Source organism: Pantherophis guttatus, chromosome 1, assembly GCF_059756535.1.
Source record: "Pantherophis guttatus breed Tessera chromosome 1, ASM5975653v1, whole genome shotgun sequence".
Lineage (NCBI taxonomy): Eukaryota > Metazoa > Chordata > Lepidosauria > Squamata > Colubridae > Pantherophis > Pantherophis guttatus.
The window spans coordinates 322,360,873-322,416,714 of NC_142063.1; the positions used below are offsets into that span (position 1 = coordinate 322,360,873).

A 55,842-nucleotide genomic window follows, 5' to 3' on the forward strand; every position below is an offset into this window, starting at 1 on the left:
ACATCCCCTGCTTCAGCATATCCCCTGCTTGGGGATAAAAAACAGCTTCTAAAGCACGACTGATCTTTGGAGAGAGAAGCAATGAGAAAAGCAGGCAAACCACGGAGATCGCTTCACTCGCTAGCACCTCCTTAGGTGCTAGCTGAAAAAAACCTTCACAGCTGAGATTTGAAGGGAGCAGGCAAAGCACGAGCACTTCACTTGCTGGCGCCTCCTTAGGGCTGAAAAAAAGCTTTGAAAAAGCTACATTCAGAGTATAAGATGCACCCAAATTTTCAGCCTCTTTTAGGAGGGAAAAAAGTGTGTCTTATACTCCGAAAAATACGGTAATCAAGGCTTTGAATGTTTGAGGAAACAACTCATACTGGATGTAGCTCTCTTTCTTTCCCCATTCTGCCCCTCCTCCAGCCTGGGATACCAGGACAAATTCATCTTTCTGCATTAAGTCTGATCAACACATGTCCACACCCTGAAATGTTGAGCCTGTTACACAGACTGTGGTTGACTATTGTTTTACGTAAATAGTAGCTCTGGGGATTTCCTTCTCCTTTCTACATTGCCTCCCACAGAAGCACAATATAATGAAACTCAACAACTGTTGTTTGCAAAGAAAAGTGGCAAAGACACTCTGAATACAACACTGCCTGGAGAACTCAAAAAAAAAAATAACAACAATCCAACTGCTGACTGTTGTGTCCATTAAAAAGTGATTCTCAGTGACCGTATATTCACTTTGTTGAATGGAAGTCATCCCCCTTAACACCACAGCCTGGTTCAGATTATTAAATAATTTGGCATACGGCGCCTTGAGCAATGGTGTACATGAAGCAATTACTGTGATAGATAGAAATCAGTCAGAACAGCCCATTCAATGTTGTGACTGAGTTGGCCTGCATGATGAGGAATTAAGAGAGCATCACATCATCCCCCAACATGGAGAGAATCACAGTTGCCACAGCTACATTGTGGTGAGCAGGTAATGGGATTGCCATTTGTTGTGAATATGGAAAACCATATTTTAAATCAGGGATGTCCAGCACTGGCAACTTTAAGACTTGTGGACTTCAACTCACAGAATTCCCCAGTCCACATGGCTGGCTGAGGAATTCTAGAATTGAAGTCCACAAGTCAAAGTTGCCAAGACTGAACACCCCTGCTTTAAAACAAAGACTATTCTACCTATTCATGGTCTATTCAAAGGGCTAGAGTAAATGGAAACTTAAAATTATGGGGAAATACTATAAGAGCTCTCATTTGCTTTTTAAAAGTCTGGACTGCAACTTTTAACATTTTCACCTGCTAGGACTAATTACGCTGTTTGCCAAGAGCACCGGTGTCAAATATCGAGGCACGCAAGGATTCCATGACAGTTTGAAAGCGATTTTGCACTTTTCAATCCTTTCAACCCAGGTGCACCCGACATGACTGTGGTAGTAGCAATGCTTCATTTCTCTAATCCTATAACATCAAATGGCGGGAAGACAGTTGAGCTGCTTTATTTCTAACTCAATTGTAGTTCATTTGGAACTGTGGCGGAATTAGTATTTTCTTTTGCGATGTTTTGAAACGCAGCAACTCTAAAAGTCTAGCTCATGGTATGTGGCTCTATTGGAGACAACTGGTGGATCCCATCGAGTTTTTCTCCCCTTCATCTAACAAAAATATAAATGTACCCTGCCTGAGAACATTGTTTCCCTCCATAACCTAGCCTTCATCTAACCTCCAACCCATGACTGAAATCCTTCACTGTACCGGTATTAAAGGAATATAGGTAGTCCTCACTTACAACCACAATTGAGCCCAAAATTTCTGATGTTAAGTGAGACATTTGTTAAGTGAGTTTTGCCCCATTTTATGATGTCTTGCCACAGTTGTTAAGCGAATAACAGCAGTTGTTAAGTTGGTAACCCAATTGTTAAGTGAATCTGGTTTCCCCATTGATTTTGCTTGTCAGAAGGTCACAAAAGATGATCACATGACCCCGGGACACTGCAACCGTCATAAACATGAACAAGTTGCCATCATTCATCATTGGCATCCTTCAGTCTCAAAAGACTATGGTATCGTGCTCTGGAAAGAGGTCCTAAAACAGCATCTAGTGTGACTAAAAAGGCCAATTCGAGAGTGGCAATCCCTTCCACACTGAGGGCAGAGTTCCACAAGTTGCCAAGCATCTGAATTTTGATCATGTGACTATGGGGATGCTGCAAAAGTTGTTAACTGTGAAAAATGGTCATAAGCCACTTTTTTCAGTGCCGTTTTAACTTTGAATGGTGACTAAATGAACTGTTGTAAATCGAGGACGACCTGTACTTTGTCCCTTATTCTGACACTGTCTAATTTGGCATGTCAAATTTGTTAGGCTTTGACATCCGTTGCCTTGGAGGATAGTCGGAGGGTTTGGAAGAGGGAGAATTAGCAATTGGACCATCAAATTGTGCCAATGTACTTCTCGGTTGACTCAGAAATCATTAGAGAGCACTTCAGCTCAACAATGGAAAAAGCCTCCCTTGGGCCAACTGTTGGCTTTGGCAGCCCTAGTAGATCCTTCGTAGGGGAAGATAGCTTGAAAGCTCTCCAGATTTTTCTACATATAATCTGGAGTACGAGCAGGGGAGAGCATGTCATCCACAGCAATGTCAGTGAAAAAATGATGGAAATTGCATCATTTTAATTTCTTTACATAATTCGTACAATAATGTCATTATGTAAATGAGAGAAATATTTCCTCTGCCTTATCTTATAAACTTGAGTGATGACTTTATTATGCAATCGACAGTCTATGGAGATTCTCAGTCATCCAGGTCATGGTTGTCCCAAGCATGCTTTTTTTCAGGAGGCAACTGGACTTTCTTGTTTTTTCTTTGAAGACGTTTCGCTTCTCATCCAAGAAGCTTCTTCAGCTCTGACTGGATGGTGAGGAATGGAAGGATTTATATTTTTTGGAAACACAAATGACCAGCTATCTGCACAGAATATAAATCTTTCCATTTCCTACCATTCAGTCAGAGCTGAAGAAGCTTCTTGGATGAGAAGCAAAATGTCTTCAAAGAAAAAAACAAGAAAGTCCAATTGCTTCCTGAAAAAGCACCTTTGGGACAATTATGCAACTGTTGTTAAATTGACACAACCATGATTTAAAAAAAAAAAAAATCTGCAGCAGCTGAATGTAGGGTGGCAATTGTTTATCCACCTTTGTTTCTTGTTTTGCATTTTGGGTCCATGGTATTGAGGAAAACTGTGGTTTATTTTGAAACTGGTTCTGAAGTTTGGAGGTCTGAAGAGTGGAAAATGCATGAAGTGTCATGAATAGCTCCGAAAAACTCAAGAACTTTTGTTATTTTTAGCATTTGTGTTATCTTAATGAAAACATTGTCCTTGTATTTTTTATTTTCTTCTTATAGATTATTATACTAAACCAGCATTGGCTGCCTTTTTTATTTTTTTTATATGTGGGACAGTGGTGGGTTCCTCCTGATTCGGCCTGGTTCGGCCGAGACGGTAGCGGTGACGATATGATGTCACCAAATTGGTTCTCTTTGTTCGGGAGCTGGGTCCTCCCGCCCGCCCCCGTGTTATTCTTACCTTTTATTTGGCCCCGCCCCCAATCTATTTGCTGCCTCCCAAGTCCCAGCTGATCAGCTAGAAGGAAAAAAACTTTTTAAACTCTTGCCGCGGGGCTTCAAAGGGCCGCCCTACAGCTGATCAGTGTTAAAAGGCAGTGTGGTGGTAGACCAGTGCACTTGGAAAACAAATGGGTAGACTGGTGCCTCCAAAAACAAATGAGTAGACCGGTGTCTCCAAAAACAAATGGGTAGACGAGAACGCTCCAAGAACAAATGGTAGGCCGGTACAGCTCTGCAAGCAGTTAAAAGCCTGGTAGACCAGTACCTCTGCTAAATCCTAAAGAATTGTCACATGACCATCAAACCACACCCACAAAATAAGCCACGCCCACAGAACCAGTAGTAAAAAAAATTAGAACCCAGCCCTGATGTTTGTGTGTGAATATCTTCTACAACTCTGCACTTTTCCCTATTGGCAATTCCAACATTATATTGCTAATCCAGCCTAGTAAATTAGAACAGATGTATGAAAGATCTTTCCATACATGATTCATGATTTAATAACGGTTAGGTTTACACAGTTTGCTGGGCAAGGACTGTTACAGACCCAATGGTTGCATTTTGCACAATGTAAAAATATTGGATTATTCATTCATTTCTTTCTTTAATTTATACAGCTGTCCATCTCATATACATGTCTCTGGGTGGCTGACAATTAAAATACAATATAAACCAATATTAAAAAACATAACGAACATAAGACAAGAACACTAACCATACCCCAAGAAATGAGTTCATTCACATTATCAGGACCCCAAGGCATGATGGCCAAAGCACAATTTTAATGCTTTACAAAAGGTCAACAAGGGTTGGACAAGTTTGACCTCAAGAGGTGAATAATGCTCCAAAGTGCGGTCACTATGTCAGAAAAGGCCTGCTTCCTGGGCCCTTCCAGATGGCATGTTCTCATGAATGAACCTTATCCCTCTACTGCTAGACCTACCAGGACAGGTAGACATCATCTTCATTTAACGACCCAAAATGCCTTGCAGGGTGGAGTCTGGCCAACTGAATGGAGCTAGCAGAGTGTTGTAATGGCCGGATACCCTTCCTGTTGCCAATATGGAGTTTTGTTCAGCAGATATATTCTCAGTGTGCCCAGAGAAATATCTTCCTCTACCTAGGATCTAACTCACAGCCTCCTGATTGTGAGACAAGAGCTCCACCTCTAGGCCACCGCACCACTCCAGGTAGACATTACTAGGTCTAATCTTGTTTTTTTAGTTTGTTTCCAAGTGTGTTTATGTGTGTGTGTCTGTGTGTGCGTGGCTCAGTATGCTGTGTGTACCCAGTCCCGTAGATTAATTTTATGTTTGTCATGCAAACCCTGAAAATGGATTTATCCAGAGTAATTATGATGATTGCAAAATGCATCCGAAAACTAATTAAAGGAAACTATTCTAAAAGTTCTCAGATCATGTTTTTTGCTGGATGTTCATTATCCAATCCAAGTTTACATTCTGAAAAAGCCAATTCTGCTAGTTTACAGCAGACATTGGCAGATGTGGCTGATGTCATAAATTCTTGTTTTTTCTTTTTCCTTTTCCAGCCCTTTTAAATGCATTGCCTAACCACAGGAACACTCTGTTTTTATTGATCAGTCAGTCACTCTGGGTGCCTCTCCAGCTGAAGAGCAAGATATAAACATATTAAATAAAATAACTGTTTGAAGATGTTGGGCTAATCAATTTCCAGGAAAACATGTCCTTCTTTTGTCTGCTGCCAGATTTTTCTGACTCATATCTAATTATATATTCACCATAACCCACCATAACCCTCTCAGCCAGTTGCTTATCTGACCTTACATTCTAGACCTTATTAACAAATTGAAAGCAAACAAATCTTTGGCTGCAGAGAAAGCCAGTCCAAGATTACTGAAAGAACTCATACGAAATAGCAGATCTTTTAAAAAAAATACAAAAAAGACCAGCTCTGCAAAATAAACTTCTGTGTCAGAAGACGGATAAGTATAATGAAATATAATGTCAACTTTAAAAAAAAAAAAAAGAAAGAAAGAAACTAGGAGAGATTCTTGAAATTGCAATAGGGTTATGAAAGCAGTGAAAGATAAAAGCGACAAGGGTTGTGTACAACAGAAACAGTTCATAACTTTTCATGGGTTAAATGGATGGTATATTTTAAAAGGACAATCTTGGCTGAAGATGCACCATAGCTTCTGCAAGTGCTTCTTTAGATGTCTATGGAGATTCTCAGTTATCATGGTTGTCCCAAAGGTGCTTTTTTCAGGTGACCCTGAGGGAACAGATAAACCTCCAAGTGACCTCAATGACTCTCAGAAAGAGTGCGAATGACCAGATAACTGCAAGGCATATACCGTACTTTTCAGAGTATAAGACACACTTTTTCCCCCTCTGAAAGAGGGTGGAAATGTTGGTGCCTCTTATACTCTGAATACAGCCATTTTTGGCCTCCCGAAACCCCGCCCCGTGCGTCCTGTTTTCACCAAAAACAGGCCCATTTTTTGCACAAACCGGATGCGCAGAGGGTTTGGGAGGCCTGCAGAGTGCTCCTGGGGGCTGGGGAGGGCAAAAACGCGATGCGTGGGGGGTTTGGGAGGCCAAAAACAGGGCAGACAGAAGGTTTGGGAGGCCTGCAGACTGCTCCTGGGGGCTGGGAAGGGCAAAAACACAACGTGTGGGGGGTTTTGGAGGCCAAAAACGGGCCTGTTTTTCACGAAAATGGGCCTGTTTTTTGCAAAAAAATGGGCATTTTTGCCCTCCCCAGCCCCCAGGAGCACTCTGCAGGCCTCCCAAACCCACTACACACCCCGTTTTTGCAAAAAACAGGCCCATTTTTCGCAAAAATGGGACGCACAGAAGGTTTGGGAGACCTGCAGAGTGCTCCTGGGGGCCAGGGAGAGCAAAAACTTTTTTTCTTGTTTACCTCTTCGAAATCTTGGTGCATCTTATACTCCGGTGCATCTTATAGCCCGAAAAATATGGTAAATCCTTCCCTCCTCCACCATTCAGTCAGAACTGAAGAAGCTTCTTGGATGGGAAACAAAATGTCTTCAAGAAAAAACAAAATCCAGTTGCCTTTTGAAAAAAAGCACTTTTGCTTTTTTAGATATATTTATGTGAATTTATATAAGCTTTTTGCCTTTTCCCATCCCCGTGCCTTTTATTATTTCTTTTTCTACACTACTTTCTTCCTGCCCTGGAACAATTATGATAACAAAAAAATATCAGAAGAATGAGAAAAACAGAAAAAGGTGGGGAAACGATAGACTTTTTCTGCTAACAGAACTAATGAAAAGACAGAATAAATCTTCAGCAACGCATAAGGCGTGTCCCATCACTCTGGACTGACCAGAAGAAGAAATCAATGGATGAGTGAAGCTTGCCAAGGGATGGCACGAGGCTTCCTCAATGATCAATCGTGTAACACTGAACAATTCACAGGGTGGATTATGCTGATCTTTTTTTCCATTCTCATCCTGCTGTTAAGTCTCTTGCCTTCTTAAAGAGGCCCCAAGGTATGTATGCCAATAATCCAGGCTTTGGCTGGTGCTCCAGTTGTAGGAATATTTTGTTCTCTTGTTGCTTCTTGGCCCCAGGGGAGAGGCTATGTGCCAGAATGGGCATTCGACCAGCTTCCCAAATACCAGCTACACCTGAACATTTAACAAACCTCAAAATCTTTTATGGAAAGGCTTCAAGCAACTACATGGTTCCTTTTTGGCTCTCAGTGAATCAATTTAATTTTAATGTAATTAGTGCTCTGTGGATCTTGTGATTCAGTAAACAGATTATAGAAGAGGAGAACAGCATTTGGTGTCTAATCCCAAGATTTAGAAGTCTGAAAATTGGAGGGTGGATTTAGGAAGAGTATTATTCTTGTAGTATAGTTACTTTACTCATGGAATACGTACATAGCACATAACACAAGCAATCCTCCTGATACTATTTTCAATCCAAACCCCATTTTTCTTTTCACTGAGCCATGGCAGTGCAGTAGTTAGAATGCAATATTGCAGGCTAATTCTGCTGACTGCCAGTAGTTCGATTCTAAATAGCTCAAGGTTGACTCAGCGTTCCATCCTTCCAAGGTCAGTAAAATGAGGACTCAGATTGTAAACTGTTTAGAGAGGGCTGTAAAGCACCATGAAGCTGTATATAAGTGCTATTGCTATTGCTATACTTCTAACAGCTGTGATGACAGGTTTCTTGTCCTAACCTGGTTTACTAAGCTGCTGGATACAATTTGCTTCAAATCTATATCTTCATTTGTGAAAGGCTATGCTGGAGAGAAATGTAACTTGGGACCTTTTGTTGTTGTTGTTTTTAAATTTGTATACCGCCCTACTCCCGAAGGACTCAGGGCGGTGAACAGCCATAAAATAAAACATACAGATACAAAATTTAAAATAGAGATAAAACAAATTAAATAAATTTGGCTGAACCATTTTAAAACCCCAATAATTTAAAACCAAATTTAAAATTCCCATTTAAAAAGAGGAAAAGTTTAGGTCAAGCCAGCTTGATGAAATAGGAACGTCTTAAGCGCGCAACGGAAGGTACGCAGATACGGAATCCTCTGTATCTCCAGGGGGAGCTCGTTCCAGATAGTAGGTGCCCCCACAGAGAAGGCTCTCCCCCTGGGGGCCGCCAGTCGACGTTGTTTGGCCGACGGCACCCGGAGGAGCCCCTCTCTATGGGAGCGTACTGGTCGGTGGGAGGCTATTGGTGGTAGCAGGCGGTCCCGCAAATAGCCAGGTCCTAAGCCATGGAGCGCTTTGAAGGTGATAACCAAAACCTTGAAGCGCACTCAGAAGACCACCGGGAGCCAGTGCAGCTCACGCAGGAGAGGCATTACATGGGAGCGCCATGTCACTCCCATCACCACCCACGCGGCTGCACTCTGTGACCTAAAGTTATATGTGACTTCTGAGCCTTTTTAAGGCCAGGCATTCTCTATGCTTGCTGAAAACTGACAGCACAATTTCCCTCCCTTTGATGTAGAAACAGTTGGGAACTGTCCCTTAAGAGCAGGGGTCTCCAAACTTGGCAACTTTATGACTTGTGGAATTCAACTCCCAGAATTACTCTGCCAGCATGGTTGGCTGGGGAATTCTGAAAGTTGAAGTCTACAAGTCTTAAAGTTGTCAAGTTTGGAGACCCTCTGCCTTGGAGCTTAAAATAGGCCAAAAGTAAATACAATAACCAAACTATCCCAAAATCCAGGCCAAGAAAACAATCATCCACTACCACTTGAAGCAACTGCCTCATTGTGTGGATTGCGGACAAGGCTCCATGCTTCACTGATTACTGTACATAGTGGTGTCATTCTAGGGACCATCCGAAAGAACTGATTCAGCAGGAGGGCGAGTGTGGCAGTGCTACTGCTGGGGGAAGAGATATACAAGGGAGTAATACAGGTGGAGCGCACTGCTACCTCATTACAGTAGGGGGAATGGTGTATTTCCTCTCTACTAATTGGGGCTTCATTCTCCAGTCTCAGATCATCTGGGGTCATTACTCTCATGGTAGGGAGCTGTTTGTTTGTTTATATCCCACCTCATTTTTATAAGTAATTCAGGATGGGAAACACCACAAATATTCCTCCTTCCTCTTCATTTTCCTCACAGCAACAACCCTGTGAGGTGAGACAATGACTGGCCCAAGACTACCCAGCTGGCTTTCATGCCTAAAGCAGGACTAGAACTTGCAGTCTCCTGGTTTTTAGGCCAGCACCTTAACCACTACACCAGACTGGCACTCTATAAAATCAGTGTCATTAAGATCTGCTCCAGATGTTTTTTCCTCTGTGAGGCACCACTGTATTTATTTCATTTCTAACTGCTGCTCCACATGCACTTGATAATCCATATAGGAGAGTAGTTGCTCGATTCACAATCGAAAAGAATTCACAATGGAATATCGAAAGAAATAGTGCTGGGAAGAAGACTCTTGTGTTTCAAGGGTGAGCCAGATGTCACAATGACATGGCAGGAGTTCAAGCCTTCTGTGATAAGAGGGAAAAGGTGAGAGAAACCAAGGAATGGCACCATTTTGCTGCCTGTCTCCGAGATCTAATGGACCCCCGATTCTAACTAGCACCAAGCTCCTCCAGGGCTGGAACAGGAAAGGGAGAGGTTTCAGTGATTATTTTGGTTGGGTTTTGTGAGTTTTCCATTAAGTGGGGCTCTGGCATGAAAAAGAGCTATCCAGTGACTAGGAATGAAGCCCAATCCCTTAGAGCACACAAATGACTCACTAGCATCAGGGGTCATGTTGCAAAATGGATGGGTGGGGATAAATAAATAAATAAATATTGATTTTCTTAAAGAGAACAGATAGAAATAGAAGACACACACAAAAGCAAAAGTTCTAAGTATTATTCAAACATTTCAACCCAAACTACATTAAATAGCAATAGCACTTAGACTTATATACCACTTCACAGTGCTTTGTAGCCCTCTCTAAGCACTTTACAGAGTCAGCATATTGTCCCTTAACAAAAGGCCTCCCATCTGAGGCTCAATGATATGGAACTTCATTTGTGTAAAACAGCAGGTGGGAAGGAGGCTCCCTCATTATAAATTGGAAGTGTTCTACTTCAGACGCTAAATGATCATAGGCTGAGCTTGCCAGACTACTTCCCTTGCCTTTATACTAGACTTAGCCTGAGCCAAGTCTAGTGACCTGGGGCTAATCCAGTTGTCCTCTACATAAAAAGACAAGACAAATGAATTTTTCAGGTGTAACTACCAGAATTATTGATAACACTTTTACACCATGTCATTGACAGATGCTAAGTATTTGATAAAACAAGATGACAGAAGGAAGAAATACTTTCCCTACATATAAGTTTTTATGGTGAGTATATTCATATACATCTGCACAGTAGAATTTAAGCAGAAGGAGTGGGCTTAAAAGTTAAACCTCAGACATCTTCACTTAAGGTAAGTTTGCAATTCTGGAGAGCTGCTGTCAAAGTAGAACAGAGGTGGCAGTGAATGTAATTACTTTTCTAGTCCCCTTTGATCAATGACATTATTTATTCTAATTTTTTATGGGAAACACACAAAACCTGTACCAACCTTTCTAATAGCCTTAGTAAGCAAATAAAATTCCACCCAGCCCTCATATGTTGGGATGATTCCTAACTATCAAAAGGTTGTCCACTGGCTGTAAAGAGACATCAGCTAATTTTGTGATTTGCAGTAGTGTAGAGTGCCTCCAGACCCTGTTGTATGTATGCAGCCCATTGAATTCTTAAAAGTTCTTCCAAACATGCCAAGGTATTCCTAAAATAAATCAAAACATTAACAGAACCTGTACCCACTCTCTCCAAACTTTGCCCATGGTTAGATCCATATTGGCATTACTGCACAAGATCCATAAGATCAAAAACAACTAGGTTGTCCACTCCTTGACTCTTAAATAAAGAAATCAACTTTGAACTTCACCAAGTTCTGAATAAAAGCCATTTGCTCACTTCTGATTTACAGAATCTTCCAGTATTACCCAACCATTGTTATTCTGATATACAGATATTAAGGACATGATTTATGTCAGTGGCTCAGTGGCTAAGACACTGAGCTTGTTGATTGGAAAGTCAGCAGTTCGAATCCCTAGTGCCGCGAAACAGAGTGAGCTCCCGTTACTTGTCCCAGCTTCTGCCAACCTAGCAGTTTGAAAGCACGTAAAAAATGCAAGTAGAAAAATAGGGACCACCTTTGGTGGGAAGGTAACAGCATTCTGTGCGCCTTTGGTCTTTAGTCATGCCGGCCACATGACCATGGAGACGTCTTCAGACAGCGCTGCCTCTTCGGCTTTGAAACAGAGATGAGCACTGCCCCCTAGAGTCGGGAGTGAGTAGCACATATGTGCGAGGGGAACCTTTACCTTTTCACATATGAGGAAATGGATTGTACGATCCATCAGCCTTGCGTTACCTCACAGTCAGCCAAGGATTCCCTGGCTGCTGCTGACTCAGTAGGAAGAGAAGCCATTGCATAAAAGGAGAGGCCGGGGCCCAGTCCAAGACTTTGGGGGTTTTCATTTAATCCGTTATCCCTAGCCAAGGTCAACAGTTCTGCAGCTGTTGGGGCTGCTGACAGGCCTGATTCTGACATCTAAGTAATGTTCTAAAAATTCACTTCCGCTACACTCCCAGACCACAAGGAGCCATTCAGTGTAAATACTAATTGAAGCAAGAGGATACGGCTGTAGCAGGTGAAATGCAAGTCTGTGCAACTAAGATACCTGCACAGGTTCATTGCAAAGGTTGGAGCTGTGTGATACAATATTGAATAAAGATGTTAGAGTGAACTTACTTTGTGACTGGGAAGCCACCACAGGGATGGTAGCAACTGAAACAGTGAGCTCTTGCAGTCAGAAATCAAGGATGAAGGGAAGAGCGGGTTGAACAAACAAAGTATTTTTCCCTCTTTCTCATATATATATATCCACTGGGTTCATCACAGCAAGCAAAATACTATAGAAAAGCTATTTAAGTCTGCAATATGCTAACTTGGATTGCTGCTCTCTTAGTTCCTCTGGACCTCATCTCCCAGGTCTGTTTCCATTCAGTTCTTTCCTACACCTATAGACCAACTGTATCACTAGGCAATACAAATGTACCCATGGTTGAGTCATCATGTTGCTTTCACTCATCCAAATGCAAAGGGCAGGGCTTTGCATTTGAAGATTATAGCTTAAAGTTGACATGTCCACACACTGACTCAGCCACTGTAGGAGACAAGGAAGGAACGAAGACATTTAGTTAATTCATTAGGATCCAGAGGAGACATGAGTAAATAGACTTAAAGTTATTTGCTGCAAGACAGCCAATATAGTTTCATGATACTAGAATCTCTTGGATACATGCTGAACCAATTTGTTTGTGCTTGGCCTTCAAGGACAGCCCTGCATAGAGCAAATTGTAATATCCCAATTATAAGGACAAAGTTCTAAGTGAACGTACATAGTGCTTCCTGTTCCAGGAAGAGTCACAATTGGTGCACCGGATGTAATTATGTGAAAGCTTCTCTAGTCACAGCCTCTACATAGTGCTTGAGCAGGAACCATGAATCTAGAAAAAACCCTCAAATTGTGAGGCAGCTCTGCATGGGGGAACACAACTTCATCCAGAACCAAATATGTTATATCACGATAATCGGAGGGCTTTGGTACCTACTATTCAGTTTTAGTCTGCTCCTCCCCATCCTGACTTTGATATAATATGGTGGAGATAGAGGTCAGCAACTTTATCTCACCTATTAAGCCAGAGGCAATTGATATATGTCATCTACATACTGATGATAACTCATCCCATGCTGAGCAACATTAAGTCAAACATGGAAGCTCGTGTAACAGAGGAGGATCCAAGCTCCACAGCACCCCATAAGTGAATAACCACCATTTGCCCTTTTCCCACCCATCACCATTTGAAACAACACAATACCCACACACTCCCAACACTTGCAACTGGTCCAACAGGATACCAAGACCAATAAAAACAACTGCTACCAACCTGCCTTCCATTGAGGACCTGTATACTGCATGAGTCAAAAAGAGGGCTGTGAAAATATTTACAGACCCCTCGCATCCTGCACATAAACTGTTTCAACTCCTACCCTCAAAACGACACTATAGAGCACTGCACACCAGAACTAGACACAAGAACAGTTTTTTCCCAAATGCCATCACTCTGCTAAACAAATAATTCCCTCCACACTGTCAAACTATTTACTAAGTCTGCACTACTATTAATCTTCTCATCGTTCCCACCACCCATCTCCTCCCACTTAGGACTGTATGACTGTAACTTTGTTGCTTGTATCCTTACAATTTATATTGATATTGTTTCCTGATTGCTTATTTGTACTCTGTGACTATCATTAAGTGTTGTACCTTATGATTCTTGATGAACGTATCTTTTCTTTTACGTACACTGAGAGCGTATGCACCAAGACAAATTCCTTGTGTGTCCAATCACACTTGGCCAATAAAGAATTCAATTCTATTCTATAAGATCAAATGCCAATGATAAAGCAAGCAAGACCAGAAAGGTCACATTCCCCCTATTCCAGAGCTGTCAAACTCACAGCTCACGAACCAGATGCCTCACATGCTGGCCATGCCCACACCCGGTTTAAAGAAGGGTGGGAGTCATGATACGTCACATGACGATGCCGTGACAATGCGAGTTTGACACCCCTGGCCTATCCTAATCTCACCAGAAGTTCTCAAACAGCAACCAATACAGTTTCAATTGGATAATAAAGCCTGAATCCAAACTCAGATAAGGCTCCAGATAATCTGGATCCTCCAAAAGTCTACATACATGGAATAGCTCTGTTATCTTTTTCTAATTTCTTTGCCTGAGTAATTGTTTGTGGTTAGCTTGTGTCAACTTTTAATTAGTTACTGGCAGTTTTCTTCAGCATCTTGTATCAATCTGAAAGGCTATGAAAGGAAAAAGGAAAGAAAATAGGTCAAAGGGAGGGGGATCTTTATGCTCTTTAAAAATTGTACCAAAGCAAAACAAAGGTTCATATTTAACATGGCTGTTCTGGCAAAGCAAGGTTTCTTGGCATAAATCTGGTTGGGTGGTTGGTTGGATTGACTGTTCTGCAGATTGTTGTAACTGAAGTGCTCCAACTGCAGGGTGTCCTAGATCAGAATTTCTCAACCTCAGCTACTTTAAGTTGTGTGGCCTTCACCTCCCACAATTCCCCAGATGCCATGGAGGAAGGGGCTAAAATCTGAGGGCCAGTTTCATTTCTAGCTGATTTATGCATGCGAGTCAAGAGGTGTGGAAAAGTCTCTAGTTGTCCCGATTTCCTTCGGAATAAGCCAGTTTGAAACTGCATTAGATAACACCAAGTTGGGACGGTAGACAAACCTGCATTTTTTTTCTCTTGAATTTTCTTGAAAGAAAGCTGAAGAAGTCAGTTTCCATATAAACTGTCATCCTTTGACCAGGTCTTGACATTTTGTGTTTTAGACAGCTCTTTTTTTATTTGCCAGAAACACAATAATAACAGTATTCCAAAACTGATCTCTCTAAAAGTATTCCTTCCCTCAGGACTTAATGCTGTTTATCAGCAGTATATTTCATTTTCATACAGAGACTTGCAAAACGATACTACAGATGTCCAATTTTCCACTGAGACGTTGCCAATCCCACTGAACTGAGTTTGATGTCCAGGTCAAGACAAATCTTGGTCTCGTGCCAAGGGTTCAGGAAGCCCATTGGCCAGCATTCTGCTAGATTTTCATGAAGAGGCCCAACCTGACAGATCCTAGCAGACTTCCAGTAAAAAGATAGACAGTCACTGACCAGGGGAGCAAAGAAGCACCAGCCCAACCGCAAAGTCTCATCATGTTCTGGAAAGGCCTCCAGAACAAGCAAGAGAGAGGAGAGGCCTCCACCCAAAAGCCTCATTTGTATGCAGCTGCTGATGGTAACCAACAAACACCAACCAGCCTGGAAAACAAAAATTGTTCCAGACTGTTGAGCTCAAGCTTAAAATGTTCCAAAAACAGATCCCCAAATCTCCTTCTGGCCAGTGCTGATTATTCTCTCCAGAGCTTTAGGTGCCACCTTCCCCAACATGATAGTATGTTAGCATTGTGATCAGTGGTGGGTTTCAAAATTTTTTACTACCGGTTCTGTGGGCATGGCTTGGTGGGCGTGGCAGGGGAAGGATACTGTAAAATCTCCATTCCCTCCCTACTCCAGGGGAAGGTTACTGCAAAATCCCCATTTCCTCCCAATCAGCTGGAACTTGGGAGGCAGAAAATAGATGGAGATAGGGCCAGTCAGAATTTTTATTACTGGTTCTCCCAACTACTCAAAATTTCCACTACCGGTTCTCCAGAACTGGTCAGAACCTGCTGAAACCCACCTCTGGCTGTGATACACAAAATTCCCATGGGGGACATATTAAATGTTCAAGGTTGACTCAGCCTTCCATCCTTTCTAAGGTAGGTAAATTGAGGACCCAGTTGTGGGGGCAATAAGCTGACTTTGTATAAATATACAAAAGGATGAAGGCTATTGCTGAGCACATTGTAAGCCGCCCTGAGTCTCCGGAGAAGGGCGGCATATAAATCAAATTAAAAAATAAAATAAAAATAAATGGAGTTTCTGAGAACTGGAAAGCAGAAGGTTGAGTATATGAGAGAATCTGTTCTGAATGAGATGCATTAATGGAACCAATAAATTGTTTTAATATGTTCCAATTTGGAAGTTTAGTGACGAAGCAGAAAAATGTATTGCACTAAATACCTTGTAAAAATATATACTTGTGTTCCAAATTAAATAAAAAAGCAAAGATAGAAAAGATATTAGGAATGAATTCAGCCATTAGGCAAGTCTGAGGCACAGCAGCAGAATGAAAAGGCATTCAGGATGTTTTAAATCTTTATAGATTATTATAATGAGTTCTTGATTGGTTGGCCACATTCGTGTAATTTTTTAGCTATGCAAATGTTTTGCTATTGCTATCTTCTGGGGTGTTTTGGATGGTCCTCCGTTCAAGTATTAGCCAAGTTTGACACTGCAGAGCTTCCAAGCTTAAAGTGGGCCAGGAGCTGCTATCATTCATTTCTCTCATTTATGTGAGATACTGAAATGTTTCTCAGCATTACAGCTCCCTCTGCCGATAAAAGCAAAACACTACAACTTTCAAAAAAATGTAGTAGTGGAAAGTGGAATTTTGTTAGCTTTGGGGATGGGAGGTTTTAAGAGGCAAAGTTTTTATCTATAAACAATACAAAAAGATAACAAAAAACCAATCTAGTTTATGAGACTTGGTATTCAAATATGTGGGGTGCCACAAGGGTCGGTCCTCTCGCCCCTTCTGTTCAACATTTATGTAAAGCCGCTGGGCGAGATCATCGGTGGTTTCGGGGTGAAGTACCATCAGTACGCTGATGATACTCAGCTGTACATCTTCATCCCGGACCACCCCAACGATGCCCTTGAAGTGATGTCCCGGTGCCTGGAGGCCGTGCGGATCTGGATGGGGAGAAACAGGCTCAGGCTCAACCCATCCAAGACCGAGTGGCTGTGGTTTCTGATGTCCCAATATAGTCAGTTGGTGCCATCACTGACAATTGGGGGCGAATCGCTGGCCCCCACGGAGAGGGCTTGCAACTTGGGCGTCCTCCTGGATTCACGGCTGTCCTTAGAAGAGCACTTGACGGCCGTGACCAGGAGGATTTTTCATCAGGTTCGCCTGATTCGCCAGTTGCGTCCCTTTCTGGATCAGGACTCCTTACACACGATCACTCATGCCCTCGTCACTTCCCGCCTGGACTACTGCAATGCTCTCTACATGGGGCTCCCCTTGAGGAGCACCCAGAGGCTCCAACGAGCGCAGAGTGCGGCCGTGCAGGTGGTTATGGGAGTGACATGGCGTTCACATGTAGCGCTTCCTGCGCGAGCTGCACTGGCTCCCGGTGGTCTTCCATGTGCGCTTCAAGGTCTTGGTTACCACCTTTAGAGCGCTCCATGGCTTAGGACTTGGTTACCTACGGGACCGCCTGCTGCCACCAGTAGCCTCCCACCGGCCGATACGCGCTCATAGAGAGGGGCTCCTCCAGGTGCTGTCGGCCAAACAATGTCGACTGGCGGCCCCCAGGGGGAGAGCCTTCTCTGTGGGGGCACCTACCATCTGGAATGAGCTCCCCCCGGAGATACGGAGGATCCCGGATCTACGCACCTTCCGCTGCGCTCTCAAGACCTTTTTATTCCATCAGGCTGGCCTGGCCTAATTTTTTTCCCTTTTTAAAATGCAAATTTTAATTCATTCTTAATTTATTGGGGCGTTTTAAATCTGTCTTTGGCCAAATTGTTTAATTCCATTTTATTGAGTTTTAAATTTTGTATTTATGTTTTTTATCTTGTGGCTGTTCACCGCCCTGAGTCCTTCGGGAGTAGGGCGGTATACAAATCAAATAAACTATAACTATAAATGAGTAATCAGATTCAAATCTCTATAAGGATTAAGGTATCTAATTCATCCCTTACATTCCTCACCTTGAAAAATGGGCCCAAATGTTTCAGCCTCATGTATTTTGGGACAGTGTGGGTTGCATCGCAACTGGGTCACTCTTAAAAGTTCAGATGGAATCTATTTTTGTGCAGGTTTGTGACTTTCAAGATGCAATCCCAGCAGAGAATTTTTCTTTTCTTTCTTCTGTGAGACAATCTTTGGAAGACCTGAGCAGCTACAGCTACATTAAATAAGTTTTCACTCTCACGTTGCAACGTTTCTGATCCGACAAAAGACCAAACTCCACCTCACCCAAGCCACCCAAGTGTCCAAGTCTTTAAACAGGTTATGGAGATCTCAGCTATTGATTCAGACTGAAATTTATTTCTTTAAACGTTTCCCGTCCAGTCGTGTCCAACTCTAGGGAGCAGTGCTCATCTCTGTTTCTTAGCCAAGGGAGCTAGTGTTGTCCGAAGACATTTCTGTAGTCATATGGCCACCATGACTATGCACCGAGGTGCATGGAACACTGTTATCTTCCCACTATTATCTACTTGCATTTGCATGCTTTCATGGGGCAAGTAACTGGAGCTCATCCCATTGCGTGGCACACAGGGTGTTAAACCCAGGGTGCCAGCTTTCCAGCTGACAAGCTCAGTGTCTTTAATGCTGAGCCATCGCACCCTCTTTTATTTCTTTAGCTCCAGCCAAATATAAATACAAATAAATCAAAATCAATCATTCACAATCTAATATATACAAACTTACCATCACTTTACATACAAATTATTTCACAAAACAAGTAGAAAATGTTTAGTTATCAATTAAAATAATCAGAATAAGATTCTCTAGAGACAAATCTATGCTTAATCTAAATCTAAATACATATTTAACTGTTGTTGTCTATTGATAGCTACTTTTCTGAGAATAGTTATGTGGGACTATTGCAGGAAGCAAAACAAATGTGATTTGTAGGCATGAGATTGTTAGCTGGATGGATGCAACAGAAAGCTATCCAAAACTTCCTTTGATCCAAATGAATTCATTAAAATTAATCCAATTGCAAAAATTCAAAACTTTAATCTAAAATCTAAAATGTTTCACTGTATTCCTGGAGAGTACTAATTTTCCTAACTTCACTGATGCCAAGGGAAAAAAATAGAGTTGAGATCAGGGGCAGAGTGATTGTCTCAAGTCCAATTACTATTACTATAATTTTTGGTTTAGTCTATTTTTTCATAATTGTTATTCTATGCATCAAAGCCACCAAGCAACGAGATTGCAACTGAATAAAATTAGAAGCCTAATAGAGTATTAATTCCTACTGTGTGTCAAAGTAGATGACTAGAATTGAGTCAGCTATAGTATTAATGCTGGTTTTTGCTTTTGGCTATCACCAGCATACTTTCATATTCATATGTAATGAAAAGATATCTAAAAGTAGTCCCATTTATCCCAATTCAATAACTTGAAATTACCTCCTTCAACACCTCTGAGAAAGGTTGGTACTGTTCAGAGAAGGCAAGAAAGTTATGCAACTGAACAGATGGTCGCTTGAAATTTGCCAGGTAAGCAATCAATCTCTCATCTCCCCTATCTCTCTGCAGGCTTACATGCGTGGTTGCTTAAACAGATTTTAAAACGTTCAAGCCCATGTCTTATGATTTAAAAGATAGGAAAACAGGAAAACAGGGAATGCATTATTTAAGGGGAATAATACGAATATCATAATAGCACAATTCTGCCAATACATGCAGAGAAACATTGCAGATCATAATTTGTCTATGTGCCTCAGAAATGTAAGAAATGTAAAATTTTATCTAATTTTTTTTAAAAACCGTAGACAGTCATAGGTTTAAATAATTTATGTCAGTTAGAACAAGATTCAGGTGAAGACAGGTATATACAGATGGTTGAATCCTTCAGAACAAAATCACTGAACTTGGGAAACTGTCTGGATGACTTAGTGAGAAAATAATAGCAATCTCAGCAATGAACATTTATGTAAGCGTAGCAACAGCTCAACAATTTAGTTGCAGGATATAACCCAAAACCAACAACATAGTACATTAAAAACAAAAAAAAATACACATCCTCTAATTGGTTAAACGTGTCATATTATTCAGAAGAATGCTTTGAGTCACCTCTTTAAAATTATTTGTTGCAGAAAAGTTGATATTTCCTGAAGTTTAAAGTATTAATTTCTCCCACTTTGTTGATGCTCTCACTTTCCCAAAGTCAATGAGAACAAGGAAGGAAACCCTTGTTTCAAAGCAAAAAGAAAGGAAAAGGTCCCAGATTGCATTGAAATCCTGATCATATTAGTCTCCAGAATCAAAGTAGTCATTTTACAAGCATGTCACAGTGTACAATGAACACAGTAAAAGATTATCACTCTTATAAAGCCCAAATGGTTAGAAGCCTAAAGAAACCACCTTTTAAAAATACTGAACTTCCTGGACTCTTTACCCTAGGTCTTACCTTCCAAAAATAGTATTAAACAGCCAGACCACCTGAGACAATACAACAAACTGGGTATGATGCTGTGTTAGGAACTATAGCCAACTATTTAGCTTGCTTTTTTATATATAAACATTTGTCAACTATCTAGGCTAATATTAATCAACGAGATTATGCTATTTGCAACTCTTTAAAAATGAATGATTTTATAAGAGAAGGAGAACAGCAATGTTGAGCCAAATTTTGTGTAAAGTCTCAGAAGGAAACAAACTATATTTGCAATGGAAGTCTGCCAAGTTATTACTGAAAATGTAATATTCAGCAATTTCAAACTGCTGAAGATCAGTTACATTCTGTGAAATCAATGATTAAATACATGTTTTTGTTTCTTTGTGGAAAAAAATACTCTTTGTTCTGAGTAATTTGTAGTAAGACAAAGTTGCCAATAAAAGTATTATGTTTAGTGTATGCCATATTACCCTTCTCATAAATTAATTTATCTTCTGGGGATTTTTTTTTAGTGTAAACACATAGTGCGTATCTTTTTTTAACGAGATGCTGAAACCTCATCTGCAGACCCAATACATCTTGGAAGTAAGTTTCAAGATCCAATGATGCATTACTAGATTTCTCTTCCTGCATGATAAAAAATTCTGCTTCAAAGTGTGTTGGAAAAACTATTGTAGCAGATTTCAGGAAGGCATGGTATCCTACGCAAGCATGCAGATCCAAATTTCAGTGTAGTTTTTTTTTAAATTATTATTTTTGGAGGTTCCTAGTGAGCATCTGTAACTATTAAAGTGACAGAATTTTAATGCTGAACCTTGAACTACTTTGAAGGCATTTTCTAGGATTATTTAAGAGCTTTTAAAAAATTGCATCAGGGACGGCAGCGGGAATTTGAGCCTTTGAGAAGTCAAGGCCAGCCTTTAACTTTTTCTGCATGTTCAGTGATAACACTGCAGAAAACAAGCAAATACAGTAAAAGATGGTAACTCAACAAACCTAATTGTTTTTTTCTCCAACATCCTGTCAGAAGCTCTCTAGTTTAGAGATTGTGGATTCTATAGAGATTGTAGCCATTTTCCCTCATAATTTTTTTTTATACTGAGGCACTTGTTCAGATAAAGAAGTTCACCTTATATTTTCCCCTATTGAGACTAAGCAAACGGTTTGCATATCTAGGGATCCTGACTTCATATGCAATAGCTATACATCTCAGAAGATGCCCCGGTGACAACAGACAAAATCCACAAGCAAGAAAAATGTGGGTAATGCCAAACTAAGATGCTACATTGGGAAAGCAGTTTACCACCTTTTGTTGTTTTTTTAGTTTTCGCTTTTTATGGGGGGAAAAGGTTGACGTTCACTGCAAAGAAATATTATATGCTGCTGGTCAGAAGAGAACCTAAGAAGTAGACCTTCTGAATGCCCTCTTGAATGGAGAATCAACAGTGGCAGCTTTCCTGGCTCCTCTACTATTCCAATGCAAACTCTGGGCGGACAAAAAAAAAAACAACCACATAAAGTTCTGCATCAGGATCACAAGGAGCCCAAACATAACAAAAATAGCCCAACAGTGCATACTTCTTTCCTTGAAAGACGGCACCGGGTTTTGCAGCGTGCTACAAATGCAAAGCAATGCTGATTGTTGGGTGAAAGATGTTTTGGATTCTAGCCAAGTATAATAAGCATAGAAAGACAGCTGTTCTGGATTCAGATTTCTAAGGGATGAGAGGTATCAAATTGTAATTGGTGCAACCAGGTACCCAAGCAACCAAGGAAACTAAAAATTAAAAAAAAAAAAATCAAACTCTAATACTGTGAGATAAAAATATTTCTGAGCTCAATGACGCATATTCAAAAGATAATGGCAAAACATTCCAGATCTGCTCCCCAGGAAAATTTAAGGCAGAAACTGATTTTCTGGCTCAAAGCCTCTTGAATGTAGCCTTCTCCTCAACCTATCCTGGAAATATAGACACCCCAAAATCCAGCCTCTCCAGGAAGTAAGACATCCTAATAGCTCTGGAGTCACAACTGATGATTTCAGAACTTTAACTGGAATGATCTGCCCAGGAAAACGAACAGATACTCGCTGCTCACAATAAAACAAGTAAAGAGGCTCCCAATTTCATTTGCTTATTTTTGGCATCCAGAGCAAAAGGCTAAGATGTCAAAATTCATCTTCATCTTCCACAAGGAGGGTGCCTAGATTTACATGAAGTCATCAGAGTCATTGCCATCCTGTGAAAGGAAAGACAAAAGAATGTGTCAGAAGGGATATTTTATGACACTAATATTTTAGGCCGCTCAGCACCACAGATTTCATACCAGAACACTTTTCTCTCTTTTTCTTCCAGTTAACTGTTGTAACTTCCTCAGAAAAAAAATATTGAAATCACATTCTTCCATTCCTATGATCCCAAAGCAGAGGTTTGCAAACATGCTCATCTCACAGCACAAATCACATGCAGAAATGGCCTCCCAAATATCAATTTATGGGAGGCATTCTTTGAATGGAAATCTGAAACGTTTTAGTGCAGACAAGACGACACCTAACATGACAAAGCTGCATAAAATCATAAATGATGTGGAAAAGTGGATAGAAAAAAGTTTCTCTCCTTCACTTATAATAAGGAAATTTGGGAATTGTCCAAGGAAGCTAGTCAAGACTTAGCTATAGGAAGAGAATGATGGGCTGCATTTACCAAGATAGAAAGTGAAGATCTCAAGACTACAGATTTTTCTACTAAAATAGCCTAGTATCAGGGGAAATTGGGACTCAATTAGGTAAGCAAAAAGCATTTCATTGTCTGTCATTCTACTGTACATGTTACTTGCTAAGTCCTAACATGAAAGGTGGACTCAAAGAGGACTATCATAATATCTATAGCAGAGGTCTTCAAACTTGGCATCTTTAAGACTTGTGGACTTCAACTCCCAGAATTCTCCAGCCAACATAACATAGCTGGCTGGAGAATTCTGGGAGTTGAAGTCCACAAGTCTTAAAGATGCCAAGTTTGAAGACCTCTGATCTATAATCTCATCACAAAAGTATCAAAAAACACACCTGGTTAGAAGTCATATTCTCTGCTTTCATTAAGGAAGAGTAACTCCTGTAAAAAGAAAACAAATATGTTTTAATTTTTTAAGGTTAAATAATTAATATAAATGGGAATTTTGCCAGTGAGGCAAGACTCAGCATGAGTGACAATAACCGAAAAAAAAATAAGATTATAAATTATAAGATAAAAATCTAAGTAGAATAAAATTGTGACAATTAGAATTCATGACTAGAATTCAAATTTCAGTTTCCACAAATCCAAAAGTGGTTTGGTTTGAATGATAAATGTAAGACTTGTACAATGGGAAGTAAGATGCTGGCATGCTTATTTACTGAATTTTAAAATTTTACTTGTAATATGACCAATTATTTATTTATTATTTATTTTATTTTATTAAATTTGTATACCGCTCTTCTCCTGCTGGACTCAGGGCGGTGCACAGCCAAAATAAAAAAACATCCCAATACAAAATTTAAAATTTGTCAAAAGAATTACACAACTTTGGCCCAAAATTTAAAACATCCCAAAATCTAACATCTCAAAGGCAGGTGGGGGTGGGGGTGGGGGGAGTTTACGCCAGCCCTGCTTGGTGGAAAAGAAAAGTTTTTAGGGCACGGCGAAAAGCCCGGAGATCTGGTATCATGTGTATCTCCGGGGGCAAATCGTTCCAGAGGGCAGGTGCTGCCACAGAGAAGGCCCTCCCCCTGGGGGTCGCCAGCCGACACTGCCTGGCTGACGGCACCCTGAGCAGTCCCTCCCACTGGCCAGTGGGAGGCTATCTGCGGCAGAAGGCGGTCCCGCAAATACCCAGGCCCAGTTAGAAACTGACTGGCAGTGTCTTTTGATTGAACCACACACAAATATCAGCTCTTGTTGAATTTACCTTCAAAATCTCTCAAACAACCTAAAAAGGTTCCTGTAAAGTAAATTCTAAAGGGACAAAGCTGTAATACAGAAAAACAAACTACAGATAGTCCTTGCTTGATGACCATAATTGGCACCAGAATCTGTTGAGCAAAGAAGTCGTTAAGTGAAACCCTCACATAACTGCTTTGCTCAACAACCACAATCCCAGCACTTCCGGTTACTCTTGTTAAGTGATCTCCTGGATCATTAAGCAGACAGAATGAAAGAGCTGCCTGCCAAAGGATTTCAGCTCCCCTCTGGCATGGAAGGGAAGGGAAGGGAAGTCCTTTGTTGGGCTGCAGGAATGGAGCTGAAATTTTCAGGATTTCTCTCTTGGGCATAAAAGAGGGAAAGAGAAACTCTGTTAGGCTTCCAAGATGCTGTTATATGATATAAAAATAAATAAGAGTTAGAATTATTTGTATGATGTATGACCAGTCCTGGCCTTTCTTGAAGACTGACAATTTCTCAGATAGGATACATTTTGAGACAACTATTCTGAAATAGCAGAATGTAGTTGATCAGCAAGAAAATATCAAATTGGACCAGTACCATTCTACATACTATATAGTTACAAAAACTGGCCACCCTGGTTGCCTGCAAGGAGCACCAAGAAGAGAAAGGGAGGAAGGAACAAAGAAGAATATTTTGATTAGTGGACTATATGGCTAGAACAGGCTGCAATCCATTCCACCCTAGGAAATTAATTACTTCATTTCTTACATTAAAATTTACATTTGTAACAGGATTGCGTGTAAGCATACTGTTGATTGTACAGCACAAACTGTTAACTTGCAACATCATTAGGATGAAGCTGAAATCTTGGCATTACACTACCATTATTTTAAAGTTTTATTTAAAGTTATTTGGAACGTTAGGGGCACAGGAGAGAAATCAAGTAAGAGTTGGGCTGGGATCCAAGCAAGATGTTGAAGAAGCGAAATCACCTCCCTTCAGAATTTAAAGCAAAACTTTTCCATGACCTGCTGAACATCCAAACTTATGGATACTTGTCTGTGCTTATCAGTTCAATCAGACCTTCCGTAGCTGTCCATTCTAGGGATAGCAAGAAAGGAACCCATTTCCTCACTCACCTAAGATCTTCCAGTTCCTTTTTCTTTTTCATTTCTTCCTTTTCCTTCCGTTTTATCTCTTGGATCTGGGCCTTCTTCTCATTCCTCTCCTCCCTATCACGGGCTTCTTTCTCTGCAGCCAGGTCTGGGAATCGTTCCACTTTGGTCTTTTCCAATCGGTTCAAAATCTCGTTTATCTTCTTCTCCACTGTCACTATCTTCACCTTGGAACAGGAAAGAACTGTAATGCTTATAAAAAGTGTAGTTGAATTAACTTTGAATAACACTCAGATTTTTATTCCCTGAGACAACACTGATGTAGAAGCCCCTCAAATGGTCATGTACTTGGACAGCCAATACTTTTACAGGTTCTAAGAAAGTGGACATTTAAGAGATACAATTTTGATCTGAGCCTTGTGTAAACAGGATTACTACACAAATTACTACATAAAGGCTACACCTGTCATCATGTTTGTTTTTACTATATCAAAGTAAAGCAATCATTCAGAGAACTTTTGATTTGATGATTTAAATAGTTACTTCCAACTGTGCAATTTTGTGATTCTCAGACTATGGATTAAAATTGTATTTGGCATCATAGATATAGGATTGATATCAACGTCACTGAAATGTTTTCTATCCATACTGCAAAATAAAGGAAAAGAAAAAAAATCAAGATAATTTGAGATTGGCATGAGGAAACTTGGATCGGGTTTTTAACGCTTCCAGAAGCCATTGTCAGAAACCCTCTGAAAACAGCATCCATAAGATTTGTTTCTGCCTTTCAAAGTAGAGCTTTGGAACATTGGAGAGCAATCGCTAATTTAAGAAATGCAATTAAAGAAGAGAAAATTCTGAAATTTATGAGCTCCCTTGACTGCACTATTAGTTATTGAAGTACAGGCAGGCAGGAAACCACCATTCCTTCCAAATACTGCTTACATACTCAAACCCCATAAAGTCAACGCACAAAGAAAATTTCTGAAGGCTGTTCTACTGTGAGGCCTTAATAAAGGGAGAGAATCCATGCTCGTATTAACCAGAATATTCTGATTGTCCTGGATTCACTTCTAAATGTTAGTGACAGATGTTCTTTTAAAACAGCGGGACACTATCCTGAGGTTCACCTAGTTCACCAAATGAAAACATCAAGGAAGTAGCTTTCTGCTTTCATTTGGTTAAAAATACATTTTGAAAAATGCAGGGGCCTCCCATCTTTCATTCACAGCCCTCTGATGTCAACTAGAAAGGGCTGATTTTTCCAGCCCCAGGATATTAGATCACTTGCTGAAAATAATGTAGGAAGTCTTCAAAGTAGCCAACATGCCAAATAGCTAGCATGTGATGTTCTCATTTGGAAAAAAAGGATACTTGCTGTCCTTAGCCCCATGGACCCCTTCACTCAGGGTCTAAATAACCCTGGACTGAAGTCACATGTACATGTTAGGTCCTGTGGATAGATGCTGGATTGAAGCTTCGTAAACTTTGTAACTTCTTCTATAATTGCTGATAGTTCCAGAATAGGTGGGAAGAAGCCCCAGAATTTCTGTGTGGCTTCAGCCAAATTTCACATATTCATGCAATTGACAAATACTTTAACTCCATATTTATTCTCAAGAAAGTAATAAACATTATACTTCTGTATTGTGTTCTGTATAATGTTCTGTAAAGGCTGGCTCTCAATGGATTTTTTTCATTGAATTTTTCAGATTCTTCTGCCTTTTTAAAAAACTCAGTGGTAAAACCAAGTCCTTCAACAATGTTCTTATCTTTCCTAAAATTAGTTGGCTAAGAGTCTATAGAGATTCTCAGTCAATCAGGTCATGGTTGTCCCAAAGGTTGGCCAAGAATAATTCAGCGACTGGATTTCTTCCAAGAGAAATAAATATGAAGAAATAAAAGCTTTAAAAGGTGATATATTACATACATTTTAAAGATTTTTTTAAAAAGAGCTTGGATATCTCAGTTGAAGGAGAAACAGCAAACATAAAGCCACGAGTCTTCCAATTTGAAAGATACTTGCTATTTTTTTTTAATTATTGTATGGCATTCATTTTACTATGGTTGCTGGAGATATTTCCTCCAAATTTCTTTCATGCTTTTATTTTCCATTCTCTCTCAAAAATGTATTTCTAAGTCTCTAAAGACAAAGAAAAACAGTGAAAATACCAATTTAAATCAAATCATTTCACTGGTCCTTAAGTCATGCTGGGGGAGTAACACAGAATCCTTTCCCCAGATCTAATTCTATAGGGTTTTTAAAAAAATCTAGGAAGGCAGAAGCTGATGAAAGACCTTGTATGTGCAAATCATATGTTTTCCCACCAAAACACTTCTCCTCTCTCAGGAATACAAAGATGATCATAACAATCCATTGAGCAGGGGTGGGTTCCACTTACCTTTACTACTGGTTTGCAGCGCATGTGCAGATCACCCATGATGACATCGTGGCAGGTGGGCGGAGCCTCCTGCCAGTTTTATTATCGGTTCTATAGAACCGGACCAAACCGGGGGCAACCCACCACTGATTAAGAGCACTGCTCCCAGCAATTTAGGATAACCTTCTGAAATTATAGGGATAATAACAGCAAATATAGCTACTAGCCAAAGATGATTGGGTTGGAGCTTCATTGACCAACTTTTGTTGGTACCCTTCACAAGCTGTCTATTCTGTCCTCCCCAAGAACATGTGCATGACATGCTTTGTCCTTTCTTTTCATTTTTTTACCAAGATCAATTCTTTCTACTTTTATCTTTTGCAACTGGAAGAGCCCAATTAAGTGAACTGTGGTATTTTTTAATTTTATCTGCACAATTTATTCTAAACACAAGAACTGCGGATGGGATAGCACTAGAATATTAGAACTCAAGGCAATCATCTTGCAATCAAGTTACTAAAAATAAAGGGAAGCCATGTATAACCAGTTGCTACTAAAGGCATAATAGTTTAGGACCCAGATTGTGGGGGCAATAAACTGACTTTGTATAAAATATACAAAAGTATGAAGGCTATTGCTTAACGCATTGTAAGCCGCCCTGAGTCTCCGGAGAAGGGCGGCATATAAATTAAAGCAAAAAAAAAAGTTTCTCACACAATGTTACTCATTGGGAGTTTAGCTGAACATCGTTATTAGGGAACTGAATAGTTAACAGCGGGGCAATGCTGTTGACCCCTTTGCATTGCAACTTGCAAAGGTTCCAATCAATATCAGATCTCCAATGCAGGCTCAGGCTTTTCATAGACTATACCAGCTTTAACTTTAGTGATGAGAGAAGCCAAAGATGCTTCTGCTTTCCCACATACTCTTTCAACATTTTACAGGTGATTATCAAAGTCTCCCATTAGCTTCTTGGTCTGATGGATGAAAGTAGCTTGAAACCTTTGGAGAGGTCAGGGAGGAATATGATACTTACATCCTTTTGTCTATGAAAACCAATCTGGCCCACATCCATGTCTGCCGTTTTCTTTAGGTTGGCCCATGGGGTATATACTATATTGACATTATTCATTTTGCAGCCTAAAAAAGAGAGTAATGATACAGAAAAAGAGCAATTATGCCTATTTCTGGGCATCTTTCTCAATGCCTTAATTAGGATAAAAAACATTTACATAGTAAGAATACAGTATCTACAGCTAAGCTATTTTCCAAGGAAACTTGAAATATCTTTTGTGTTCCCAATTATGTAAAAGAGGCAGAAAGAGTGGAAGTTCTCATCAGCTCCCACAATTCCAGCCAATCATGCTATATCACATCTGCTAAAAATTGAGGCTCAGAGCAACTGACTACTAGCTCCAATTGTTCCCAAAAAGGTACTAGTTAGAGACTCTCAATCTTTCATCTGTCTAATTCCTGCAGGAACAGGGAAGCAACGCCAAGAATTAAAGAGAAGTTCCAAGTTTCTCGAGATGAAGTTTTTAAAGACAACAACTGAACAAACCATCTGCTTCCCATGATATAGTCAAGGCACAAAAGGAGCATCTAAATATAAGTCATAATTCAACAGTTATAATCCTCCAATGTAGCTTACACATTTTTCTGTTATTCTCTAGCTTTGAAGCATGGAGTCTGTTTATTCAAAACTGACACAAATTGAAAACAACTCTGAATAATGCAACATTTATTGTTCCACGCATATCCATTTTTTTGAGGACATACTTAGACTTTGAGTAGCATACAAAAGGCTGCATTTAAAAAATGACTGCAGGACAAAGACTAGGTTTAATTTAAATTATTGAACATTTTTCTTCTATCCCCGTGGTTCTCAACCTTTTCTTCACCACTGACCCCTTTTAAATACTTTTTGTGGCCATGGAGCATGGCCACAGACCACCAAGACTTAACCCAACATTTAAAGCACTAGACTGCATCTAATATTCACAGACTCCCTGTGACATCGCAGCCTCCCCAGGGTTCCGTGGATCATAGGTTGAGAACACTGTTCTATCCTATTAAAAATCACTATACAATTTGATGGCAATTTTGGAGCCATCTTGGAGGCTGCATGCAAGCTCTTTGGGGATTTTAGACTGTTTTACTATGACAGGAATTGGATTAACAAGGCTCCATATTCTTTACTACTTTATAATTTTAGTTTTATCCATATTTCCTCCCAAAAGCTCAACAATAAATCTGTGCTTAACCCTCAAAGACCTGAATTATGATTCAGCCCATGAAATTTTTGAACGATGATTTGAAACTGGGACTCTGAAATTTCAATCCTGTGTTTTGATTCCCTAATATTGTATTGGGCCTTTCTGAACACTTACTCTGTAGCCCATTTTGTATCTGCCTAGAGCAAGGGTGTCAAACTTGATTTCATTGAGGACTGCATCAGGTTGCGTTTGACCTCGGGAGGGGGGGGCATGGCCAACATCACTCATGTTGGGGGGCACCTGTGGTGACCCGAGCGCTCTGCCAGAGAAAACAGGCTCCCAAGCTTCGTTTTCGGCTGTGACGGCCTCCTGCAACCCTCTGACAGTGAAAACGGAGCTTAGGGGAGGCCACACGCGGCTCTCCCGAGCTCCATTTTTGTTGGAAGAGGTACCGCAGGCCGGTCCTTTGCTATTTCCAGGGCGACCCCATGGACCAGATCTAAGCACCCCGTGAGCCAGATCTGGCCTTGAGTTTGACACCCCTGGCCTAGACACCCCTGCCCTCTCCAATTACTGAGATATGATTCAAGTCAATGCAATGAATGCAGATACAGCAGGATAAAATAATTTCAAATTTATGAGATAGCACTGAGGCTTCTTTTTAATCTTATGCCACGGTGCCCTAATATTTCCTAAATAAAAATTTGCAGAATCTAAGGCACAGAGCTGAAAAGAATTTTCAAGACTAAAAAACATCTCTAAGAAATGCCCGGTAGCCTATGGTAAAGGAAATCATATAAGCATTCAGCTCAATTTGTTATAGGTTTCATGCAGTATTCCCCTTGATATAAAACAGAACAGAGTACAAACCTCAACTTTCAACTGTTCATATCCTAGAGGGCCAGCAGGCAAACCCAGCAGCTTTAAAATTCTAGGTCTGGAATTCTGAGCAAACCAGAAAAATAGAAGCATTCCAGAAACCCAAGAACTTCTGGCTTAGGTGGAAGAAAGGGAACATAAAAAGAACACTCCTGGAACTAACCAGCCAACTGAAAGAATAAGGCTCCCATGCAGCGGGTGCATAATACTCATTCCATTATTACATTTTATTTTAAAAAATATATTGGGTAGCTATATATTTATTAGGCAACTAATTGAAATTATAGAATTTGGCTCTCCTAAAAGGATCCTTGAGTCTGACTATAAATGGCATTTTGACTTTACTTTCACTATAGGAAGAAAGCCAAACCCACTAATTTGGATCGGCAGAAAAGTCAAGGGGGGGGGAGCTTCTGGAATGTAGTTTGGGGTTTGTGAACTGTCCCCCCCCCCCCAAAGTAGAGCTGTCTTACGTATCGAACTATGTCAACTGAAGAACTGTGGACTTAACAGTCCAACACATCAGCAGAGCATACAACTGGGGAAAACTGCTCTAAGGAGAATTAGAGGGAAAAGCTGAGTAGGTTTATGTGATCTTTATGCTGGTTAAAAAGGAGGGAGTAAGGGAAAGACCTTTCTTTACTAAAGTTGCCTGAGGTATCAATAGTTACCGACACTATCTTAATTATCTAGTGTTTCCCTATGGCAGGAACCATCAAAAGCTAACAGGACAAGGAAGCAATCAAACATTCCTTAAAAAGACCATAATACAATAATTTTTGAAAATTCTGGGACAATGCTGGCCAAGACCACAGACGCTAAGAAATTTGGAACATACAGTATTTTACTTGGAGAATTGTGTTCTCTTCTCCCTCACCCCCAGCAATGTCCACAAAAGATTTAGAAGTTACGTTCATACTGGCAAAAATCCCACAAATACATGCAAAGAGTCACTGGGATTCAGGGAAAGGAAGGAAGGAAGGAAGGAAGGAAGGAAGGAAGAAAGGAAGAAAGGAAGAAAGGAAGAAAGGAAGAAAGAAAGAAAGAAAGAAAGAAAGAAAGAAAGAAAGAAAGAAAGAAAGAAAGAAAGAAAGAAAGAAAGATCCTCATGGGCACCTGATGAGATCTGAAGTAAGGGAAGATGGCTTAAAGAGGCAACTACTTGAATATTAACCGGAATTTTGACCCATCTATATTGGGTGGCTTTCTCTGTTTAACACACTGGTACATCATATGGATAGATGCTAGATCAAAGCAATCTGTTGGGGATAGGGTACACCTGGAATTTAAAGAGCATGTAGTGGGCACGCTTAAGGTAGGCATAGATGTTCACAGAAATGACTGTCATGGGAGACATGACTGATCACAAAACATAAATTTATCACAATGAAAACTGGTCTCCTATGATATTCTTTACCATTTCTGGAGGAACTCTGAGGAGCCAACAACATTCTTGCATGTAAATGCAGTATGATGGTTGAGTTTTACCTTGCCGCATTCCTTTTTTAAAAAAAATTCTTTTAATAAAAACTAAATAGAATAAGGAACTTGTAAACACTAAGGAAAAATTCTGGAAGTTACTTGAACCCACAATTACAACATTGCCTATTTGGTGCTAGATTCTACCCTGTCTTCCATTACAATTTGACATCTACCTGGCTGAAACTACCATAATTACCACTGTGCCTTTGCTAGGACAATCTTTTTCATATTTTGAAATTTTGAAATGATTCATATTGTTCTAGGCTCTGAAGCTTTGGTATTCTTTGTTAATCCCACATTTAAAAGCCTTCCTCCTTGACTCCCCACTCAAAATCCTTGTAATTTTTTTTGACTCACTTTCTCATATAGGCAAAATTTTACCTTGAATGCTGTTGGCCTTCACAAGCTGTGCACAATCTATCAAAACCTCCTTAGGAATATCATCCACTGTTTGCCCCTAAAATAAATCAAGGTGGATATGAGCATCCTAGGTGTGGGAATGCAGAGAACATGCTGTGAAAAGTTTCACAGTCCCTTGCACTGAATTTATAGATACATAAGGAAGCTACAGCGAAAATGCCAAAGTCTTAAAAGGCGTAACAGTATGATATAAGCTTTCCTGACCTAGAACTCATTTCATGCAAATTATGAACTGGCCTGGAAATTTAAAATACTGCATGATTAAAAATGTGTTGTTCTATATAATACTACAAGACTATTTGCTGCTATTGTAATGAACAATTTTACTATAGCATTGTTTTTTAAAAAATAAATACACCTTGATCTTTCTTGCACACAAATTAAATTAGTTTATGACAGATTTCACATGTCACACAAAGCCATTCATTTTTAAATCATGGTTTGCAGACAAAGATACAATTACTCTGGGTTCACTAACTGCCATAAGGCATACAAGCATATCATACAAACCATAATTGTTAAGTTGATGCATGATACAAATCAAAACCAAGAAAACCATATAGCTCACTATCACATTTTGGTTAGATGTTTTGAGAATAAAACTGATCGTATTTTCCATGATTGAAATCCCAGAGTTTTGGCTATCCAAACTGCATGAGTCCAGAGCACTATTGATTAGACTCTTTTGGATGACTTTGTTTTTAAGGCATAAGGATGTAAACAAGTATACTTTTTTCAGTTCTTATTCCTCACAGCTTATTATGCATAGTACGAAAATTATGCTCAGCTGAATCCAAGAAGAATTTTAGTTTGATAAATTTCTGGAAGTCTTCCAAAACTGAAAGTAGAATTCTAGACATGGTCCACACATGAAAAATATCAAACCATTGTCGCAAATGTTCAATCAGGCCATTCTTGAACACTGAAATGTTTTTGGGAACCTGCAAATTTCTGCCACCAGAAAAGGGAGGTTTTGTACACAGCTATTGGTGAGGAACTCTGCATAATTCTGTGCATTGTTGTTATGCAGCTATGAAAGCACCATTCCGCAACTTTTCATGGATGCATGTAAATGAGCAAAACAAGCAAAGCTGGACAGTTACCTTATGTAGCCGGAGGTAGACATGTGCTGAGGAGAGCTTGTCCACATGAAACCTAGACAAAGTGCAAAGGTTTGATAGGAATTTTGATTCAGTATCCTCCCCACAGACACAACACGTCTAGATATTGTTATCATGTGGTGTCTGTCGCTTAATAGTATGGAGAAGAATTATGTTTTAGCATGTTAACCTCTGAATGAGGACTGAGAATCCAAGGAAAATGAAACCAGAGGGCTAAAAGAGCAAAATCTTTAGAGAAAAATACTGACATAAGGTCAAGTATTCCCTCCAGTGATTCAGATGGAGATAGCATTGGATATTGGCAAACAAAATCCCGTGCTTAACCTTGTCATGGCCATTTCTCCACCAATTAATAAGGCAAATTCATAAATCATCTCAAACAGATGCGATCTTCCAGAGACTATCCAGGTGAGACAAAATATTTATAAGTATTTGGGGAGGAAAAAAGTGGAAATTACACCTAAAATACACACATTCCAGCACTTCAGTTCTAATCATAATCTTGCAAGCCCCTCCAAAAGGCATTAAAAAAATATGAAAGGAACACTTCTTTATCACTTCATGGTTGCCCTTGGCAACCAGTATTTGGAGGCTTACTACCTCTTTTAGCTGAAGCTGGAAGAGTCATTCCACTGTAACAAGATTTGAATAAAAAGTAACACCTCAACTTCCTTAACTTTAATTTAGATATATGTTAATAAATGAAATAAGAAAACAATTCTTAAAATGATGTCTTTTATTTTCTTCATTTACTTCTCCACATAATCACCACTATTTGCTATACACTTGGACAATTTCCCATCACAGAATTCCATACTTGAAGATCTTTCCATCTCTTCTACCTTTGTCATTTTGAAACAATTAATTAGAATTCAGAAGGACAAGAAGGAACTTTCTCTGTAACATGTCAAATGGCCTCACTCCTCTTGAAGAAGCAATTGCAAAGATGGATTTCACTGTGTTACTCTATCCACCATACAGTCCAGATTTGATGCCATTTGGTTCTCTCTTTTCCCAACTTTGAATTTATTTGTTTGTTTGTTTGTTTGTCTGTATGTACATGGATGCTGCCTGACTCCAAAACAAATACCTTGCTGGTCATTCATTTGACTCAAGTGGTGGAAAGGACTGGTTGAAGAGACATTATCTGGAGGGCTTTGTGATAGCTTTATGAAGCTTGGCCATCATTGGAGAAATACGTAGTAAATGGTGATTACATGAAGTAAACAGAGGTAACAAAAAGAACTCATTTCAAGGGTTATTTTCCTATTTCATTTCTTAAAATATTATTATTTAAACTAATGTTATGGAGGTGGAGAATTTACTTCTCATCCAATACTTGTATCATCCAACACTTGTATCCAGCACAAAAGCATCAAAAGTCTCCCCTTTAGGATTCATAAGCTACTTTCCACAGCAATTGAAAAACACAGGCTTTAAGAGTTAAGCCCAAAAGATCTATAGCAGTTTCCCATCACTGTCAACTTCCAGATGTGTGTCTCCAACTCCCAGCGTTCTTCAGCCAGCACAGTTGATGTTGAAAATTCTGGGAGTTCACACCCACACATCTGTTTTTGTCAAGAGTGGGGAATTCTGCACTTCAGGAAATGAATACATATGCAGAAGTGCCAAAGTCTTCCTATATATTTATCATTTTTATCATGCTTTTCAACTCGAAGGGCCATAAAGCGCCAATTTTACTTACTAAAACTTAAGTCAAATCCTGAAACTGTTTCATTAAAAACAGATGTCTGGAATCAGTAACAGGATGGGTGATGGCTGATAAGTTGAAATTCATTCCAAATAAGTCATATTATTGACTAGCAATGTTACTGATTTAATGCTGCTGTATTAAATAATTGACTTTAAATAGTGCATCTCATTTCCAACCTACATAGTTTGCTATCTTATAAATCTGTATGAAGAGGCAAAATATAAATATTTTATATATGGAAGTAGAATCTCATTTACCGACCAGTGATTCACTTAATGAACGTGAAGTGAGGTTATAAACCTATCACGGTCACAGGATTGTCCACTTTTGAATGTGGTACTTAACAATGGAGTTGGCAGTCCCAATTGTAGTTGCTAAGTAAGAAGTGCCTGTATTAAGAAGAAACCCAGACTAATTCTCCCGAGTCCTTGGGATATAAGAAAGTGTGAAGGGAAAATGCGATATGAGCTTTGAGTGGCTTGTATGAAGCCTGGCAGCTTTTTGTGAAACTTTTAATAAATCTGTTACTATTTGAATATTTTTAATTCTCTCTATGGAAGAGAATATTTATATATATATATATATTATAATTACCGTATTTTTTGGACTATAAGACGCACCGGTGTGTAAGATGCACCAAGATTTTGAAGAGGTAAGCAAGAAAAAAAAGTTTTTGCCTTCCCTGGCCCCCTAGAGCAGTGTTTCCCAAACTTGACCCTTTGAAGATGTATGGACTTCAACTCCCAGAACTCCTCAACCAGGCATACTGGTTGGGGAATTCTGGGAATTGAAGTCCATGCATCTTAAAATAGCCAAGTTTGGGAAACACTGCCCTAGAGCACTCTGCAGGCCTCCCAAACCCTCTGTGCACCCTGTTTTTGCAAAAAATGGGCCCTTTTTTGCAAAAATGGGATGAGCAGAGCGGTGCTTCAGGAGGCCAAAAATGGCTGTATTCAGTGTGTAAGATGCACCAACATTTCCACCCTCTTTTAGGAGCGGAAAAAAGTGTGTCTTATACTCCGAAAAAGACTGTATATTGTATATAAAATATATGATTATACATAAAATATATAACCATAATTACATAATAACTATAATAATTAATTACACATACACACACTTAATTAGTCATGGGTTGCTTAGCTATGATTGTTTTGGATAAACCATACTTTCTATTAGATTATACACCATAATCTATATACTACAACAATTTAGTTCAGACAACACAGTAAAAAAACAAAGAAATTGCATTACAATTAAGCATGGTCATGTTAATTTGGTCTGCATTTGAGATGATATAGAATCTCATCAATTTTGATGCTGAGTTAAAATTATATTTATTTGCTAGTGCTCTTATGATTCTTGCAGTCAAGTCTTTAAGCAGGCTTGAAAACAACAGGAAAAACATTTTGATAGAATATATAACTTGTTTAGGAAGACTACAAAATTGCAACTGGGAGGTTGGAAACTTATTACTGGAAATTGGGAAAAAAACCATCCAAAAACAGAAAAAGATAGCAGGAAATGAACTCTTTTTTAAAAAAGCAGCATTTTTATACAGAGAACTAGAAAATTGACAACTGATATGCTAGAACACTTACATTTGAGAGGTAGGGAAAGAATCTCACTTTTTTGGGTATGGCATAATATCAGAAATAGGATCTCACATCATATTTTAAGTCTGAGTCCAGAAAGGATGCTAATTATTAGGAAGGAGAAAGATTTGTTTCATATGAAAAAGGATTTCATTATACAAAAGTAGGCCCTTTTAAGTACTTACCAAATATCTTCCAGCCAACCATATTTTATTAGATCTTCATCTAAAAGAAAATGGAAAACAAAGATTGATCAGAGCTCTAATAGTGTTCACATAAACACATAAAGAAAATAAAGAATATATTATGCCTTTTTCTCAGATAACATATTTTAAAAGTTTTGTTCTTTACTAAAAAAAATAATACTAGGGAACAAGCATAGGTCATTTGAAACCTTCAGGTTATTTTTATGTAGTTTCAGGTTAATTTTAAACAACATTGATATAAGAAATCAGATATCTGATCATGATAATAGCCTCTAGGCGACATGGGTGACATAAATTATTATAAATATCAGTATAGGTAAGTATAATATAACTATAAATTACAGCTGTCTGGCAATTTCTTGTAAATTACTACTTAGAAAGAGAAAGAGAAAAATGTTACAGAATGTCAGAGAGAAAAAAGTATGACTACTTGTGGCTTCACCCAGTGCATATGGCAATCATACTCACCATTTAGCTTACAACTCATGAGGAAAAGTAGTTCTTAACAAAAGCATTTTTGCCCACCAGGGTAGAAGCCCAAGTGATGTATCACTCAATTAAATATTAATTTGTACATCAGCATTTTTTCTATTACAAATACCAAATTTAGATGAATGGGAGTACAGCTTATTTTACATAGCAAGTATTTGATCTCTGCGCAAGGCATACAGTGCAATTTCACTTTTCAAAATGAATTTTACAATATCTATTTGATAAAAGCAATCTTGAAAACATTGGTGGGTGAGGAAGATGCATAAGGCATCTGGAAGTTGAATCTCTATTGAATTTATTTCTTGCTCCAACTTATCAATTACATTATCTTTTTTACTTGATTGTCTACAAAAGTGACACAATCTAATTTAGATTGTACACTACACTCACAATTACTACATTTGTCCTGGAACAAAAGGAATGTTCCATCTGTTTAAAGATAAAAGGTTGAGAATTGGGAGGGATAGGGTCAGGGGAGCGTGTCACTGAATTATGCAAAGGGTATTGATATTATTTAATTTTAATTTATTATTAAATTTGTTTCCTATCCATCTAATTACGTGGCGACTATATCAAGTACCATATATAGACTATATCAGCGGTATATCAAATACCATATCAAGAATCTTGGTTAACACAATATAAATCAGGAAATGTAATTAACATTGTGTTAAGTTTACTCCATATTATGAAGAATCTATTCTGATTCAAACATCTCTCTCACAAAATTACATGTAACTTCTATGGACAAATAAACCCACATTTTTCACAAATCCATGTATATAATAATCTAATAATGGTTTCCAGTTTGAGTTGAAACCTGTGTCTGATTTACTTTTAAGATACAAAGCTATTCCAGATGCAAAAGCATATTCTCACAACTTCTTTAATTTATTTGTTGAGAATATTTATATGGCTACCCTACTCTCTCACCATAACTCTGGGTCACTTACAGAAATAAAACTGCAATACAAAAGGCAATAAACCACCCTGCCAACAATATTTTTTTAAAAAATTATTTATCCACTCTAGCAAAACTGGAGTAATGTACCAACAACAAAATATCTTATACCAATTTACTCTAAATAAATGTTCAGAGTAAATTTTATGTTCTTCCTTTGAAGTTCCTACTATTAAATCTTTATTACTACATTCAAATTTTGTATCCATTTAATCATGCAGTCTTTGACCTTTCCAGATTCTATTTCACCAGCAATCTATAAATACGGTTCAACAAATATTCCAGATGACCTGTTATAAGATTTTTCCAACTTCTCAATACTGTATTCCCCTTGTTTCTGCAATTCTTTGAATTTGATCCTACCTACTTGAAGATAATAAAATCATTATCTTCTGCAAGCCTCTTGCCAAAAAACCTGCAGGGACTTGTCCAAACAGTTGCCAGGTATTAACACTTACTCAAAGGAACCAAATAATCCTACTGATTCAAACCATCCTAGACCAAGATGGCCATGTAGATGTCACTAAGAAATAAAACATAAGCACAAGGGTATTTTCTCTCCCAACACGGCCCTCATAATGGAAGCAATAAGTTGCCATGATAACTAGCAGACCTTGCATTTTAATCCTCTAATAATTTGTTTAATCACTCTTTAAAACCATCTACATTGGCAACTATATCTTGGTAACAAATGTCATAGCTTTAAAAAGCTCTTCCTTTTATCAGTTCTTAATCTCTCCCATTGGATTCTACAATATTTTAATATTACAAAAGGATCCTGCTTGTATAAGTAAAGGAAAAAATAGCTCCTCTCCACTTTTCCATACCATGGATAATTTTAAAAAGTTTTCCTCACAGGTGAGTTACTTCACTTGCTTATTTTTGGATCCTCTTTTCTACATCCTTTAATCTTATTAGAAGCCTGATGATTAGAAGTAACAGGATTCAAAAATGGTTATACTATAAAGATTGGTAGAAAGGCAATGCAATTTTGACAATTATTTTTAATTCAATTTTAATGATTCCCAAAAAGAAATTTACTTTTTCATGGTTTTATTGAACACACTCATTGTAATACTTGCAAGAAATGTTAATTGATCATTTTCTAGGTTCCCATCAATTCTTAATTCCACATATAAGTGTTCTTTGCAAAAACTGGAGCTATATTGACTATTTCCAGGTTCTATGATGCAAGGCCAATCTTAAAATATTTTACATATTTCTGTTAACTCAGCAGGTTCAGAGTTTCAGAGTGAACTCTTAGAAATGCAGGAATCAATACTGTTGTAATTAATTTGTCAACAGAAACTACATGTAGCCCTTGACTTACAACAGTTCATTTAATGACAGTTCTAAGTTACAACAGCCCTGAAAAAAGTGATTTATGGCCATTTTTCACACTTACGACCATTGCAGCATTCCCATGGTCATGTTATCAAAATTCAGACGCTTGGCAACTGACTCATATTTATGACACTTGCAGTGTCCCTGGGTTCATGTGATCACCTTATAGGGCCTTCTGACAAGTAAACTCAATGGGGAAGCCAGATTCACTTAACAACTGTGGCAAGAAAGGTTGTAAAATGTGGCAAAATTCACTTAACAATTGTCTCATTTAGCAACATAAATTTTGGGCTCAATTGTGATTGTAAGTGGAGGACTACATTTATTTAGAACTTTACTTTGGTCACCAATTTCTCTCTGTTCTTAAGATTCCTCTTTTAAGAAAAAAAATTAACCAGATATTTGCTCTATACCCAAAACAAAACAAGCAAATATCTGGCTAAACTTTTCTTTTAGAAGAATCATAATGTGTGAGAGAAATTGGTGACCAAAGTAAAGCTCTAAATAGTTTCTGTTGACAAACTAATTCAATTGGGTTTTCTGCAATCTTATCTTCTTTCACTTCTTCACCATCAATCTACTTAATTAGTTTTTTCCTTTTGTCCATATTTCACTTTTTAAAATAATTTGTCTTCACATTAACTGTAAAATTTATCTCAAGTCTTGTCATCATCCTGATGGTCTGCTTATATTTTTATCCAACATTTTATCAATATTGATTTGGGTACTGATTTCCTAAAACTAGTAACCATCCCACCATTCTAAAAAAATGCGGCTATCTAAAAGAAAGGGCGAATGAATTCCCAAGCAACTGGAAGCTAAAAAGAGAGTTGTTACAGAAGATGCATAAATTATCAATAGATCACATCTTTTTGATGCAAATCAAAGGAATGTTTTACTTACTTTCATACTTGTCTTTTCCCATATAAATTGTATAAACAGAAGGAACAACTGAAGGATAGAAAAGAAAAAATCCATGTTTTACATCAAACTATGCAGAGATATGCAAGGTTTATCTGTATATGATAAACAAAAGATTTATCTATATCAAAACTATTAAACATATTCATATCCCAATGTCAGAATCACTATAAGCTTTCCTAAGCTGAGGAATAACTAAATTGTGTTCTAAAAACATCAGTTGCCCCAGTATTATTTTCAGATAACTTTTATATTGACTGTTTCCTAATGTGATTTGATTGCTTATTTGTTCCCTATGACTATCATTAAGTGTTGTAAGTGTTGTACCTTATGTTTCTTGACAAATGCATCTTTTTTTTTATGTACATCGAGAGTGTATCTACCAAGACAAATTCCTTGTGTGTCCAATCACACTTGGCCAAGAAAGAATTCTATTGTGTCTAGATAGGCTCTGAAATATATGTTATGATACATACAGGGAGAAAAGGAAAGTTCTTTAAAAATGTGGAAAAATGTGGTTAAAGACAGCAAGGAATGGTTAAGGTTACAAGAGGTAAAGAAAACTATTTTAGAAATGGGTGAAAAGTGCTAAACAATGAATGGTATTAAAAATGAAACTGATTACATTATGTTTGATGTGAGGACATGCTGGAATAATACTTTAGAAATTATAGTACTATGCCAGATAGAATTCCATAAAAGTTAGTGTTTAAGAAAAAGCTGACAGAAGAGAATATATGCTCTGAGAATGCTGGATATGGTAAGACTACAGATATAAACACAACAGTTGAAGAAATGATAACATAGGGACGTGGTTTACTTATGAAATGGGGGTGTATAACGTATGTATGAAAACCTCACTGGTGAGGAAATCCATTAATGTTCTCCTCTTCAAAGAGAAAGATTAATAATAACACAAAAAGGGAATTTGCTTGCTAGTTTTAGAAAGTGTTTGAATTCCGATTGGAAGCATAGTAGACATGACAAGGAGCAAAATTTGGGAAAAATAAGTTTGCACTACAGCAATTCTCTGAAAAATATACGAAGGTGATAAAAATTTATTGTACCTTTTCTTACATAGAGAAGACTCTATATGTATAATGAAAATAGACTTGAGTTTATATCACAGATACAATCATAAAATGTTTTGAGCAAATATGGTGCTGAAAATGCATGGTTGAATAAATAAAAGTTTTATGGTGAAAATAAAGCATAACTGACAATAAAATCAAGATCACTTTTTATGAAATCTGAATTTCACAGAAATCTGAGCGAAGATACTTCTGGCTTCATCTTCCATTTCCATTTGCCTTCTGTAAAAGCTCCTAAACTTTCTGGGGGTGGGGAAGTTACCTTCACCTTATCTAACCCGGCTAACCCGCCCTGGATGGGTTTGCACAGCGATAACAGAACATCATGCAGAGATAAAACGAGGCCCCTGGGTAGGCTGGGCTGATAACTACACAAAAACCCATCATCCGCCAACCGAAACATTAGTGGCTGGCGATAAACCAGAGTTGTAAGCTGTGGCATCAACCGGGGAAAAGCGGTTTCAGATAGAAGCACCCACTTATATCTGAGAAGAGCCGTGAGCTTGAGGCCAGGCCGCTCTTACCGTTGGACGTGAAATAAAAAACCATGGCAACACACCACGGGAGCTCCTTCTCACCCGCTCCGGAGATTTAAACCGGAAAGATTCGCAAACGGCCAGCGCCTTCCGGTTCTAGCGAGGCGGCTCTCCGGAAGTGACGTCAGTTTAATAGGGTTCCCATAGAGGTAATAATTGTTAGAACTTTCCGAAAATCCAATAGAGAGGTTAATTTTCCAACGGTGTGTTTCACCCCCTATATAGGCTTATGGATAGCTACAGGGACCCTCATCCATGTTCCCTCGTCGCCTGTGGACGGGCTGCTTCCTTAAACGGAACAAAAAATCAAACTTTCTGTTCGGTAGTTTTATATAAATCTTATCCCTTAACCGTCAGGGGTCCCCAAACTAGGCAGCTTTAAGACTTGTGGACTTCAACTCCCAGAATTCTCCAGCCAGCTATGCTGGCTATGCTGGCTGGAGAATTCTGGGAGTTGAAGTCCACAAGTCTTAAAGCTGCCTAGTTTGAAGACCAACGAGAAAAATGTTTCTTTATTTTTAAAGGGACATATTAAAATGGGTGAGCTCAGGCTAGTTTTAGCGCCACTGAATAGGTAGTTGCCTACGTGACAGTTTTCGTCCTCTCTACCTATCCTTAGTGATACCCCTGCAAATGTGCATTCTTTATTTTAAACATTACAGTAATCGTCTATGCCAGTAGGGCAGAATTTTCTGCTTCTGGGGAGGCAGAGAGAATTCGTAGCCTTCCAGAGGCTAATGTTCACCCAATTGATTAGGAAAGTTTCTTACGAAAGAAATTTACCTTCACGATTTCAAGGAATGGATCCAGGATATGGATCTGTTTATCAAAAAGTTACTGTGCTTTAAGAATGAAAATATAAAGCAACATGCTGGATCAGTTAAGGATTTAATGAATGGTCTATCACTAATTACTATATGGGCCTTTTCTTTCTGTTAATTACTTAGCTTTTTTGCTTTTTCAGTCATGTTCATTTAAATCACCATATTTTCTAGGGTATTTTTAATCATCAATAATACCATTTCTCTGTTTTTCTTTCTTGTCAGTGCTAGTTGTTTTATTTTGCTATTTATTTATTTTTTAAATCCCATTATCCCCAATAAATGGGGCCAGGCTAGTTCTACAAAGCTGGAAAAAGCTGATCTACATATCTAATACAATATTTTATTTCCCACCTTTATTATTTTTGTAAATAATTCAGGGCAACAAATACTCATTCTTCCTCCTATTTCTGGAAAGCCAGAAGTGGGACTAGAATTCATGGTCTCCGGATTTGTGATCTAGTATCTTACCCACTAGACCAGTGATCGCTAACCTTTTTTTCCTCGGATGCCAAGACCGTGTGTGTGTGTGTGTGTGACAGTGCGCGCCCACACCCATAATGCAATGCCTCCTGCATACCCTGCCCCCCTGTGCATGCACGTGCACCATGTTTCCCCTCCCCCCAGTGCATGCATGTGTGACTCCCCCGTCCCCCACTCCCCCATGCTCCCCCCACCCTGCCACACATGTGCACGCCCTCCCGTTTTTGGTCCCAGAAGGCTTCAGGGAGGCCTGATAGGCCCAAAATGGGGCATGGGGGGGTGCGCCACATCCCCCCGGCCTCCCTTGCATGCGCGCACAACCCCCCTTGCCTCCTGCACATTCGTGCATGCCCCTCCGCCCAGTCCCCCACACATATGCACACACATCTCTGCAGACTAGTCAGCTGGCCGGTGGGAGGCATGCGTCCATGTGCAATAGGTTCGCCATCATAGACCAAACTAGTTCTGTTGTCTTCTGTTTCTGTATTTTGTAGTAATAATTGCGGGGTGGGGATGGGGAATCCTTGTAAATCAAAAAGCTTGCAGTTGTCTTGTGAAACTTTATAGGTCTCTAATACAAGTGTCATTTGAAAATGGTTTTTAAAAAGTATTTGATAGACCTGACTAAATAAGGGGCGTGCATAAGAGCACCAGCACGCCTACCATCCCTCTCCTAATGTTCCCTTTATTTACATTCATTTTATGTATTCAATTCATGCTTATACTTATATATATTACCATCTAATACGTGCTTGACAAATAAATAAAATAAATACAAAAATATAAATAAATAAATAAATAATTGGCACACATCTGTTTTATTCTCAGCTTTGAATTCTTACCTGATTTGGATTCATGTTTACAGTGAGATGCCTTAGAATTTTACAGCAAAAAAGTGAGGTCAAAATAATGAGTGAATAAACAAGCAAATTATAAGCAGCACTAGTGTTTATACCTAATATCTTTGCCGTTTATAAATTGAGTGGGCTGAATGTAATTAATTTTGATGTTGTCTGCTGATCAAAGGCTTCAGCCAAGCAAAATGGGCTGCAAAAGACATTTGTGATGCAAGCATGACCTCAGATGGGAAGCCCTAAGAACTTGTAGCCTAGAGGCTGACAGAGCAGCTGCTGGGCCCCAGCACCATGCTGACAATCCTGCAGAATGTCATCTCAGACTGCTGCCACCTGCTACTGTTTCTGCTAGTTGCCATTATATTTGTGCCTGCTACTATCTGGGCGTTCAAAAAGGTGAAACAAATACAGGTAAGATCAAATTCTTCAGTGGAAGTTGCTTAAATTTCTGGTCTTGGTTCTGATTTTGAAGAAGAGTAGAGGCTGTTACTAAATACTTGATATGACAAGCTATTGTCATATGCTTTGTTTACTTCAATTCAAAAAGATCCATAACAGCTCTTTAGGAGTTTTAAGGGAGAAGTGGCTCTTAAACTTCAGCTATAACTTCCCAGATCATTATCTATCTGACAGAAAGCAAAGGCTTATTTCATGAGACTATGTACCTGTTTTATGAATATAGTAGAGTCTCTTTTCATCATGTTTGATGACTGGGTCTAGAACATATTAACCAATTATTAAAAATATTTTGTGTTATGTAAAGTTGTGGAATTATTTGGGAAGCGGTGGGAAAGAGAGAGAGAGAGAGAGAGAGCTTGGTTCTATTGTTTTTGTGACAGTTTGTTTAGCTTTTTTTTAAAGTTGGGAATAATTTTACTACAATAAAAAAAGTCAAGAAGTGATATTTTTAAAAAGTATTCTATTCTCACATTTTTCTTGAGAAAAATATTTCTCTGCTCTGAGAAAAAGAAATCACAGGGAAAATTCATTTCATATTCCTTTGTGGAGGAAAGTACACCTTCATCTTTATTTGGATAAGGTCTTTTTGTGCCATCCACTCTTAACTTTTGCCCACATGACTATTGGTTTGGTTTACATCCTGCTTTTGTTTCATCTGGACTTATGATCAGAGAATGCCAGAATGATAACCGATTAAAGCAAATCAGTATGATTTCTGTCCTTGCTTCTTCCTTGCATATGAGCACCAGGCAAATCTGAGAAAGCCATTTTTATGGGGTTTTCCTCATTCTTAAAAGTAGTGTAGGAGACTGGTTTTCCCTGCAGTCATTATAATAGTCTTCCGTAATAAGGGATTATAGAAAATATGACTGTTTTTAAAGTCTACTATATATATGATTTCTGTTTGTTAAAATGAATCATATGTCTTTCAAAAATGGTGTCCAGAAGCCCAGATGTTGAAAAAGATGCCAACTTATAACAAAATAAACCTGGGAAACTTTGGCTAAGAAACAAGCTAAGATCATACACAATCTTTTTGTTTTACATTATTTTATTGGCCAGCTGGAGAGAAGGAGAATAAAAACCAATTGGCTCATAGTATTAATAATTTTGAGGTTTGCAAAAATGAATAAAATTATAGGTCAAGTTTAAACTGTTTTATGAGGGACTTGAGAGGGAAAACACTGGTGATACAAAAGTAATCTTAGGTGACATATTTCTTAATTTACCATATAATCATACAGATAGAACGGATCCTGTAGACCAGGGGTGTCAAACTCCCGTTGACACAGCAGCATCACAAGACATATCGGGACTTTTTTTCCCTTCGCCAAACTGGGCATGGGCATGACCAGCGCATGACTCATCCGGCCCAGAGGCCGGGAGTTTGACAGCCCTGCTGTAGACCATCTAATCTAGCCCCATCCAGTGTTAGAACATCCACAACAAACGGATGTCTAATGTCTGCTTTAAGAACATCAGTGATGGAAAAAATGATTCCTTTAAATAATTGTTTTCACTATTAAAGTTCTCAAAATGGACAAATTATAAGGTTCTTTTGATGTTCAGGCAAAACCTTCTCTTCTATTATTAAACTTGCTATTATTATATCTAATTGTACCCTTTGGAACAGAAAAGAACAATTCTTCATAGTTTCCTATAGAGCAATTCTTCTTATGTGTGTTCCTTTTCTTCTTTTTCTTCTACAGGCTCGCAACAAAAAGCAGAGCAAGTACAGAGTACCACAATGGATAGGTAAGTGATGCACACAATTTCACTTTCTCTTTCTTTTTAGTCCCATAGCACTGGGGTGCCTTGGCAATCCCAGCCAACATGCCCTTTGCTGTGAATTCTGAGAGTTGATGTCTACATATTTACCATGTATCAAGGGTGAGAAACATTGCTTGTAGTAATTGGGAGGTTGAGTCTTGGAACAGCAACCTTTCTTCTCTATTTCTCCTACTGCAGCATCCCTGGAAAAAATAAGTGTCACAAGCATAGATCCAGGGAGGACAAAGGGTATAAGCTCAGCCACAGAACAGAAGTAAGTAGTCCCACCTACTTGATATGTTCCTTAATAAGCCATTTGTATGTTCCAAAGAATAAGATTATTGCTGCCTAGAAACAGCACCTGTTGCACAACAATTCTGCTAAAGTTGTTTGGAAGGACATTTCAGACTCAGCTCTTATCTTCATAGTATTTATGATTTATGAGCTAGTACTGTTTACCTACCTAGCATACTTGCAGCTCCCAGCCCTGAAGACTCTAGGCAAACAGCTGGCACGAGTACCTGCTTACTCACTTGTAATCCCATTCTCCTCAATCTCTCCAGGGTGGGGGAGAGCAAAAAAATTCAGACACAGGACAATGTACACTAACTGACTATAATGTTAAACACATAACTGAAACAGAAAAGGTCATAAACATGAACCTTAATTGCAAAGTTATTTTTTTCTGTGCCATCATAACTTTGAACAATGACTGTATGAGGCTTTGAGTAAGGAATGTCTACCTATAATTAAGAAAAGCGTAAGGTAAAAAGTCATAAAAGATACAAGGATATGCATGATAGAGTTTCATGTCCAGTTTAGTTAATGATTTTTCCTTTGGATATGAACAGATGGTATTGCCAAAGAATGTGGCCTTTTCTTTGCTTACTTAACTGACATACTGTAGATACTTGCCAGGCACACCTAAGGAAATGTTCTATTTATGGCTTGGCCAAACATTGAATCAAAATTGTGGTACAATATAAAATATCTTAAAGGGATGCCGTGGCTCAGTGGCTAAGACCCTAAGCTTGTCGATCGAAAGGTCGGCAGTTCAGCGGTTCGAATCCCTAGTGCCCCATAACTGGGTGAGCTCCTGTTACTTGTTCCAGCTTCTGCCAACCTAGCAGTTCGGAAGCACGTAAAAAAATGCAAGTAGAAAAATAGGGACCACCTTTGGTGGGAAGGTAACAGCGTCCCGTGTGCCTTTGGCATTTAGTCATGCCGGCCAAATGACCATGGAGATGTCTTCAGACAGTGCTGGCTCTTTGGCTTTGAAACAGAGATGAGCACAGCCCCCTAGAGTTGGGAACGACTAGCACATATGTGCAAGGGGAACCTTTACCTTACCATAAGGTATCTTAAACAGTGAGACTTCAAGGGATCACAGAGGAAAGGGAAAGGCCAAGGTGTCAAGAGGAATTCTACTTAAGAGATTTTTTTCACACTTATTTAATTTATTTATTATTTAAATGTTATTTATTTATTATTTAAATTTTTATACCGCCCTTCTCCCGAGGGACTCAGGGTGGTGCACAGCCACAATAAAATACGTAAATCCATAAAATTTAAAAACAATTTAAAACATATTAAATAATTTGGCCCTATATTTAAAAACTAAAACACCCATTAAAATTCGTTATTAAGCCAGCCCAGCCTGTTGAAACAGTAAAGTCTTAAGGGCACGGCGAAAGGTACTTAGGTCAGGGATCATACGAATCTCCGGGGGCAATTCATTCCAGAGGGCAGGTGCCCACACAGAGAAGGCTCTCCCCCTGGGGTTCGCCAGTCGACATTGTTTGACCGACGGCACCCTGAGGAGTCCCTCTCTGTGGGAGCTTATTGGCCAGTGGGAGGCTATCGGTGGCAGAAGGCGATCTCGTAAGTACCTAGGTCCTAAGTCATGGAGCGCTTTAAAGATGGAAAGATTGCAATACATTTTTTGATTTTTTTTCAAATATGCAGCCTTCCATATTTTATGAATTCTGGGAAGGAAACAGCAATTACAGAATAACAGGGGGGGCAAAGGAAAAGATAGCTGTAAAATAATTGTAATGAAGGGGAGCGAAATGAACTTTCTGAAAAAGATAAATGCTATTTATAAAAACAAATAAAAAATAAAATATAATAAGGGTGCCCTATTGCCATCTTAGCCCAAAAAATAATAGGGAAAGCCAACAAGAAGGTATTGGTTATAAGCATGTGATAGATTATTCCAGGGATGAAATCCAACAGATTCTGGAGAACCGGTAGCAGAAATTTTGAGTAGTTTGGAGAACTGGCAAATACCACCTCTGGCTGGTCCCAGAGTGGGGTGGGAATGGAGATTTTGCAATATCCTTCCCCCAGGAATGGGGAGGGAATGGGGATTTTGCAGTATCCTTCCCCTGGCGTAGGGTGGGAATGGAAATTTTGCAGTATCCTTCCCCTGGAGTAGGGTGGGAATGGAGATTTTGCAGTATCCTTCCCCTGCCATGCCCACCAAGTCACACCACACCCACCAAGCCATGCCCACAGAACCGGTAGTAAAAAAACTTGGATTTCACCACTAGATTATTCCCCAATGTACATATGCCTCTCTCCCATTTTTGTCAGGTCCTGCAACAATTTGAGCCTCTATCGGACTCTGTGTGTTTTGGACAAGAAAATTGAGTACCTCACCTGGCAAATGCAACGTATCAGTAAACCGTAAGACCCTGATAGAACTTCTTGAAAGCAAAGACCTATGCAGGGAGGGGGTTAGGGTTAGGAGAGACACTTTCTACTAAGCAATGGAGTGTTTTTTAAATATAAAAGTAAGCTAAAGCTTTCTAAGTGAATAAGTAAATGGTGATGGAAAAAGTCGGAACAAGTAGCTGGATGTGTATTTCTGTTCAAGAAATTCAAAGTTCTGGACTGCATAACATTAGTAAAATTGCTTGAAACCTTCTTTTCAGCAGATAATGCTGTAGTCTTTTTAGCAGGCATATTCACATTCTTTTTTCTTTTTTTTTTTTTGCTTTTGATTCTTATTAACATTTGGCACTGTGATAAAAAAAGCAAACGCACACTCTTCCAGCCAACCATAAAAAAGGCTTTCAGATATGTTAATTTAATGTAAACCTTAATAAAATATGTTAAGATAGCTCTTCCTTTAAAGAGTTAATCAAAAATCAAAATCAAAACAACATGTCCAATAAAAGTGTCCTATAGAGCTACAAGCTTTCCTAAAATATTTTTCATATTCAAACAATATGAAAAGCCTACTTCAGCTGAAACTAGAGCTATGCCTCATACCAACAAGTTGTACAACAGACTTCTACGGTATATCAAGTGGAAGCCAGTCCTAAATGTACCAATGAACAATACTGTATTCACTCTGTTGGAAGAAATGTCCATCTGGGTTCAGTTCCAAGTGGGGAGAAAGACACTGGAAACATGGAGGCTGCTTCAAATGATGGTTTAATGGTGAAGCAGAACCACCAAGCACATGTGATTCTGGGTAGCTGACTACATGGAGTGGAGAGTGAGATATATTTATAGCCTCTCTTGGGCCTTGCCCTAGAGTTTCCTGTTCCTGTGCAAGAAATGTATCCTATTGTTTGTCAGACTCCCAAGGGCTATGCGGAGGTCCAGCTTGGTCCAGCGACCAAGAAGAGGAATTACCGAGGGGTCATGCGCATGCCGTAAAATGTACTTACAGTTTCCGGCGCGTACATGTGCACTGGCCAGCAAGTCTTCTGGTTACTGCCACGCATGTGCATGCACCAATCAGCTGCCCGGAGTGCATGCTCACACCAGAAAATGGAAGACCAGCTCTTCTCGGTTTCTGGCAGTGGCGCACGCACAAAGACCAGCTGTTCATCACGTCTGCATGCGCACCAGAAACCTGTAAGAGGAACAGGTGACACCATGCATGCCAGGCAACATGGCTCTGCATGCCACTTCAGGCACGCGTGCCATAGGTTCGCCATCACGGTGCTAGAACATTGAGGCTGGAGGGGGAAATCAGAGAACGGGATCGTTTGTTTATTAATTGGTGTAATCTCACATACTGAAAGGAATGTTTATTTGAATGGCTGTCACTTTAGGCCAATTTATCCTCTTTTTATCCTCTTGTAAATGTCCATGTCCTGAGGGCTTTTTTATAGTTTTGACTGAGTTTTGATTGAGTTTTTATAGTTTTGATTGAGTTGCTGATATTTTCTAATGAGAGATGCATTTAGCCAGTTCAGCCCAAGTGTCAATATGGGCAGGAAAGGTTCTGGTTCTTTATTTGTGACCTGGGGTTTACTGAGATCAGGCATGGCCAAGGCTGGTGTGTGATGTGCATGGCATGAATGACGTAGAATAAGTCATGAGTGATAAGGAAGTCACTTTCTTCCCATATTAGATATGGACAGCAAACACAAGGTCTATTTGTAACTGATTTTAGTACCGATCCACAGTATATTCAAGGACCAGGAATGAAGCAAACAATAATTTTAATTAGGGTCCAAAAATTGGCTCCAAAAGTCCAAAAACTGAAGTACAACAACTGAAAAAAAATGCTCTCCCGGATAGCTTTACCCACCTCTCCCCATTTTCCAGTTTTTAAAGCAATACTGTATCACATAGATTACAGGCAGGGGTTCTGCAGGGAGAGTTTAAAATGTCAAGATGGTGGCCGCAACCATGTGATCAAAGCTCCACCCCCTTTTTAAAAAAAATATCCCACCTTTTCATATACAACTCAAGGCGGCAAGCATGCTTAATGCTCTTTCCTCTTCCTATTTTCCCCACAAGACCCTTATGAGGGGAATTGGGCTGGGAGAGAGTGACTGGCCCAAAGTCACCCAGCCATTTTTAATGTGTCAGCTAGAGCAGGGGTCTCCAACCTTGGCAACTTTAAGACTTGTGGACTTCAACTCTGGGAGTCTTAAAGTTGCCAAGGTTCAAGATCCCTGAGCTAGAGGACTTCTGGCCTGTAAGTATTTGTATATACTGTTAATTGAGGTTCTCTGGACTTAAGATCACTATTGAATGCCTAGCTTTTGTGGCCTGAGGCAACTGCTTTCATGTACATAAAGCAGGGTCTGATCCTGACAGAGGAAGAGAATAGCATTTGGACTGTAAGTCCACTGCCTTCCCAATGACCCATCTTCAACATGCCCTGCCAAAAGTAGGGGATACAGTACACTTTAGCTGGAAGAAATATGGGTCTTTTCAATGTGGGAATGGTACCTATCAGCTTCACACCCCTCCATCCTCCCCAATGCTGGAGGTATCGGAAGCTAAGCTGATTAATTTACAGCTGAATACGTTCACCATCTTATTTGTAAAAACAATAAAGGCGGGATACAAATAAAAAAATGAATAAAAATAAAATAAATATATAGCAAGGGATGGGATGCTGTATAATTAAGCTTCATGAGAAATGGCTGCTCTGACCATTTTGTTTTTTGTTTTGTTTTGTTTTCCTGCCTCCCATCCCATTTTTAGAATCTCACGCTCTGCATCCAACACCACTTTGAATTCCATCACCTCTCTGTACAGCTGGGCCCATTCATCAACCAGAGATGTCTGCCATAGCCGGTCTAGAACACCTCCCTCCCTAGTCCCTATTGCTTCACAAGAAATTCCAGTGTGGCAGGGGCATGTCACCAGACCCTACAAGACTGGTTTCCAGAAGTCACACCAAAGATCATCTTCTTATCCCCCAATGGACTTCCAGCGGCACCAGAAGCAAAAGCAGCGGAGAAGAAGTACTCCAACATCTGAATCTCTGACCAAACTGACGCCAAGGGTTCCTTCAACAGTCAGAAGCAGCCCTGTCCACATTCAGAGATTTGGAGGCAGGATTTATTTTCTGGACTACAAAGAGCAGGAGCTGCTTGACTGGCACATCCACAAGAAACATTGGCAGAAGGAAGCACCACCATTACCCTGGCAAAAGGAAGCACCACCATTACATTGGGAGAAAGAAGCACCACCATTATATTGGGAGAAAGAAGCACCACCATTACGTTGGCAGAAGGAAGCATCACCATTACACTGGCAGAAGGAAGCACCACCATTCTATTGGCAGAAGGAAGCACCACCATTATATTGGCAAAAGGAAGAACCACCATTACAGTGGCAGAAAGAAGCACCGCCATTATATTGGCAGAAAGAAGCACCACCATTACAGTGGCAGAAGGAAGCACCACCATTACAGTGGCAGAAGGAAGCATCACCATTTTCTCAGGTGCCCAGCAAAGAGACCAATGTGCAGGCTGGCATCACCCCACAAAATGAGATGGTACAATGGGTAAAGCAGCAGGTCTCCATGGGTCAAAGGTCACGTAGCCACACACCTCCTTCAACTAGCCCCAAACGTCGTCAAACTCCCCACAAGCCTCCACCTGTCAGGGTAAGAAGCCCCGGACCCCACAGTCAGACTCCTGTACCTTCTTCCAAAGATTTGCTGCCTCCCCCATTCATTATCTGTCAGACTACTAGCCACAGCAATCTCAAGGCACCAACTAATGTGCAGATTGGCATCACCCCACAAAATGAGGTGGTGCATTGGGTAGGTCAGGAGCGCTCCATGGGTCAAAGGTCACGTAGCCGCACCCCTCCTTCAACTAGCCCCAAAGTTCGTCAAACTCCACCCAAACTTCCACCTGTCAGGGCAAGAAGCCCCGGACCCCGCACTCAGACTCCTGTACCTTCTTCCAAAGATTTGCTGCCTCCCCCATTCATCATCTGTCAGACTACTAGCCACAGCAGTCTCAAGGTACCAACAGATGGAAATCTGAATAGTGTGACCCCCGAGGAGGAGTTAACAGAGGTACTTAACCTGTTAGCACAAAACCAGAGCCTTTTGACAAAGCAGCCTGGAAGACCCAAAACTCCCAAGAAAAAGGAGAAAGACGTTCATAGCAAAAAAACAAGTACCTCCAAGGAAAGCGCAGGAAGATCAGGCAGTCCCAAGGGCAAGCCAGCAGAGACTCAGATCAGCCTGATGCTTGACCGAAAGACACACCGATTGAGCTGGGCTGATGACATGACAGAAGCCCCCCAAGAGAATGGAGACCTTCCTAGCTTTGCTCGGACATCATTCTTAGACCCTACTTTCATGTGCCAGAACCAACTGGAATTGCCTTGCGTTCACAAAGCACAAATAGAACTGCATCAGGAAAGTTTCAAACTTGCAAAGAGCCTTCCCAAGTCTCAGTGTCTGGCCCATGCCATTGTGGAATCATTAGATACAGAGCAAGCTACACGGGATCTACATATGTGCCTGGCTAAAGGTCTGGAGAATGGGGGTAGCCAGCCAAGTGTAGAATATCCTGTTTGCTTGTTATGTGGCCGCTGCGCTCCTTATTGCCCGCATCCCCATCCACAGCACGGCCCTTGCCTCCTTGTCTATCCACGGCTAACTGTACAGGAGGGGGAGGTTTACATGAACTTGGGCTTCCTCCTTAAGATCAAGAGGCATGAGGCCAGCAAATGGGGCCTGGTGCAAGGAAAGGATGCATCAAAGTTGCAACACAGTAAAGAACATCCCTCCAAGCAAGAGAGGAGTCAAAGCAGGAGCCGGAGCCGGAGCAGAAGCAGGAATGCCCATGAAGCAGCACCTCCATCATGGGCCCCAGAGAGGCCATCTCACCAAGCCAGGCAGAGATCTACAGAGGCAATTGACCTGAGAGCGAGACGGCACAGGGCTGGTTCCAGGCCATCCAGAGCAACAACACCCAGATCCTCTCCACGTTCACCTAAAATGGAGTCCCAGCCACGAATTCGAAAGTCAGCCCCAGAGGCAAACCAACCCAAATCCCCACAGAAGCCTCCCAACATCCTGAAAAGGTTCTTGTTATGCATCAGGAAAGTTTGGGCGAAGGTGCGGAGGAGGAAAGAACCCACTTCCACAAAGCGGAGCTCTAGGGCATCCCTCCAGAAATCAGCTTCTTCTCAAACTCTGGTGGTTCCTTCAGCTACTTCTGGTTTTCAAGCCAACGGCATTTTGAACCATAAGCAAGACTCTCTTCCTAAAGATGCACACTCAAAACAAGGACACTCCCATGGTCATAGAAAAGTAACCATGAAAGTCTCAGAACATGAAACATTTCACCCCCACAAGAAGGTTGATAGCTACTATGCAAAATCAGCTTCTTCTGGGGCACCAAAAAAACATTCCAGACATTCTGTCCCAAAACAATTACAAAGGAGCTCCCCCAGAGATAACATGTATTATTGAGGTCTCAATAAAGATGTGGCTTGCTGCCAATCTCTGGGGTCCCTCTCCAACAAGGATCTTCTTGTCACTCATCTCAACACTTAATGCTTAACACGGCAGGTCTGTGTTGTTTTTTTCCAGGCTGCAAATAAACTGGCTGGGCTTTTATATATTTCTCTATTTTGAGATACCACTTTTGCTCAATTCATGTGGCTTTCTCTGAGAAATTGCAGGGAAACGTAAAAATGCATCTAGCTAATTGTTCATCACCACAGATAGCACTATTCCAGAAAAAAACATCTGCTAGTTTTATGGATTGTAATTGTTGGTTTGGGAATCATGTGCTTGCCACAGCCAAGCAGAGAGGAAATCGGGGTCTAGGGAGCACAGAATGGAAGCATGTGGGACAAGAACATTGGTGGGGCAGATGGCAACATGATCAATGTTGCAGCCTTGGATCAAATTAAAAACTGGATGGACCAGTAAATCGCATTATTGGAGGAAACTACTTTGGCTAATTACTCATGCTTAGTTTGCTTGGGATACTGTATATGCAGAAAAATTAAAAAAGGGAGATAAAGAATAAATCCACAAAAAGACAAGAGAGTGCAACTCAATTTTGAGTGCATTTTATACTGGAATCAGAAGAAAAAATGGCAGTTATTTGTAAGCGTCCTTAGAAGTAATTGTATCCCAGTAGTTCTCTCTCTATGCCATCATCTTTCTCTTATGTCTTCTACTAGCATTAAATATTATGATTCCCCCATTCTGGCTATGAGGCTTTAGTATTATCTGCTTTGATTCACAATGTT

General features: G+C 39.7%; 2 protein-coding genes across 3 annotated transcripts; one reads left to right on the forward strand and one right to left on the reverse strand.

Moving 5' to 3' along the window:
• Window positions 1-19,451: 19,451 nt before the first annotated feature.
• On the reverse strand, window positions 19,452-42,555 carry CCDC25 (coiled-coil domain containing 25). 2 transcript variants are annotated; one of them, XM_034421206.3, is made up of 9 exons: window positions 42,453-42,555; window positions 40,820-40,867; window positions 37,099-37,138; window positions 33,587-33,638; window positions 32,445-32,520; window positions 28,523-28,626; window positions 25,130-25,332; window positions 23,135-23,180; window positions 19,452-22,308 (listed from the first exon to the last, which is right to left on the reverse strand). In XM_034421206.3, the coding sequence occupies exons 1-9, from the start codon at window positions 42,475-42,477 to the stop codon at window positions 22,279-22,281; spliced, it is 624 nt and encodes a 207-aa protein (XP_034277097.1). In that variant the 5' UTR covers window positions 42,478-42,555; the 3' UTR covers window positions 19,452-22,278. The 2 variants fall into 2 exon arrangements, with proteins under 2 accessions (XP_034277097.1, XP_060549099.1); XM_060693116.2 differs by having other exon boundaries at window positions 42,408-42,555.
• A 339-nt stretch (window positions 42,556-42,894) lies between these two features.
• LOC117667662 (uncharacterized) lies at window positions 42,895-55,198 on the forward strand. The gene is made up of 6 exons (XM_034421205.3): window positions 42,895-43,004; window positions 44,795-45,033; window positions 46,791-46,836; window positions 47,050-47,125; window positions 49,447-49,539; window positions 52,312-55,198. Exons 2-6 carry the CDS (start codon window positions 44,914-44,916, stop codon window positions 55,049-55,051), a joined length of 3,075 nt encoding a protein of 1,024 aa, XP_034277096.1. The 5' UTR covers window positions 42,895-43,004; window positions 44,795-44,913; the 3' UTR covers window positions 55,052-55,198.
• Window positions 55,199-55,842: the final 644 nt, after the last annotated feature.

Bases quoted from the DNA above. Each gene is read 5' to 3' on its own strand.
- LOC117667662 (XM_034421205.3), top strand. From the start codon at position 44,914: ATGCTGACAATCCTGCAGAATGTCATCTCAGACTGCTGCCACCTGCTA. The intron at 46,837-47,049 runs GTAAGTGATGCA...CTCCTACTGCAG, and splicing joins CAGAGTACCACAATGGATAG to CATCCCTGGAAAAAATAAGT. The intron at 49,540-52,311 runs GTAAGACCCTGA...TCCCATTTTTAG, and splicing joins ATGCAACGTATCAGTAAACC to AATCTCACGCTCTGCATCCA.
- CCDC25 (XM_060693116.2), bottom strand. From the start codon at position 42,477: ATGGTTTTTTATTTCACGTCCAACGGTAAGAGCGGCCTGGCCTCAAGC. The intron at 37,139-40,819 runs GTAAGTAAAACA...ATTTTCTTTTAG, and splicing joins GGGAAAAGACAAGTATGAAA to ATGAAGATCTAATAAAATAT. The intron at 32,521-33,586 runs GTAACTGTCCAG...GATTTATTTTAG, and splicing joins TCTACCTCCGGCTACATAAG to GGGCAAACAGTGGATGATAT.